The sequence below is a fragment of the Triticum urartu genome, chromosome 2A, assembly GCF_056163025.1.
Source record: "Triticum urartu cultivar PI428250 chromosome 2A, HENAU_Tu73, whole genome shotgun sequence".
NCBI classification, from domain to species: Eukaryota; Viridiplantae; Streptophyta; class Magnoliopsida; order Poales; family Poaceae; genus Triticum; species Triticum urartu.
Window position 1 is genome coordinate 750,686,190 of NC_141874.1, and position 71,026 is coordinate 750,757,215.

Below are 71,026 nucleotides of genomic sequence, written 5' to 3' on the forward strand. Positions count from 1 at the left end.
CTGCGATGTGATTAGAGAATTACCTGAAGCAGAATAGGCTGACACTACTTCAAGCAAGAGGATCAATGCAGGAGCCTCGCTATTGCTAGCCACCATCAAATTTTTTATGAGTCAATTACGTTGATGGTGTTAGAACTTGGCGCAAACGATCACTTTGATGCTAGAAGTTGCGGTGTACATCGAAGTGATGCAAAAACTCGGCTCGGACGTGCAAATACAGTGCTAATCACGTTGGTATATGGAATCTGCGCTGACTAGGTGTGTGGGTCCCGCTGTCAGCCACTGGTCCTGGAAGAGGGAACGTGTGCCCTGATTTTTTTAAAAAAAACCTCAGAAAATATATTTTTGCAAAAAAGTATATATCGACATGTCATTTTACATCTTTAATCAACGGGCCCGCTGGTCAAAATAAACATGAAAAAGGCAAGCTCAGACTCGAACATGTAAACAAAAGATAAAGTGCTAACCTGTACAAGCAGTACGCTGGGGCGGTCACAACGTTCACAAAGGATAACTATCCTATATGTATTCACCAAGGTTTTTTAGCAACATGAATTTAACGGGTACGCATCTGAAGTTTAAATGGGCTACAGATATTGCGACCCATTTTGCACGCGCTGTTTTCTAAAGATATATTTATAAAATGTAAGTTATCAAAATTATGTTTAAATGTATGTGTGCTATAAATTTTATACAAACAAACCATGACTAGTAAATAAAAACATTTAAATATACACCCATGTACTATATAAAATATTTAGTTAATACAGAAATTAAAATTTATTATAAATAAATATGTTCATGTGTTATTTTTAAAACATTGGTACATTTAGTTTAAAAACTACCAAGCATACAAACGCAATACCTTATTTTAAAAAAAGTCGTGTATTATTTCAATAGACACTGGTATATTGAAAATATTTATGAATTTTAAAAATGTATAACTTTTCTAAAATGATACGATTTCTTTTAAAATTACATTTAAAAAATTATTTTTATTATAAAAACATTTCAATAATTATAAGAACATTTCTATATTTCAATTTTTATAATTAAAAATATCCATAATTTTAATTTTAAACTTTTGATATGGATATTCAATCGTGTATAATATTCAAAATATATACTGTTTTCGAATATAAGTCATGAGTAAAAAATATAGACATGTGAATAATTATAGATATTAAGAAATGTTTGTATTCATCATTTTAAAATTTAAATATAAGCCATGAGTGTATACTTTTTTTGTATTCATTAAACAGTGTATCTAATATACATTTTAAAATCCATATTAACTAAACTAAATATTTTATATATACATGGGTATATATTTCATTGTTTTTTAGTTACATTGTATTGATAACACACAAATATTGGAACATTATTTTTATTACTTACGTTTTAAAATATCTTATAAATATCGCTTATGCAAAATGGGTTGCAATATCTACAGCCCATTTAAGCTCCATAAGTGTCATTGCTAAATATTTATCCTGTCGTTATCATTTTGCTTGCTAATCCACGTGAAGGGTGAAGTGGTTAGCCGGTTGTTTTGGTAGCCTGTGGTCGCGGGTTCGAAACCTGCCCACAATCTTTTTCTATTAATATTTACAGGCGGGACCCATTGGTCATAGAGAAGTAAAACGCCACATCCATATGGTTTTTTTGTCAAAAAATTGATGGGGTTTTAGAAAAAAAACATTCTTCCTGGTTCACTGGCTGACAGCGGACCCCACACGCCTAGTCAGCACAGATTATGTATACAAAAGGGGATATGCACTGTATTTGCACGCTCAAGCCAAGTTTTTGCCCCACTTCGAGGTACACTGCAACTTCTAGCATCAAAGTGATCATTTACGTCAAGCTCTAGCATCACCGGGCCTAGTCAGCACAGATTATATATACAAAAGGGGATATGCACTGTATTTGCACGCTCAAGCCAAGTTTTTGCACCACTTCGATGTACACTGCAACTTCTAGCATCAAAGTGATCATTTACGTCAAGTTCTAGCATCACCGGTGTAATTGACTCTTTTTTATCAACATTGATGGTACCAAATACCAATTGCTATGTCGAGGATCAAAGGTTCTTCCTGGCTGGGCTCCTTGCCAGGTGATCACGCATGAAGACCGGACGGAAGGTTATCTTATTGACGATGCTTCATTGGCCATCGTACGCGTCTGTAGGAAAACGCAGGGTGCCGAGCCTCCTTTCAATTAGATACAACATTGGCGAGCACGACAACAGTAGTCTGACCAAAGGATCTCGGCGAGACAAAGCCCAGGTTCAACGTGACATCTGCGACACAGGAGTTGAGGTGTCACACCGCGTTCTTCCGGACGTCCAAGGGCGATTGCACTCTGTACGTTCCGACACGGCCTCACGGTAAGTCGGCTTTTTAACGGCTGCCTCGCATGTGATCGCGATAATCGGCAAGGATTCCTGAGATCGTCACGGGAGCGCACGCGAGGAGGCAGATTATCTCGTCTAGGGTGTACCCGGGCGCCCGGTGCGGATCAGGAGTACAACGGCGGAGTAGATGGACACCACCGAGAAGAAAATGTCGGTGCAGAGGTTCGAGGTCACCCGGACCTCCTCCACCCCTCCTAGCCGCCCCCTCGACAACACAACGGGCGACTGGCGGCTGGCGCCACCGCTTCCAAGCCCGTCCAAGCCACCGATTTCAATGGGTATCGTGCATGGCATGGAAAACTCAATTGGTTTTCTATTGATATCGTACGTGGACTGAAACATGTTGTTTCACGATGGGTGTTGCACATGGGGTGAAAAATCAATCTCAGTCGTCAATCTTTGTGTATTATAATTAAGGGGTATAAAGACATATGGAGAACTATGAGAGTCTCTATCCTTTATTAAAGATTAAAGAGTAAAGATATATTCCCTTTTTTCCTCAGTTTTCTTCTAATGTCTCATCTATGTGGGTGGCTCCCCTCAATTGTACACTAATAATCATCTAATTAAGAACAGTAAAACTGAACCATATCCCAGCCCTCTCACGCACCTGGCATTTTCGGCCGTCAGATCAAGCGTCTGGATCATTCCTGGTCGTTTGATTAGCATTTAGATAAAACTCGGCCGACTGTCTTATGGGCAGCTCGGAGGGCACATCTGGCATGCAACAAGTTCTGAACACAATCCCGGTAAAAGTGACTCAGGAGATGAATGAAAATCTTTTAGCTCAGTACAGTCCCGAGGAGGTGAAGAAGGCCCTTTTCCAAATGTATCCAACCAAGGCCCCGGGTCCAGATGGGTACCCGACCCATTTCTTCCAACGCCATTGGGAACTCTGTGGTGCGGAGGTGACCAATGTTGTACTACGCATACTGCGGGGTGAGGAGAATCTGGAGGTAATCAATGAGACGATTCTAGTATTGATCCCTAAGGTAAAAGACCCAACACAATTGTCTCAATTTCGCCCTATCAGTTTATGCAACGTCCTATACAAGATTGCCTCCAAGGTGGTGTCAAACAGGTTGAAGCTAATCTTGCCTGATATTATTTCGGAAGAGCGGTCAGCTTTTGTCCCAGGGAGATTGATCACGGATAATATTATAACAGCTTACGAGTGCCTGCACTTCATGAAGAGAAACGAGGCGAAACGAAATAGATTTTGTGCTGTGAAACTAGACATGATGAAGGCATATGACCGGGTGGAATGGTCATATCTTGAGGCTATAATGAACAAGCTGGGTTTTGCTCCAAACTAGATCAACCTGGTTATGAGAATGGTAAAATCTGTTAAATTCTCGGTCCTTTTTAATGGTGGGAAATTGGAGGAGTTCATCCCATCTAGAGGGATTCGTCAGGGGGACCCTATATCTCCTTATCTGTTTTTGCTTGCAGCGGAGGGCCTTACGTGCCTCTTAAAAACCCAAGATGAATCATCGCACTTCAGTGGAATCCAAGTAGCTCCCTCGGCCCCGCCGGTTAGCCACTTGCTCTTTGCGGATGATAGCCTGCTGTTTGTCAAAGCCAATTCTGAGGGAGCTATGGAGTTATCTGCTTTGATGGAGAGTTATTGCAATGCTTCGGGACAGAGAATTAACTTGTCTAAATCCTTGGTGTTCTTTAGCAAGGGATGTCCAAATACTTTAAGAGAGGGGGTGAAGCAAGCTCTAAATATCACGAATGAATCTCTCTCTGAAAAATATCTTGGAATGCCTTCTGATGTTGGAAATTGTAAAAACGGGGCTTTCAAGTTCCTAAAGGACAGAGTATGGAGCAAGATTAAGGGATGGATGGAGAAACTTCTGTCATCTGGGGGGAAAGAAGTGTTGATCAAATCAGTGGCTCAGTCAGTACCGGTGTATTCCATGTCTTGCTTTAAGCTCCCAAGAGGTCTTTGTGAACATATCAACTCTCTGATTCGAAAATTCTGGTGGGGTAGCAAGGAAGGCCAACGAAAACCGAGTTGGGTCTCGTGGAGCGTCATGACACATCCAAAATATTGTGGGGGACTAGGCTTCCGAGATATCGAGCTGTTTAACCTAGCCCTCCTAGCCAGTCAAGCGTGGCGTGTACTAATGCAGCCTGAGTCACTAAGTGCACGCATTCTGAAGGCCAAATATTTTGCTAATGATGAGTTTTTGACTGCAGAACTCGGCTCCTCCCCCTCATAGATTTGGAGAGCAGTTCTGGATGGACGTGATGTATTAGTCCAAGGACTCATTCGTCGTATTGGAGATGGCCAGACCAAACGCATTTGGTAGCACAACTGGCTGCCTCGCCCAGCCAATATGCGACCAATTGCAAGCAGAGCGGCCAACCCGCCGGAACACGTGGGGGAGTTGATTTTGCCAGGTGCAGAATGGGACCGGCACACCATTGAGGCAGTGTTCCTTCCAACAGATGCTGAAACTATCTTGGCAATTCCTTTGTGCACAAGACATATAGAGGACTACTGGTCATGGGTACATGAAAAAAACGGCAACTTCTCGGTATGATCGGCCTATCGTATGCTTATTGATACAAAGCTGAGACGGGAGGCTTGGCTTGAGGGAAGATCCGAGTCGTCAAACACAGCAGGTGAGCACAAGGCGTGGACGAAACTCTGGAACATAGATATCCCGTCGAAGGTCAAAATTTTCCTTTGGAGGCTGGCCCAACAATCCATCCCGACGGAGGACCTTCTTCATGATAGAAACATGTCCACTACCACATGCTGCGGACTCTGCGGGGCTGCAGATTCTTGGCAACACTCTCTTCTCCATTGCAGCGTCGCAAGATGCGTCTGGGCTCTCCAAGATCATGATCTGGTCGAGGCACTGAACAGTACGGTGGAACCTAACGCAAAAAGATGGGTGTTTGCTTTGCATGACATGCTGTCGAAGGAGGAGTTCACCCAGACTGTGGTTACCCTTTGGTCGATCTGGTTCGCAAAAAGACAAGCATTACACGAGCACATATTTCAGAGCCCCCAAGCGACTCATAATTTCATCATGAAATATCTGAGAGAGTTGAAGGAGTGCAAACCCACCACATCTCCATCACGGACAGGGCCGATGCAGCACCAGCCTCGGCGCGTGGCTTGGAGCCCTCTGCCACCTGGGTATGTGAAGATCAAAGTTGATGGGGCTGTGGCACGTCAGGGAAACGGCGGCGCGTTTACTGCAGTTTGCAGGGATTCAGACGGCTTGTTTCTTGGTGCTTCAGCCATACGTTGCAGAGGTATTTCTGACCCGGCTATCCTCGAAGCTCTGGCGTGCCGCGAAGGTTTGGCATTAGCCGATGACCTTGGTACTACGCATGTGGTAATAGCATCTGATTGCAAGGGGGTTGTCCAGGACATTGCGAACAACACCGGAGGAGAGTACGGTCCGGTCGTCAGGGAAATACGGGAGACATCTACTTTGTTTCAACATTGTACCTTCACTTTTGAAGGAAGAGAGACTAATATAGAGGCACATAGCCTCGCTAGACATGTCTTGGGTCTGGATTATGGACGCCATGTGTGGCTCATAAATCCACCAGACCTTAATTGTATCCCTATGAACTTATTGGCTGAATAAAGATAAGCATGTTTAGACTCAAAAAAAAGCTACTCCGATAGCCTAATCGGAGGCCCGAGGTTAATTGGGCCTTGTGTGAAGCCCACTTGAGCCTTGAAAAAACTGAAAACTAACTAGCGAACGAGTGCATCCCTTCGCTCCCCATTGCCTCCTCCTCTCCCGGCCGCCGGCCACAATGGCATCTTCTCCCTCCTCGCATCCCCGCACACCGCTGTCACCGCCTACGCCTTCGCATCCCTTGCCAGCCTCGCAGGACAATCCTCCGCCGTGGAATCGGGTGTAGGACCACGCCCAAGAGAGGCTGTTCCAGATGTGGAAGCGGAAGGGGAGCTTGATGCGAGGCCAGTCGACGAGGATGACCTGGATGCGGCCGGCGATGGCGGCGGATTTAGGAGGGCGCGTTGGCAGGGCACTTTTCCTTCCTCTCCTCGCACAGATCCTCCCGATTCCTCTCCTCTCGTGGCCGAGTGTGGATCTTTCTGTTTCGCCACCATGCTATTGAAGAAGTTTTTTTTTCTCTTGCACCATTTCCTCCTCTGCTGCACGATTTCGGAGTTTGTCGCCTAAAAATTTAGTGATGCTCCAATCAGATAGGATATCTGTGTAGCTAATCACCACCCTGTAGATGTTCTTTTTCCCATATATGTTGTTCATACTGTGCTACGGTCTGTACTAATTGATGATTTGTGTGCCAGGACACAGCCGTCATTGGTAGATGTACTTTTATTTCGGGTTACTTGTTATTTTAATGGTTAGATCTAAAGGAGTGGGCTTGATCGTAGGGCTCTAATTGTTTTGTGTTGTTATGTATAGGTTAGATCGTGTGCATTTAGCAATGAATATGTTTGCTTGTTTAATATTATAATAGAGATAGAGATAGAGAAAAATCATATTAGTATATCCAGTGGCGGAGCTCGGGACACATCTTAGGAGGGGCAAATGGGTTGAGGGGGCAACTAACATCAGGTTTAGGCTAGATTTCTATGAATCTATGGGCAATTACTCATGATAATATGAACAAATCTCCTGGGTAGGGGGGCGATGACCCAGCTTGATCTCCACTAAGCTCCGCCACTGAGTATATCCAATGTACAAGATGCAAAATCGTATAGTGTGGTTGCAATGCCATCTCATAATCAATGAATGAAGTTTACTCACGAACCAACCTGTGATTGGATGGTTAGAGGGACTGTGGTATCCCCAGCCCACCAGAGTTCAAATCCTGGTGCTCGCATTTATTCCTGGATTTATTTCAAGATTTCCGGTGATGATGATATGCCGGCTCAGTCTTTCGAAGGTGCTCATAGGGGTAGTGTGTGCGTGTGTGCGTTCGTAGGGATAAGTGTATGCGCGTGTATATGAGCGTTTGTGTTTGTACCATGTTCAAAAAAAGAATGAAATTTACTCCTCCCATCCCATTAGAAGAAAAAAAACACCCTTTGTGAGAGCATCTTCTTCCTCCTCGCGTCTCTCTCCATTCCGCCGACGCCGAGAAAGACAATCCAGATTCATTAGAGCAACTTCAATGGGGTGACCAATTTCGTTCACCCGCGTTCGTTTGGGTCGGCGCGGATAAAAGTGGCGGCCCAACGCGCCGACCCAAACGGACGCGCGTCCGTTTTTCGTCCGCGGGCGACCCATTCCAGGCCCATTTTGAGCCGGATTTGCGTCGGCGCGGACACGAGACGGACGCGCGCGCGCCTACTCGTCTCCCCGGGCCCGCCCGTCGGTGCCAGCCAGAACCATTTCCCCCCATTTTCCCAAAAACGCTCACGCCAGCGCGCGCCCCCCGCCCTCAACCAGCGATGGAGGATGCCATCGACCTCAACCTCGACGCCGCCGCCGGCCTCGCCTCCCTCGCCTCGTCCAGCGCCGTCGCCCCTTCGGGGAAAGGCAAGCCTCGTGCCCCGCGCAAGACCACCACGGCGACCAAGCCGAAAAAGGCGCTGACGCCCGAACAGCAAGCAAGGGAGTCGGCCAAGAGGAAGGGCCGGAGACACGCCACGGACGCGAGGGATGAGGCCGCTGCGCAGGCCGCCGCCGCCGCCGCGCAGCAGGAGTTCACCAACGCCCGCGTCGCCGCCGCAACGAGGCAGGCGCTTTACATGCTTGGGGTAAACCCTAACCAGCACCACCTCGTCCAAGCCACCGTCGCCGCGGCCAGCACCGGCTCGTCGGCATTTCCTCGAATGGTGATGCCCGACTCACCCCGCGCATCGGCTTGCAACCCGGTCCCCGGTTTTCACGTCTACCCGCGGGCCTCCCGCCTCTCCGGGGAGTGCTCACCCGACGTGAGCGTGGTCGCGCCTTCCACACCCGCGCCCGCGCCCATCGACCTCAACGCCACCCCGGTGGTCGGTGGCTCGTCGTCCGGCGGCGCGAGGAAACGCGCGCGACAGACGCCGGCCGACGGTCTCCCGAACGCCCGCAACCTGTTCGAGGAAATGACGTCCGCCGTCGACGAGGACTACATGTAACACCTCATCTTCGAGGATGGTGCGCCGGGCGCTGGCTACGATCCTGACTGATCTATGGCGTCGAGGGCCATCCTTTTGTATGCCGGTAGGTGTGCCGGCATGACCATGGGAGCCGCCGTGGCGTGGTCGAACTCCAAGTCCCACCATTTTTTGCGTGCTGGCATGTGTGCCGGCCGGCTGACGAGCGAGTGCGCCAGCAGGAACTGTGGTATTTTCTGAAGCCGGCATTGTATGCCGGTGCTGGCATGGTGCCGGCATGAGACATGGTCGCTGACATGATCGGCCGCAGGCCTTTTTTAATTCAAAAGTTGAATGCAGACATGAAATGGGTCGGCGCGTTGGGCGCATTGCCGACCCAAATGCAAAATTGGACGGACGCCGGACGGACGGCCGACGCAAACGAATAAAAAGCGGACAAATGTGCCGTCCGTTTGGGTCGCCCCATTGAACTTGCTCTTAGCAGTACATAGCAAATCCAATGCATCCACCGTCAAATCAACCACCCAATCCGAGCTGACGATCGATTTCAGCTGCGCGCCGGAGCGGGAATCGAGGAGGAGTTCGGGGAACTCGGATCCATCGACCTGCCCGCGCGGCGGAGGCGGCGCTCCCCGTCCCTTCTAGATCGACGGCCACAGGCGGGAGGTGGGGGAGCGGGGCGCCGGAGAAGCCACGACCTCGAAATAGGAGGCCGCCGCCTGGGGCGCATATCGTCTCGGTTCGATTGATTCTAGCTAGGGTTCAGTCAATCGGTCGGGACCATGGAGTCGCCGCCGTCCAAGCGCAACGTCGGCCACGGCGGCGAGGACGGAATCAGCGCGCTCCCCGACCACCTCCTCCTCGACATCCTCGAGCGCCTCGACCTGCGCGAGGCGGTCCGCACCGGCGCGCTCTCCACGCGGTGGCGGCACCTCCCCAGCCACCTCTCCTGCGTGCACCTCGACGTCGCTCACTTCGGCGGCGCCACGCCGCTCGAGGTCATGGACGCGTTCACGGGCTCGGTGCGGGCCTTGCTGACCCGGGTTCCTCCCGCCGAGGGCGTGTGCGGGAGTAGTGTCCTCAAGGTCCTTTTCCTCAGCTTCTACACGTCTTCCCCTCACCTGAGCTCCATTGGCCGCCTCGTCGAGGGCATCGTGAACTTGGGCCAGACTGAATGCCTTGAGTTTTGCATATCCCCGGCACCCCCCGACCGGCGGGGCTGCGAGATTGTGATTGGGCAGGAGTTCAAGGCCTTCTCCCGCGCCTACCCAGTCGCCTTCTCGTGGCTCACCAGGCTTACGCTCGAATATCATGCTTTTGGAAATTCAGGCATCACTGACCTCATTAGCACTTGCTGTAGGCTCAGGCACCTCAACCTGAGATTCTGCACACTGGTTGATTCGCAGTCCACACTCAAGATCGATGTGCCATGCTCTGAGCTCCAGGAGCTTGAGTTCACCGGCTTTCGGTGCGCGCGGATTGAGCTTGTCTCTGTCCCGAAGCTTAGGCAAGTGGTATGCCAACATTGGCCCTTCGAGAACCCTCCAGTGCGCTTCGGCTACGTTCCTGAGCTTCGCGGTGTAATGCTCTATTCTAAAGCCAAGGCAGGGCAAGAGCCATTTGCGTTGAGCGACTGCCTGCCAAGGAGTGCCAGGAATCTGTCAACACTGACTCTGTGTTTTGGGGACCAAATGGTAAACTTAATTTCTGCTCACCACTTAAATATGTATCTTCTGCATCTACATATTATATGTTCATCTTTTCTACCAACTTCAGCTGTGCATTTATGTTCTTGCTGCAGATTTGGATTCAGCCAGAACATCCGAAGCAGCTCACTCCTATATTCAGAAACCTGACCACTGTGTTTCTTTTCGGTATCTTCAGTGAGTGTGATCTGAGCTGGACACTGTTTATCCTTGAAGCTGCACCTGCCCTACAGGATTTTGCAGTAAGTGTTACTTAACCTTCTTTCTAATTTAGTGCACATCTTAGCATGCACATGCCTCATTCTACATTCTTACGATGATATGTTTCTAGGATATTCAGCAGTAAAACGTACCAACAAGTTGATCTAATTTCCAACCACTCACCAACTTATCACAAATACTAAAAGTAGTGCATACAAGCCGCATTGTAATTTTGCAGCGAGAAAGTGCATGCAAGGCAAAAAAAACTGTTGGATCGTATCTCATGTTAAAGCTCTCCAAAAATTGGTCATACTATGTTTTTTTTCGAAAAGAGGAGATCCTGGCCTCTGCATAGAGTGATGCACATGGCCGTCTTAACTAAAATTCTTTATTACAAAGTATCTTGGTTAAAGGAAATATGAGGAATATGGTTGTACTTACAATCCCCAGAAGCATATTTATGTGTTGTACTTGGGATTTAATTCATGCAAATTCCTGGAAAACTCTTTAGGAGCCTAAACATATATTTAATTGCAATTGTTGTATGGGTTGGTGGCAGTTTAATTAACACGTGTTACTTACTTTCTATATCATTGCTTGAAGTTATCTCGACATTCATGTATCAAGACGCCCGAGTACAGTGCCGAGAAGACCAACATGGTGTGGGAGCCATCCAAGGATTTGAAGCACCTGAACTTAAAGGGGCTGCATATCTTCGGGTGCGAGGATGAAGACAAGGTGAGAAACTATATAAGGCTTGTCATGGAACGAGCTGTGGGGCTGTTGATAATCGAGCTGTATGGTGAAAACCCATGCATTTACTGTGATGCCACCAACCTTGAAAGATCCAAGGCAGAAAAAGCTAGCAGGCATCGGATTAAGGAGCAACTCACACATGGATCATCTTCATCCGTGGAGATAATTATCTGTTGATGGATATGGTCAGGGAATGTTAGTGGTCTCATAATACTCGCAGGCTTGCAGCAGCTTGAGCAATGACTGGGTCGCCGCCTGGGAATACTTGATGGCACTGTAGCTAAACTAAAATGTGTGTACTTGAATCTGGATGCATGTTTTTCTCTTTCAGTTTACTGAGTAATTGCGCACCTATCTTATGCTGATTTTTTACCTGCCCTTTTTGGGACGTTTGCTTCCTGATGAAGTTGTCTAGTCAATACCCTCAATACCAACATCAGACTGATGCAATGGAAGTGTGGTTGACTGTAGAGAAAATATCTGTACACCTTTTTGCTATGTGTTGAGAAATTTCATACTCATGGAGACGGTCAAAGGTACGTATGTTGTTTTGTTTGGTTTCTTGAGGCGTTCACTGTGTTTGGATGTGACTAACTGTAAAGGTTACAAACTAAAGGACTGCGATATATACCAAACGTTCATACCTATAGAAAAGGTCCGAACGATCCCACCTTCACGAGGCCGAGTGCGCGTAGCGCGCGAGGCCGAGCCGTCGAGCGGAGGCAATAGCGAGGCCCATCTCAGCGCCCCTCACGTGACCCTGGCCCATGACTTGACCCTGGCCCACAAACATCACGTGAGCCCAACTTTCTTACCTCCACAGCAAGAAAACGCAACAAACACTCTCCATCGACCCTCCTCTTCCCTATTCCTCTCTCCCTGGCGACGAACTCAACCATTCATATCCGTCCCCTACCCACCCCCTCCCCCCCCCCCCCCCCCCGATTTCACCCAGCAATTGCTTCACAAAACATGCAATACACTTGAGGAAACTGAAGTTACCACCGGATCTTGACTTGATCTACCACCGGGGACGCAAGAACTCGCCAGGCGTCCAGAATCCAGCAAAACCTACGCAAAATCATGCAGGAACGCTTGGGGGTCTCAAGTTACCACCCGATCTCGGCTTGATCTACCACCAGGGACACCAGAACCTACCAGGCGTCTAGAATCCAGCAAGAATCCAGGCGGATCAGGTACATTCTAAGCACTCCCTCCCTACTGTATCTCAATTCCATTTCAGTTCAACCCAAAATAGCCCCATGAAAAAAGGAAGAAAAAAGTGCCATTTTTTTCTAATTTATTGTACTATGTGCATATAAGCTATCATGACAGAATACATGAGTTATCAGGGCATATGCAAAAGACAAGATTTTTTTCTTGAACTTGTTGCACAAAAACAGTGAAATTAGGCAACAAAAAATTCTTGTTGTATGTAAAAAAGGAAGCCACAACACCATAACAGAATCCACTCTTGTTACAATTAGGCTATAATTATTGTAGAGAAAGCTACCACATTTTTTCATACAAAAGTTATCATCAGTATTGTCATCTGTTTACCATGCCATCATGGTGCATCTATGCAAAAGGTTACCATCAAGAAAAAAATTGAACTGATTTTTGAAGCAGGGAATGCTGTGCCGAGTAGAGTAGAGTCCCAAATGAGTAACAAATTGTTACCTGCATAAAAAATGATAATATCCATGTCAACTCAAAAAAGAATCACAAAAAAAGTACAAAAAAGATAGCATGCACAATGTGCAAAAATGTGATTGATGTATGTAAACAGTAGTGTTATTTTCAGTTGTCTCACATATGCTATTAACATGTGTAAGCAGGTGCTTCAATAACATGTCGGAAAACCATGGATATAACACAAATGCCACAGATAGTGCTGGACAAGAGAAACAACATGATGATGATGCGCGTACAACTGGCTTTGGTTCAGGTAAGTGGCAACTCACTTACAAAAAGTGGCACACTATATGTTTATGTTGGAAGCATAATATTATCATCACATCATACTACAAGTTACCACACTTGTTCAATGCAAGTTACCACCAAACAATGATAAATCATGTTATGACAAAACATTTCATGTGAAAAACATGTAGGTGCTCCACGTACATCTAACCAGAGGATCCATGAGCCAAACAAGGAAGCAAGTTCTAGTGTTGGGGGAGAAGAAAGGTTCTACGATGTGTCGGTCAGCGAGCCAGCAAGTCCAGAAACAGGAGCGCTCAACGCTGATCAAGGAGGGGTTAACGCTGAGGCATACTCCACACCTAAGGCTCCTGATACAACAATGAAGTTTGAAAGTTTTGAGGAGGCTGTTGCTCACTACAAGCTATATACACTCAGAAATGGATTTGGGACAAGGACAACTTACACAAGAACACTGAAGGACAACACAGTGAGCAGAGCACTCCTGGTGTGTGGGAAAGGCGGCAAGCCAAAGAGGAAGAAGGAGGAGGAGCAGGATGTACTGAACCCAGATGGCATCGTGAAGAAGAGAAAAAGGCGTAAGGTTAAGAGGTCTGAGTGTCCAGCCCACCTTTACCTTACGCACAAGGATGCGTGGTGGAGAGTCGAACGCTTTGATGATAACCACAACCATCCACTGATAAGAAAGCCATCTCTGACAAAATTTCTAGCCTCACATAGGAACATTCCCAAAGACGAGCAAGATTTCTTACGGATTCTACATGAATGCAACATAGAAACCGCAAGGCAAATGCAACTAATTTCATGGTTCTATGGTGATGCTGAGAATGTACCATACACAACACAGGACGTGGCGAATCAGCGAGCCAAGTTTCGCAAGGAGTACCGTAATGCAGACGTGGGGAGCACAATTGCATACTTTGAGGAGCTCAGGGCAAAGGATCCAGATTTCTATTGGAGAATGAAACTTAATGATGAAGACAGGGTGGAAAACGTGTTCTGGATAGATGGTGCATCACGTAGGGCATACGCAAAATACAATGACATTGTGTCTTTCGACACAACGTACATGACTAATATGTACAAGATGCCATGTGCCCCCTTCATTGGCATTAACAACCACGGGCAATCAATCCAATTCGGTTGTGGTTTCGTTCGAAACGAACTGACTGACAACTTTGTGTGGCTGTTTAACACATTCTTGCATGCGATGGGTGGGGTTGCACCAAAGAACATAATCACAGATCAGGACTTTGCCATGAGGAATGCTATTGACGAGGTGTTCATTGGGATAGTACACAGAAATTGCAGATGGCACATTATGAAGAAAGCACAAGAGAAGCTTGGGAGGTTAATGGCCGATGATGAACCACTGAACAAAGCATTCAAAGATTGTGTTGACAACAGCTTGAATGGTATTGTATTTTCACACAACACACTCTACTCATATTGCCACAAACTACATAACTGTGTCGCGATATCCAATGTTACCATGCTGAATTATAGTAAATTATGACCAGCATTACACATTTTTCCCACATTGATAAAAAATAAGGTACTCGTGTGAAAAACTGGACTGTTGTGAAAGAGTTACTAGTACTCATGTTCTTAAGTGACCATGACCACTTTAGCATGTTTGCCATGTAGTTATAGTTCCCAAAATCTGCATCGACTACAACCACCTAGTGTTGCATGAAGTTATCATGATAAGTGCATCAAAACTTATCATGATATGTGTAGTTGACTTACCATCCTTTTCACTATTGCATGCAGTGAAATGAGTTATATGAGAACATGAGTACCATGAGGTGTTATCATGTTAAGTGTATTAGAATTACCATGGGGTGTGCATTGAAATTACCACATACTGTCCCCTAAAGCAAGTTATCATGATAAGTGTATTAGAATTACCATGATGTGTGCACTGAAATTACCATCTACTTGGTTTTTGAACGCAGTTGACGAGTTTGAGGGAAAATGGTGGAAGATGCTGGACGATCATGGGCAAACGGACAACGAGCATTTCCACTGGCTGTGGGAAAACAGGGAATGCTGGGTCCCTGTGTACTACATGCACAACTTCTTCCCATTCTTGCAGACAACGGCAAGGAGCGAAGGATTCAACGCTGTGTTGAAGAAGTACATCAACCCAAATAACTCACTAGTGGAATTTGCAAAACAGTACACTGCAATACATGAGAAGGTGATGGTGAGCGTGTCAAAAGAGCACCTGGAAACAGTGTACAAAGAGGTGGAAACATACTCCTTCAACCCGCTCGAGTTACAGGTGCAGGGCCTCTACACGCATAATATTTTCACCAAATTCCAGATGGAGATGAAGGTGAAAACTGGCTACAGATGTGACACATTGCAAGATGGGTCATTCAAGGTTGGCTCAGTCAGAGGAATCATACCAAAATATGGGGACAGGGACTACCATGTGCAAGCAAACAAGGATGAAGGGACATATTCATGCACTTGCTGCAAGTTTGAACAAGATGGTATACTCTGCGCACATGTGTTACGGGTGATGGACCAAATTGGGGTCTACGAGATACCTGAGAAGTATATTCTAAAGAGGTGGACTTGGGATCAACAGGAAGATCTAATCAAACCTGATTTTGAACAACCAACAGTTAGTAAGAGCATGCCAGAGGAGGGAAAAAGCGTCATGCGATATACATCAATGCTAAGGGACTTCAAGGCAACAGCCAAGGACGCTTGCCTCACAGATGATGGGGCCAGGGTGGCCAAGAAGCACCTATATGCTTTCAAGGAAGAAATGGACGCGCTAACAAAAAGCCAACGTAAGAAGGCCAGAAAGGACAAGGAGGAAGCTAGAGGATCGTTCCAATCACAACAAGACCCATGTTCTATTCCAGTGGTTGCAACGAGTGGAGCTGTCCATGCCGGACAACAAACAAACATACCTAACATGGATAACCCAAACACGGGAGAAACAAGCATCCCTGTGACAATACAAGCTAGCGCCAACATGCCAGCCACTGCATCCCATTCCTCGAACACAAAAACGATACTAGACCCTCCGAAGACTGTCACGAAAGGACGGCCGAAAACAAAGAAGCATCAGCATCCCTTTGACATTGCAAAACCAGCAAAACAAAGAAAGTGCAGTGTTTGCGGCAGCGTGCACCACGACAAGCGGAAGTGCACATCACCTCTAGCAAGATGAATGAAAGAGAAAAAAAAGATCATCGCTACAAATGAATGGACAAGAAACTTATCTTCATTTGTTTTGCTGATTATTATCAGTGCAAAAAATGTAATCCGAATTATAGCACCTATATTTATGTAAGTTATCAGCAGATTTGTGCGTTGGAATTTTAAGAATTGTGTGGTGAAAGTTATCGTAAACATATTGGGTAAGTTATTTGTGGGCTATCATCAGTTTCCTATATGTTTTACATGTGTCATTACACTACAATGAGTTTTCAACACTATCTGCAATCGAAAAAAAGTTATTCCACATAAATTTTTTTTTGGAAAACTATCAGCTTTTATTCATACTAGTTATCAGTGACACTAAATGCAAGTTACCAGATAAATTTCATGACCAACAAAGAATAAGAGAACAAACTAGTTATCAGCCTATTTATATAAGAAAAATAGCAGCCACATGTAAGCTATATGTTACCATCTGGTACTGAATTTCTTATATGTGTGATGACAAGACACTAAAAAACAACCAGTGTGCCAACCAAGAAAATGCTAAAATGCTTCTTTCGACTAGTTACCATCAATTTAAGACCAGCACTGAAAAAAATGCTCTCACAATGAAAAAAAAGAAGATGATGACAGTTGATACCTCACGAACTGTTGCCAAACAAATGGTAGCGCCACTCTTTGCATCTGTTTTGAGTGTGATTTAGCCACCTCGATGTCAAAAAATTTCTGAGTGCCGGTACTTGCTCATGGGTGAACGCAGGAATAATTTTCCCATTCCACAGTTCCAAAGACATGAAAGCGAAGTAGCCACAATCAATGCTGAAAACAGAGTATGTGTGTGAGTACATAAAACATGTTATCAAACAAATGGGGTTACATCTAAAATAGGGAACACAGATAAACAACTAACCCGTTCTCTTGTTTAAAAACATCAATATACACGAGTTCATAATCTTGAATTTGCTTGTGCGAGTCCTTGTATGAAATCAACCAAGCCTTCTTTATAGCATTCATGTACCTTGTTGCGTGCTCAATTAAAGATGGACTATCTTCTTCACGCAACGAATCCAGCACCTCAAATCGTTTCGCCTTAAGATTTAGCGACAGTACATACCAATGACCATCATCTGGTCCCGGTCCCAACTTTTGCAAGGCAGGGAATAGAAGCTACAATAATCATAGGAGTAACAAAAAAAATAGGGAGCCATATTTAAATATAGGGAACACAAGAAAAATTTAACATGGCAGAAGAAACAAGTTACCGTAAACTGAGTGCTAAAGTTACCATGCAAGACTATAAGTTATCATGGCAGAGGAAACAAGTTACCAGAAAATGAGTGCTAGAGTTACCATGCAAAAGTAAATGAACTATCATACCAGATTGTGTATAATGAAGTTATCATGAAAAAATACACTGTAAAAATAAAAATAAAAGTGTAGACAATGGATATTAAAAGTGTAGAGTGGCAAGAAAACCCAGAAAGTACCTCATTTTGATGGCTCAGAATGTAGTGCTGGTCCCGTCGGAAATGATGAAGTACAGATTTACAGTTGAAGTCTCCAATAAGCAGATAAACGGACAACAACCAACGGAAGATAATTTTGTTTGGCATTTCCAAATATTGAAGAACACGAACATGCAACTCAGCAATACTGGTTGAAACCTGCCCCGTTTCTCTCACACAATTAGTAAGCTCGCCGAGTGTGATCCACCTCCCATCAATGTTGATTACCCTGACGCTGCAATACCAGAGGGGAAGAGTCTAAAAAACAAATGGAATGGCAACAAAAATGCATGAAAAACTAAGGAAATAGTCGTATATTACTCCTTAATCTTGGAGTTTGAATCAGTTGTGTGCTTGATAACTTCAGTGTAAACAGCCTCATCGTCTTCGCTGGGGATGAGGTCCGAAAATGGCGGCAGCAGGTATTGTGATGGGCGGGTAACCCTAACTTTCCGAATTAGTGATCTAGGTGTGGCACTGGGCTGCATACACTCTTTGGGTTGGGGTAAGTGTGGTGTAGCAAATGTGGGACTTTGACAATTATCTGCAACACAATATGAAAGGCGTAGCAAGGATTGGTGATGATAAAAAAGGTTAAACAATCTAAAGGGTTTCAACCAAAAGTGGTAGATCATAAGTTATCAGAATGTTTATGTATAATTTATCAGCAGTTTGGACAGAAGTTATCAGCAGGCATTGATATGGTACGTCACAACTTTGGCATTCTCAAACTAACAAAAAATGATTACCTCCTTGCACGACATCTTTTCCTTTGGCTGATGGGTTGTTATGTTCAAATTCTTCCCACCACATAAGTACTTCATCATCGTCAAGTTCGACATCGTACACCCGAGCACGACGGTCTTTTCATGAACATAAAAAAATAGGTAAGATTAGGGGCATGAGAAAAGGATATTAACGATAAACAAACCAAAAAATGCATATACAGAAAATAACACTCATGAGCTCCGTGAGCACACTAAAAAACAAGGGGATGTCACCAAAAATATTTGTTGGGCAAGGTAACGTTGGGATATAGTGATAGTTACCAGTATAATCCAATGGATGTTACCAGCTAAAAGTAATGAGTGAATTATCAACACAACAAAAAAATAGGAGTGTTGTGAAAAAAAACTTATTGGGTACGATAATATGTGGTTAGAGTCAAAGTTATCATGCCAAAACAATTACATTTACCAGGACATCACTGTTCAGGCAAAAACATGAAAAAATGTTCAAAAAAACTGTTATTAACCGTGACCAGAAAAAAATGCAGAAGATGTCATGCAAAAAACTGGTTAGCTTAGATCACCATAGAACATATGGTCTAAGGTAGGCTAGTAGAGCATGTTGTTAGAGTAATGAGAGGTGTTACCATCGTGTAGCATATCAAGTTACCAGGTAGTTAGAGGGTGAGTTACCAGGTGTGAGAAGGTAAGTTACCAGGTGGGAGAAGGGGGGTTATATTACGAAAACAACACACATTAATGTTGTCATGGGAGGTAAAAATAATACATTGTAATCAGTAATCACAATCAGGAGTACACACATACAGATAAATAAATACAAAAGCACAACACACAAATTATGGTGAACGAGAATCACAAAATGGTTCATTTCACATAACACAAAAGCATAAAGAGTCATATTACATTCATCCACACACTCACACAGACATAGGGAAAAGGGAAAAAAACTGACTTAAATACGGAAGAAAGCACATAAAAACATTTAAAAAGGTCTTCGATCAAGTGTCTCCATCATTCAATCGTTGCTGTGAAAGCGAAGACACAAAAAGGTCTTCACTTACCGGAGTTGGCAGGCAGCGCCCAAGCAACCGGCTCAACGTATATGCCCTCAACTTTCTCCGCGGCAGTAGAGGCAGACGCTACGATCGCGTCTGAATCAGCTAATGTTGTAGCTGCTGCATGTAGTACTTCTGCTACTTGCGGTGCGGCTACTGATTCTAGCACTTCTGTTGCTTGTGGTGCTCCTGCTACTGTTTGTGGTGCATGAGGTGATGAAGGGATACCCTCAACCACAGCTTCCACTGGTGGAGCTTCAGGCGTCACACCAAAAATGGAGCCAAGTCCGAGAGAGCATCTTGGTGGGGTGAAATCACCATCAACTCTAAATACAGCATCATCACTTGCAGCTTCTGGAGTAACAACAACGTCTTCAGCTTGAACTTGGTGATGCAATTGGACATTCTGGGAATCATCCGCAACTTGAAGTTCAGCAATTTCATCTTGAGCATCAGAATTGACAGCTGGGACTGCAGTATACAAGTACAATTACCATCAGAAAAAACACTATAGTTACCATCATAAACAAGTAAGAGTTACCACCACAACATGTTATAGTTACCATCAGAACAGTCCATACCTGGAGCTGTTTTTCCTGCATCAACACCAGTCACTACAACAGCCACTCCGGCTTCAGGGGGCATGGACACTTGGGCAGCTTCGTTGACGGGTTCAGTAACATGTTGAGCTGCATAAAATGAGAGGACAAAAAAAGTTATCACATTGAACAAACTAGATATGTATGTTTAACATCAGATTAGTTATCAATCAGTGCATACCAGTATCCGCGAAAGGGGTTTCATCAGCATCAATTTCATCATTAACAGCTGCAGTGGCAAGCTCTTCAACAACAGCAGTGACGGTGGCCACTATAGCGAGTTGTTCTACAGATTCAACAGCATCAGATGCAACTTCGGGAGCAGCTGCTGCTTCGACGGACGGTGGCGAAGATCCCATCACAATAGGTTGTGGAACGACAACAGGAGACGTCAACATGGGCTGATCTTCAAGATCCACAACCTCTATCGGCTGTGAAGATGTTGCTCTTAGTCGAGGAGAAGACCTAGTCTTGGTAAACCACACCTTTTTAGCGGCATTAATTCCACTTGACTTCCTGCAAAAAAAAGATAAGTTGTGAGATGTAGTGTTAAAATGAACAGACACAAATAGCTATCGATTTATAAGAAGTAGCAGGTGTGAATCCTAAAAAAATTTACCATATAAAAAGAGCGTAGATGCATAAAAACAAGGAGACAGTTACAGGTTACCATTGTAATACTACTAAAATTACCAGACAAACAGTTCAAAACTACCATGCAAAAATAATAATGAAAAATCTGCAACATATTTTTTAACAAAAGATAATCAATTGAAGACCAATTGGTCCAACAGATTACCTAGACTTTGAGATACTAGATGACGCCTCAAGTGTACCAACTTGTTTGCAGGGTGCCCTGAAAAAAATAAAATGAAGTAGTGAACAAAGAGATTGGACCAGTAGTTTAGAAGATGTGTATAAGACAAAAAAGGTGAAGTTATCAGAAGGGTCCTACTGAAGTTATCACATAAAATGAGTTGAAGCTACCATGCAGTGTTAGAACTGAAGAAAATACAAGAAGTATAAAAATACAAAAGGATATTTCACCTGCGTGGGACCTGTTTAGTACCAGTTGAGGGTCGAATGACCTCACCGGTGCCCTTGTCAGCCACACGGATCCCAAGCTCTTCTACAACAACTTTCATGACAGATAAATGGATGTCCCTTTCTGACAGCTGGACAGGCTCAGGTGGCGGAATAGAACAGGGTGGAGATGGTAGCTTCAACTTCTTGCACCTCCGCATGTAAGCCAAATTTTTGGCAAGCTGAGCACGGCATCTTTTAACAGAAGACTCAGTGGCCAAATCAAATTGCGTGTCTGTCATATCACGCTGGCTGAGCACGCCATCCCCTGAGCTGCTTGACACCGTGTTAGAAGTACCAGTGAGCAATATCTGGGACTCAATAACAGGTTCATCACCCGCACGGTCTGATATGCCTTCGACATTTCCCGCTACACTGTCATGTGCTTCAGCGTTTGCATCGCTTAATTGAGTTGGGTCCACATTTCCTGCTACACTATCAGGTATGCCTCCTACATTTTCTGTTACACTGTCACGCAATTCAGCGTTTGCATTGCCTGAGTGAGTTGTATCCACATCCGCTGCCCTGCTGCCAGAGGCCACATTCTCTGCCCCGCTGCGGGAAGAAGAACCATGATACAAAACCGTAAAGTCATCATCATCATCATCATCATCATCATCAGATTCGTCCCCGTCGTTTTCATTCGTGTCATGGTCAGTATCAGACTCATCCATAATATTCTTGCCGAGACTCTCCGATTGGCAGGTACGGCGGGCAGGAGAGGGCTTTGCCATATTCCGGGTAGCAGAAGAAATCGCCCTAAGATCAGTGTCTAGTCGACGAGACACATATGAACAGCCTTCATCATCAAGTGAAACGAACCCTTGCACAAGATCGCCAAGCAGGCCAACCAAGCCAGATGAAAACCGACCCACGAGCTCAGAAGCCTTTGCAAGTTTCTACTCATTAATAAAACAAACAAAACAAGATATCATAAGAGAACTAAAAAATAGACAGGGTTTCCATTCTAAAGTTATCATGTGAGTGCAATAGAAAGTATCAACCAATTACAACACAAGTTATCAACTGTTAAAAAATAAAATTTAGATTGGTAAAACATGATTTTGAAGGAAATATGCCCTAGAGGCAATAATAAAGTTATTATTTATTTCCTTATAATCATGATAAATGTTTATTATTCATGCTAGAATTGTATTAGCCGGAAACATAATACATGTGTGAATACATAGACAAACAAAGTGTCACTAGTATGCCTCTACTTGACTAGCTCGTTAATCAAAGATGGTTATGTTTCCTAACCATGAACAATGAGTTGTTATTTGATTAACGGGATCACATCATTAAGAGAATGATCTGATTGACATGACCCATTCCATTAGCTTAGCACCCGATCGTTTAGTATGTTGCTATTGCTTTCTTCATGACTTATACATGTTCCTATAACTATGAGATTATGCAACTCCCGTTTACCGGAGGAACACTATGGGTACTACCAAACGTCACAACGTAACTGGGTGATTATAAAGGAGTACTACAGGTGTCTCCAAAGGTACATGTTGGGTTGGCGTATTTTGAGATTAGGTTTTGTCACTCCGATTGTCGGAGAGGTATCTCTGGGCCCTCTCGGTAATGCACATCACATAAGCCTTGCAAGCATTGCAACTAATAAGTTAGTTGCGAGATGATGTATTACAGAACGAGTAAAGAGACTTGCCGGTAACGAGATTGAACTAGGTATTGGATACCGACGATCGAATCTCGGGCAAGTAACATACCGATGACAAAGGGAACAACGTATGTTGTTATGCGGTCTGACTGATAAAGATTTTCGTAGAATATGTAGGAGCCAATATGGGCATCCAGGTCCCGCTATTGGTTATTGACCGGAGACGTGTCTCGGTCATGTCTACATTGTTCTCGAACCCGTAAGGTCCGCACGCTTAAGGTTACGATGACAGTTGTATTATGAGTTTATGCATTTTGATGTACCGAAGGTTGTTCGGAGTCCCGGATGTGATCACGGACATGACGAGGAGTCTCGAAATGGTCGAGACGTAAAGATCGATATATTGGAAGCCTATGTTTGGATATCGGAAGTGTTCCGGGTGAAATCGGGATTTTACCGGAGTACCGGGAGGTTACCGGAACCCCCCGGGAACCATATGGGCCTTGATGGGCCTTAGTGGAAAGGAGAAAGGGGCAGCCCAAGGTGGCCGCGCGCCTCCCCCCTTCCCCTAGTCCTATTAGGACTAGGAGAGGTGGCCGGCCCCCTCTCTCCCTTCCCCCCTCCGAGGAATCCTATTCCAACTAGGATTGCGGGGGGGGGGGGGGTGGGGAATCCTACTCCCGGAGGGAGTAGGACTCTCCTGGCGCGCCCCTTGTGGCCGGCCAGCCTCCCCCCTTTGGTCCTTTATATACTGAGGTAGAGGCACCCTAGAACAGACAAGTTGATCCACGTGATCTATTCCTTAGCCGTGTGCGGTGCCCCCAGCCACCATATTCCTCGATAATACTATAGCGAAGTTTAGGCGAAGCCCTGCTGCTGTAGTGCATCAAGATCGTCACCACGCCGTCGTGCTGACGGAACTCTTCCCCGACACTTTGCTGGATCGGAGTCCGGGGATCGTCATCGAGCTGAACGTGTGCTCGAACTCGGAGGTGCCGTAGTTTCGGTGCTTGATCGGTTGGATCGTGAAGACGTATGACTACTTCCTCTACGTCGTGTCATCGCTTCCGCAGTCGGTCTGTGTGGGTACGTAGACAACACTCTCCCCTCTCGTTGCTATGCATCACCATGATCTTGCGTGTGCGTAGGAAATTTTTTGAAATTACTACGAAACCCAACAGTGGCATCCGAGCCTAGGTTATTACGTTGATGTTATATGCACGAGTAGAACACAAGTGAGTTGTGGGCGATATAAGTCATACTGCCTACCAGCATGTCATACTTTGGTTCGGCGGCATTGTTGGACGAGACGACCCGGACCAACATTATGCGTACGCTTACGCGAGACCGGTTTCCCCCGACGTGCTTTGCACATAGGTGGCTTGCGGGCGACTGTCTCTCCAACTTCAGTTGAACCAAGTGTGGCTACGCCCGGTCCTTGCGAAGGTTAAAACGGAGTCTATTTGACAAACTATCGTTGTGGTTTTGATGCGTAGGTGAGATTGGTTCTTGCTTAAGCCCGTAGCAGCCACGTAAAACTTGCAACAACAAAGTAGAGGACGTCTAACTTGTTTTTGCAGGGCATGTTGTGATGTGATATGGTCAAGGCATGATGCTGAATTTTATTGTATGAGATGATCATGTTTTGTAACCGAGTTATCGGCAACTGGCAGGAGCCATATGGTTGTCGCTTTATTGTATGCAATGCAATCGCGATGTAATGCTTTACTTTATTACTAAACGGTAGTGATAGTCGTGGAAGCATAAGATTGGCGAGACGACAATGATGCTACAATGGAGATCAAGGTGTCGCGCCGGTGACGATGGTGATCATGACGGTGCTTCGGAGATGGAGATCACAAGCACAAGATGATGATGGCCATATCATATCACTTATATTGATTGCATGTGATGTTTATCTTTTTATGCATCTTATCTTGCTTTGATTGACGGTAGCATTATAAGATGATCTCTCACTAAATTATCAAGAAGTGTTCTCCCTGAGTATGCACCGTTGCCAAAGTTCGTCGTGCCCAGACACCACGTGATGATCGGGTGTGATAAGCTCTACGTCCATCTATAACGGGTGCAGGCCAGTTTTGCACACGCAGAATACTCAGGTTAAACTTGACGAGCCTAGCATATGCAGATATGGCCTCGGAACACGGAGACCGAAAGGTCGAGCGTGAATCATATAGTAGATATGATCAACATAACGATGTTCACCATTGAAAACTACTCCATCTCACGTGATGATCGGTTATGGTTTAGTTGATTTGGATCACGTAATCACTTAGAAGATTAGAGGGATGTCTATCTAAGTGGGAGTTCTTAAGTAATTTGATTAATTGAACTTAAACTTATCATGAACTTAGTACCTGATAGTATCTTGCTTGTTTATGTTGATTGTAGATAGATGGCTCATGCTGTTGTTCCGTTGAATTTTAATGCGTTCCTTGAGAAAGCAAAGTTGAAAGATGATGGTAGCAATTATACGGACTGGGTACGTAACTTGAGGATTATCCTCATTGCTGCTTAGAAGAATTACGTCCTGGAAGCACCGCTGGGTGCCAGGCCTGCTGCTGGAGCAACACCAGATGTTATGAACGTCTGGCAGAGCAAAGCTGATGACTACTCGATAGTTCAGTGTGCCATGCTTTACGGCTTAGAATCGGGACTTCAACGACGTTTTGAACGTCATGGAGCATATGAGATGTTCCAGGAGTTGAAGTTAATATTTCAAGCAAATGCCCGGATTGAGAGATATGAAGTCTTCAATAAGTTCTATAGCTGCAAGATGGAGGAGAACAGTTCTGTCAGTGAGCATATACTCAAAATGTCTGGGTATAATAATCACTTGATTCAATTGGGAGTTAATCTTCCGGATGATTGTGTCATTGACAGAATTCTCCAATCACTGCCACCAAGCTACAAGAGCTTCGTGATGAACTATAATATGCAAGGGATGAACAAGACTATTCCCGAGCTCTTCGCAATGCTGAAAGCTGCGGAGGTAGAAATCAAGAAGGAGCATCAAGTGTTGATGGTTAACAAGACCACTAGTTTCAAGAAAAAGGGCAAAGGGAAGAAGAAGGGGAACTTCAAGAAGAACGGCAAGCAAGTTGCTGCTCAAGAGAAGAAACCCAAGTCTGGACCTAAGCCTGAAACTGAGTGCTTCTACTGCAAGCAGACTGGTCACTGGAAGCGGAACTGCCCCAAGTATTTGGCGGATAAGAAGGATGGCAAGGTGAACAAAGGTATATGAGATATACATGTTATTGATGTGTACCTTACTAGAGCTCGCAGTAGCACCTGGGTATTTGATATTGGTTCTGTTGCTAATATTTGCAACTCGAAACAGGGACTACGGAATAAGCGGGCACTGGCAAAGGACGAGGTGACGATGCGCGTGGGAAACGGTTCCAAAGTCGATGTGATCGCGGTCGGCACGCTACCTCTACATCTACCTTCGGGATTAATATTAGACCTAAATAATTGTTATTTGGTGCCAGCGTTGAGCATGAACATTATATCTGGATCTTGTTTGATGCGAAACGGTTATTCATTTAAATCAAAGAATAATGGTTGTTCTATTTATATGAGTAATATCTTTTATGGTCATGCACCCTTGAAGAGTGGTCTATTCTTATTGAATCTCGATAGTAGTAATACACATATTCATAATGTTGAAGCCAAAAGATGCAGAGTTGATAATGAAAGTGCAACTTATTTGTGGCACTGTCGTTTAGGTCATATCGGTGTAAAGCGCATGAAGAAACTCCATACTGATGGACTTTTGGAACCACTTGATTATGAATCACTTGGTACTTGCGAACCGTGCCTCATGGGCAAGATGACAAAAACACCGTTCTCCGGAACTATGGAGAGAGCAACAGATTTGTTGGAGATCATACATACAGATGTATGTGGTCCAACGAATATTGAGGCTCGTGGCGGATATCGTTATTTTCTCACCTTCACAGATGACTTAAGCAGATATGGGTATATCTACTTAATGAAACACAAGTCTGAAACATTTGAAAAGTTCAAAGAATTTCAGAGTGAAGTTGAAAATCATCGTAACAAGAATATAAAGTTTCTACGATCTGATCGTGGAGTAGAATATTTGAGTTACGAGTTTGGTGTACATTTGAAAAATTATGGAATAGTTTCGCAACTCACGCCACCCGGAACACCACAGCGTAATGGTGTGTCCGAACGTCGTAATCGTACTTTACTAGATATGGTACGATCTATGATGTCTCTTACTGATTTACCGCTATCGTTTTGGGGATACGCTCTAGAGACGGCCGCATTCACGTTAAATAGGGCACCATCAAAATCCATTGAGACGACGCCTTATGAACTGTGGTTTGGCAAGAAACCAAAGTTGTCGTTTCTTAAAGTTTGGGGCTGCGATGCTTATGTGAAAAAGCTTCAACCTGATAAGCTAGAACCCAAATCGGAGAAATGTGTCTTCTTAGGATACCCAAAGGAGACTGTTGGATACACCTTCTATCACAGATCCGAAGGCAAAACATTCGTTGCTAAGAATGGATCCTTTCTAGAGAAGGAGTTTCTCTCGAAAGAAGTGAGTGGGAGGAAAGTAGAACTTGACGAGGTAACTGTACCTGCTCCCTTATTGGAAAGTTGTACATCACAGAAAAATATTTCTGCGACACCTACACCAATAAGTGAGGAAGCTAATGATGATAGTCATGAAACTTTAGATCAAGATACTACTGAACCTCGTAGATCAACCAAAGTAAGATCCGTGCCAGAGTGGTACGGTAATCCTGTTCTGGAAATCATGCTACTAGATCATGATGAACCTACGAACTATGAAGAAGCGATGGTGAGCCCAGATTCCGTAAAGTGGCTTGAAGCCATGAAATCTGAGATGGGATCCATGTATGAGAACAAAGTATGGACTTTGGTTGACTTGCCCGATGATCGGCAAGCAATTGAGAATAAATGAATCTTTAAGAAGAAGACTGACGCTGATGGTAATGTTACTGTCTACAAAGCTCGACTTGTCGCGAAAGGTTTTCGGCAAGTTCAAGGGATTGACTACGATGAGACCTTCTCACTCGTAGCGATGCTTAAGTCTGTCCGAATCATGTTAGCAATTGCCGCATTTTATGATTATGAAATTTGGCAAATGGATGTCAAAACTGCATTCCTGAATGGATTTCTGGAAGAAGAGTTGTATATGATGCAACCAGAAGGTTTTGTCGATCCAAAAGGAGCTAACAAAGTGTGCAAGCTCCAGCGATCCATTTATGGACTGGTGCAAGCCTCTCGGAGTTGGAATAAACGCTTTGATAGTGTGATCAAAGCATTTGGTTTTATACAGACTTTCGGAGAAGCCTGTATTTAAAAGAAAGTGAGTGGGAGCTCTATAGCATTTCTAATATTATATGTGGATGACATATTACTAATTGGAAATAATATAGAATTTCTGGATAGCATAAAGGGATACTTGAATAAGAGTTTTTCAATGAAAGACCTCGGTGAAGTTGCTTACATATTAGGCATAAAGATCTATAGAGATAGATCAAAACGCTTAATTGGACTTTCACAAACAACATACCTTGACAAAATTTTGAAGAAGTTCAAAATGGATCAAGCAAAGAAAGGATTCTTGCCTGTGTTACAAGGTGTGAAATTGAGTAAGACTCAATGCCCAACCACTGCAGAAGATAGAGAGAATATGAAAGATGTTCCCTATGCATCAGCCATAGGATCTATCATGTATGCAATGCTGTGTACCAGACCCGATGTGTGCCTTGCTATAAGTCTAGCAGGGAGGTATCAAAGTAATCCAGGAGTGGATCACTGGACAGCGGTCAAGAACATCCTGAAATACCTGAAAAGGACTAAGGATATGTTTCTCGTATATGGAGGTGACAAAGAGCTCATCATAAAAGGTTACGTTGATGCAAGCTTTGACACTGATCCGGACGATTCTAAATCGCAAACCGGATACGTGTTTACATTAAACGGTGGAGCTGTCAGTTGGTGCAGTTCTAAACAAAGAGTCGTAGCAGGATCTACATGTGAAGCGGAGTACATAGCTGCTTCGGAAGCAGCGAACGAAGGAGTCTGGATGAAGGAGTTCATATCCGATCTAGGTGTCATACCTAGTGCATCGGGTCCAATGAAAATCTTTTGTGACAATACTGGTGCAATTGCCTTGGCAAAGGAATCCAGATTTCACAAGAGAACCAAGCACATCAAGAGACGCTTCAATTCCATCCGGGATCTAATCCAGGTGGGATACATAGAGATTTGCAAGATACATACGGATCTGAATGTTGCAGACCTGTTGACTAAGCCTCTTCCACGAGCAAAACATGATCAGCACCAAGGCTCCATGGGTGTTAGAATCATTACGGTGTAATCTAGATTATTGACTCTAGTGCAAGTGGGAGACTGAAGGAAATATGCCCTAAAGGCAATAATAAAGTTATTATTTATTTCCTTATAATCATGATAAATGTTTATTATTCATGCTAGAATTGTATTAGCCGGAAACATAATACATGTGTGAATACATAGTCAAACAAAGTGTCACTAGTATGCCTCTACTTGACTAGCTCGTTAATCAAAGATGGTTATGTTTCCTAACCATGAACAATGAGTTGTTATTTGATTAACGGGATCACATCATTAAGAGAATGATCTGATTGACATGACCCATTCCATTAGCTTAGCACCCGATCGTTTAGTATGTTGCTATTGCTTTCTTCATGACTTATACATGTTCCTATAACTATGAGATTATGCAACTCCCGTTTACCGGAGGAACACTATGGGTACTACCAAACGTCACAACGTAACTGGGTGATTATAAAGGAGTACTACAGGTGTCTCCAAAGGTACATGTTGGGTTGGCGTATTTTGAGATTAGGTTTTGTCACTCCGATTGTCGGAGAGGTATCTCTGGGCCCTCTCGGTAATGCACATCACATAAGCCTTGCAAGCATTGCAACTAATAAGTTAGTTGCAAGATGATGTATTACAGAACAAGTAAAGAGACTTGCCGGTAACGAGATTGAACTAGGTATTGGATACCGACGATCGAATCTCGGGCAAGTAACATACCGATGACAAAGGGAACAACGTATGTTGTTATGCGGTCTGACCGATAAAGATTTTCGTAGAATATGTAGGAGCCAATATGGGCATCCAGGTCCCGCTATTGGTTATTGACCGGAGACGTGTCTCGGTCATGTCTACATTGTTCTCGAACCCGTAAGGTCCGCACGCTTAAGGTTACGATGACAGTTGTATTATGAGTTTATGCATTTTGATGTACCGAAGGTTGTTCGGAGTCTCGTATGTGATCACGGACATGACGAGGAGTCTCGAAATGGTCGAGACGTAAAGATTGATATATTGGAAGCCTATGTTTGGATATCGGAAGTGTTCCGGGTGAAATCGGGATTTTACCGGAGTACCGGGAGGTTACCGGAACCCCCCGGGAACCATATGGGCCTTGATGGGCCTTAGTGGAAAGGAGAAAGGGGCAGCCCAAGGTGGCCGCGCGCCTCCCCCCTTCCCCTAGTCCTATTAGGACTAGGAGAGGTGGCCGGCCCCCTCTCCCTTCCCCCCTCCGAGGAATCCTATTCCAACTAGGATTGGGGAGGGGGAATCCTACTCCCGGAGGGAGTAGGACTCTCCTGGCGCGCCCCTTGTGGCCGGCCAGCCTCCCCCCCTTTGGTCCTTTATATACTGAGGTAGAGGCACCCTAGAACAGACAAGTTGATCCACGTGATCTATTCCTTAGCCGTGTGCGGTGCCCCCAGCCACCATATTCCTCGATAATACTATAGCGGAGTTTAGGCGAAGCCCTGCTGCTGTAGTCCATCAAGATCGTCACCACGCCGTCGTGCTGACGGAACTCTTCCCCGACACTTTGCTGGATTGGAGTCCGGGGATCGTCATCGAGCTGAACGTGTGCTCGAACTCGGAGGTGCCGTAGTTTCGGTGCTTGATCGATTGGATCGTGAAGACGTATGACTACTTCCTCTACGTCGTGTCATCGCTTCCGCAGTCGGTCTGTGTGGGTACGTAGACAACACTCTCCCCTCTCGTTGCTATGCATCACCATGATCTTGCGTGTGCGTAGGAAATTTTTTGAAATTACTACGAAACCCAACAGATTTATCAGGTAAAACAGACACAAAAATTACCATGTGTGTGCAACAAAAGTTACCACATAAAAACACAACATAAAAATAGCTAATGAAGAAAAAAATTCAGATGTGTAATACAAAAACACTTATAAGGTTGCATAGTCATTAGTTACCATCAAAAAATGTATCAACAACAAAGAAAAAGGCTACAAATTACCAGAATGGATATAAAACAAAGAAAAAGCATACCTCTTCATTGCAGTTTGGTGGGACATGCACACACATGAACTTTCCAAGACCTTGTAAACCGCCAAACAAGTAGAAATCGACACCAAACTGGGGTTTCAACTGATGATTTGTTGAGAATGAAAACGAGTAAAGAAAAGTATAAAGAACAAATGCATTTGCAGTAAGTACATGAACTGATTAGAAGGAAAAGAAAAACAAAATTACCGGTAGTTTGCCATAAGAAATTGCGTCCGCTTGGACATCCATACTAAGCAATTCAAATATCTTCTCTTTTGTCCAAACATTGATAGCAAACGCTCCAACAGGCAATGAGATACCAAGACCAGTAAGATCGATAGCATCAATTTACAGAAGCTGGTAAAAAAGAGTCATTGCTGTCAGAAATACACAACCAGACAGCAGGAAAAGAAAAAAAAAGCACCATCGCTTACATTGTAGAAAAGAAGACACCCCTTTGTAGGCCTCCCCTTCAAAAGTGCCTTATGGAGCTCATCAGCAATGAACTTGCACCAATTCAAGTCCTTGACTGTATTAATGTTTTGCTGAAAAAACAAGGAAGTAAATGAACAAAAAATCTACATGATATAAAGCAATACAGTTACCATGTGAACATAATGCAAGTTATCAGCCACGGAAGCATAAGTTACCAGTACTTACCAGCACACCATACCATCTAGGGCTGATCTTGTTGGATGTAGTAGGAGCAATGACAGTATTGCCGGCAAGCATAAGCCACATCCGCTTGAACTTCTCATCATAATTGGCAGAACTTGTTATGAGATCAAGGACATCAGTCGTCTTCGGTGTGTGACCAAGCTCACCAAACATCTCAATCCCTAACTCAATATCAGCTTCTGTGGGCAGATTGTAAGGGACATCATTCCCACCACGGGGCACACCCATCACACGATGAACCGACTCTTCGTTAACAGGGATCCTCCCACGCCCCGGAACAACCACTTCACGGGAGTCTGGCTCGTATAACCCAGCAAGCCACTCACTAAGAAAATTGAAGAGGTGGTCGCACTTGATCTCTCGAAGGATTTTCAAGTCTATTTCATCGATAGCATTTTTTCTACCATCAGACAGATCTTTACACGCAGCCAGAAGTGAGTTTGGCGAAGCCCTGTTCCGAGGTGGAGGGCGCTTCGGCTTTTTGGAAGGAACACCCTCATGGCCATCACCAGAACCTTTGCGCTTCCTTGGCATCGTGCCCCTGAGAAACAAAACAATATTAAAGGACTGCCAAGTAAGGAGTTACAAAAGGTGAATTGGAAGACACAGCAACCAATGAGATAACAAAACAAAAAGATAGCCAGAATTTAACAGCCATGATAACTTTCTTAAAATGTCATTAAAAAATAGATACTGAGCTTTCTTAAAATGTCATTGAAAATAGATACTGAGACAAATGGGTGATTTGAAAATGCAGATAGAGTAATTAAAATGGCAACTACTTAACAATCCAAGTGCTAGTTTGAAGTAAATAAGACATGGCAAAAATCAATCAGAATGATAGATATAAAACAAGTGGACCACAGACAGGTTGCATGGTAACCGCTAACAAAAATCAGTGCTAATGACAACGCAAAAAAGGACTTGGAAAAAACATTACGCAAGTAAGCTGTATCTGAAGCATGTGCTAGCATGGATTTCTTGGTAACACTTAACAATTCCGGTGGTAACTTTAATGAACGAGTCCTGATAGTTGTGCACCGACCACAATTTACAGTTGCAAATGTGAATCTAAAACAAGCAGCACCTCACGCAATACAACATCCCAGATCTACATCCGAAAACACATCAGGGAGGGGGTGGGTAGTTCACATCCACATTCCAAAAAATTGTTAAAAATGGAAGGAACCACGCGCAGATCAGAGTCATACAAACCACCCACCGTCAAAAACTGTCTTCAACCACCTATTTCATCGCCATCTACGCCTAATCCACAATTTATCCCCTCCCCCCGTACGACCTAGAATGGAGTGAACTCACATATGCACTCGCAACTCGATCAAAACAACTCGACGAAAAACAGGTCGCTACAACATCAAAACCAACTATGGCGCTCTCATCCGCGGAACCCCCAGGCTTTACCCAACAACGGAAACACAACCGGGGGGGGGGGGGGGGGGAGCGGAGGAAAATCTCACCGGAACAAGTCGCCGACGACCGCCGCGGAAGCAACCAGCGCCCGTCCGCGCGATATCTGCAGAAACTCGAGCGATTTGGAGTCGAATCGCTCGGAGGAAGAGGAAGAGGAGAAGTAATGGCGAAGTGGGAGGAGTGGGCGGAGTGGAGCGAGAGCCGTTGCAGTTCGGGAGAAGAAGAGAGGGGATCGTGGGCGAGGGAAGTAGGGATTGGAGGAAGCCGCGGCGGGCGGGGCCACTTGCCAGAGGGAGGGAGGGTGCGGGATAACTCCCTCGCGCGAGAGACGCTGACATGCAACGAGGCAATTCACTCGCGACGGTAGATGCAGATCGGACGGCTGTGAAATCGTTCCCACCTTTTGTCAATTCCAGAACGTTCGCTCGTTACACTATTCCCAAACTAAATAACTAATCGAGTTCTGCTCTTTTCACTTTGCTCACGAAAAATGGCCGGCGGTAGAACGGGATGGTGTGCCTTTGGCATGACAGTAATCTACAGTTTAATTATATTTCATCATATTTGTTACATGGCCTACCAATGTCGATGATAAATTTCATAGGATAAACCAAACCAAAAAAAAAAGACAGCAGAGACATTTTAGCCTTTTGCTTTAGCCGCACTTAGAAAGTGTTCAAAGGTAGCATTCCACATATATTTCAGCTAAACCTGGGAACAGTTTGTAATCCAAACTAAACCCAGGCCAACCCATTCATTTATAAGTCCAGCGATGAAACCAAACCAGACCAAATTGCAAATGCTACAATCTAAACCAATCCAAACTGTATGTATTTTCAAGCCAAATCCATCAAGACCATTTTCTACATACGGTTTGAACCCAAAGTTTCAAACCATGGGTCAGTCAACAGCTACTGGAATGTTGGATCCCAAACGTAACCTGTACGTACAGAACGAAAGGTATGAGGCGTACGAGGCACGTACGAACAGTGACTAGCTTGGCGTGAGGAGCTTCAGTGTCCGTACTCCGTGCATGCACCTGAAGAGCAGATGGTGGCACCGGAGTCTTCCAGTTCTTTGTCAGCTTCGTCACCGTCACCTTCATCGGCCACATCGGCAAGGTCGAGCTCACGGCCATCTCCATTATTAGCAGCGTCGTCGAAGGCCTCGGCTTTGGGCTCCTCGTGTTCTGCATGAAGGATTTGACTTTTGTCACCGAAGATCTCAGTGGTGGCGGGGCGGTACGCACGCTCATGTTGCTCATCTGCGGCGACGATTGCATCTAAACCTAGCGCTGGGTCTCGCGTGACGTACGGTGTGAGGTCAAACTGTCCACAAGACTAGTTTTTATCCATGGACTAAAATGGTCTGAGACCAATTTATCTCTGTCCAGACCAAACCAATCCAATCTATTAATTACAAAAACCCGCACCAAACCAAATTACAAAAGGGACTCACCCCATTTCAACCAAACCAAAGCAGCCCAATAGGAAAACCAAATTGAAACTATGGTTCCAGACCAAACTATTCTCAGGTTTAATTTCAGCACCCGGAGATGCCGATCGACCAACGTTATTATGTTGTATCCATACTGAAGAGCTTGTTGCCTCAAGGAGCCAAAGCCTCATCTGATCCTACATCAACAATGCCATGTTCTGAACAAAACGGTATCCCACACAAGGTTGGACTAGCACTATAGAGTATAGACTTGCAATGTTTCAGCAAATGCGAATGTCTCCTTCAGGAGCAGGTTTCAATCTTCGTCCATTGTTCAAGGAATTCAAACTTGGCGCACCTGCACATGGGTTCAAAATAGCCTGCCTGGTTTGAACTAGAAGTATCGCGCTCCAGTTATGCATCATTCAGCATAGTGTGACCTCAGAGAGGACCATCATCAAGCCTCGCTTTGCAATATATGTAGTTTAAATAACAAGTGCAGAAATATAAGTATCGGTCAGGTCGGAGTATAAGAACATGATCTGCATAGTGTCTCACAAGACATAAAGGGAAACGAATAATTATTCAGTTGGCGAGCAAGGCACTTCACCATCCTTATTCATAGTTTTGTACTAACACATAAGTTTTGTGAAACTACGCAAAGAATTCCTAATTATTTATGTTTGATGAGGTAGCCAAACATAAATACAGAAATCTGTAAAGCATTGGAATTCAGCAATTTGCTATCACTCACCTTCAGAATCACCAAACAGATCCTCCGTCTCTAACAGAACAGACCTTCCAAGATGGTGAAAAACCAAAGATGGAAATATCAATGCAAGAACTATATTCTTTAGAAAAAAAATGTAACAAAACTCTGTTTTGTTTCCTCACATAATGGCGAAGATCCAGTATTATTAGCCGAAGAGTGGAAGAATGTTCTACAAAGAAAAACAGGACCTGCCAGTGGAAGAATGAAGCCGTAAAGGAGTACAAACATTCTTTCGTACCAAATGTAAGTTGATGCTCCAGGTTTTCCACCTAAAATGGCCAAGCTTTGAGGAAATGCGAATATCTCCTTTAGTAGTAGGATGTACCTGATAGTATGTCCCATGACAGGAAAAGGTTACAAATTACAATAATTTCGTACCAAAGCAACCAATAAAAACATTTAGTATTCAGGGGCACCCCTACTCATAACCTAGTCTAATTGACAGCTGTAGGCCAAGAGATTAATTTGCCTCTATCTGATGAAGATCAGAAACACTAGCCACCAAAAAAGAGCATAAGGAGTTAAGCATACAGTGAATGTTGTATTTTAAAGAAAACAGAAATATAATCGAGTAATTGGTAGGTCAGCAAGGCACTTCACCATTTGTATTGTTTTACTGAGGATGGCTATCAGTTAGTATGTGACACCACGACAAGAAAAGGTTAAAATTAGAATAATTTCCTACCAAGCCATCAGCGAAAACGTTTAATATTCAGGGGTGACAGATGTGAAAGGTTGAAAGATTAATTTGCCTCTATATGTTTAAAATCAGGAAAACTAGCCACCAAATCGGATTATAAGAAGTTAAGCACAATGCGTGGTGTATTATTTTAATAAATAACAGAAATATTATCGCGTACTCCCTCTGTAAAGAAATATAAGAGCGTTTATATCACTACTTTAGTGACCTAAATGCTCCTGTATTTCTTTACGGAGGGAGTAATTGGCAGGTAAGCAAGGAACTTCTCCATTTATATTCCAATTTTACTCAGGATGACCATCAGATAACCAAATATAGATGCAAGAACCGCCAAAGCACAAAAAGAAAAGAAAAAGCAGTAACTCGCTGATTACCTTGGATTAATTTTGTCAAGATCAAGAGCCAGAGGAACCAACAAAAGAATAGGAGACCATGCTGATTGATCTTTGTTGAAATCATAGCAAAGCTGGGCAGGAGTATCAATGCAAACAACTGGCGCTCCACCTCTTTCCCCATCTTCATCGCCTGAAACCATGTAGAGCTGAATCCATAGGTAAACTCCATTCCCATTTATAACTTGAGGCTGCTCTCTATTTGTGCGGATAACAATTTGCCATGGCCGACCCATAGCATATTTTTTTTTTCCAACCGGGCTCTCACCCCTTTCCATTAATTTTTCAATCAACGGAAATACAGCAGTTTGTATCCAAATCTGTCTTAGCAGTACAACCACCACACCTAACATAATGAGATAAAACGCCCAGAGCGCAGATGAAAACCGAAAGGGGAGAGCGAGTTGGCGCATCGTCAGGAAACCCACCGCAGGATGATTCTGGAACGAACCATCCGCCATGGGACGAAAATCTGACGACACAAACAGCCACAGCTCAAACTAAGAACCCAAAAAGTCCCAGGATAGTGCAAGCTGGAACATTACTGTAACTAAACGGAGTAAAACTAGGAGACAAAAGACCCAGCGGGCATCCAACCCCAGTGGGAGATGACTAAGCAAAAGACCGGACGCATAACTTCATCATCCAATCTGGATCCCCTCGTTGTCTCCTAAGAGGAGCCTGCCTCGAGGAAACGATCTGTCCGCCAGAGCAGCAGCCGCATGCGCTAGCCTCTTCACTCCGGCCTGAAGCTTCTCCCTATCTTCTCCCTTAAGCAGACCTGCCCAGTACAACAAGAATGAACAGGAAGTGAAGACAGCCTCTAAAGGCGAACGAACAGTATGATTATCAAAGGTAACTTTATTGCGGAGTATCCAAATCCCCCAGCATATCGCAGCAATAATCATCATATAAAAATGATTTCCGCCTGGAAAGAACTTATAGAGCCAAGCGAAACTTTGCCAAAGCGAGCGGGGGCAACATGACGCCCCAGCCGTCATGCCCAGCACCCCCCAAACTGAACGGGCAAGCGAGCATGTGAAAAACAAATGATTCGCAGTTTCCATGTTAGTGCAAAAGGAGCACATGGGATTCCCAGGCCAGTTCCTCGCACGCATATTGTCACGAGTAAGAACTGCATTCTGGAACAACTGCCAAAGAAAGATCTTATTTTTCAGAGGAATAGGTGCTTTCCACACCATCTTATAATTAGGGCCTGATAGATCTTTTTCCAACCATTTGTATAATGATTTAGTAGTAAATTTCCCTTTGTTGCCCCAGGCCCACAGAACTTTATCAGATGAGGTGTTCAACGAGAGTTTTCTAGCTTCCGTAACCATCCAGTCCCACTGTTCTCCCAACACCCCAACCAATCTACGCCTAAAGACAAGAACATAATTGTTTGCCACCCAGGATGCAACAGTGCAATCTTGCTCCTGACATATACCAAACAAATCAGGAAAGTGATTTTTTAACACAATATTCTCGATCCGCTGGTCATGCCAGACCCTAGCAAGGTTTCCACTCTCGATCACAATTTTTCTACCCGCCATATATGAGTCCTTGACTTTCATAATCGCTTTCCAACAGGAGGAATCTGAAAAGCGACTCTGTACGTTAGCCACAGTTTTGTTCCTGAGGTAGCGAGCTTTGACTATACGTTGCCAAAGCCCATCTCTCGTATCTAATTTCCACCACCACTTAGCTAATAAGGCAACATTTTGCTTATGGAGATCTTTAATACCTAGCCCTCCTATTTTTTTCGATCGGCAAACTCTTGACCACTTAACCATATGGTAACCACGTTTCTTATTTTTTCTCCTCCAAAAGAAACGTCTACGATGTTTATCAAGCTTCTCAATGAAAGTCTTTTTGAAAAGGAGCATTGACATGAGGAAGGAGGGAATTCCATCCAAACTAGATCCTAACAGCGTCAATCTGGCTCCAGAAGATGCCGCATAAGCTACCCAGGCATCAAGCTTTTTGATAATTTTACCATCAAGGAAGTCCAGATCCGCATTCCTGAGAGCAGAATATGTAACGGGGACTCCCAGATATTTCATAGGCAGAGTGCCCACTTGACAACCAAACATATTAGCATAAACCAAGTCAGTATCATTATCTCCCCCGATACTGAAAATCTCACTCTTTTCAAAGTTAATCTTAAGCCCTGACATAAGTTCGAAAAGATATAGCAAGAGTTTGATATTAACAGCTTTGTCAATGTCGTGCTCAAAACAAAGAACCGTGTCATCTGCATACTGGAGGATACTAACACCATTTTCAATAAGATCAGCAGCTAATCCTTTAATGAGACCATTCTTTTGAGCAGCGAGAACCATTTTGGTCAAGCAATCAGCTGCAATATTGAACAAGAAAGGAGAGTGAGGATCCCCCTGCCTCACCCCCTTGGCACTTTGGATGTACGGTCCCACCTCGTCGTTAATCTTGACACTAATCGTGCCATCTTTTAGGATTTGAGAGACCCATCCACACCACTTAGAGTTAAATCCACGCTTCTTATGACAATCAAGCAAGAAATCCCAATTGACTTTATCGTAAGCTTTCTCGAAGTCAAGTTTAAGGACCACTCCCACTTGTTTTTTGACATGGGTATAGTGCAGAATTTCGTGGAGGGATAGGATTCCATCCACTATTTGTCTCCCCTTAATAAAAGCATTTTGCTGGATACTAAACAGTTTATGCGCATATTTGCTAGCTCTAATGTCCATAGCTTTGGTGAGCAGTTTGTAAGGGCAACGAAGAAGACAGATAGGTCTATACTGCCGAATACTTTTAGCATCTGACGACTTAGGCAACAAAGTAATGATGCCATAGTTAAGTCTTCGAACATCTAGCTTGCCTGCATGAAACCATTCAAACAAGCATAGGAGATCACTGGCCACCACCTCCCAGCAGTGTTGATAAAATTCAGCAGGAATATCGTCTGGACCAGGGGCACGGTTAGATTTCATGTCGAACAGAGCATTTTTTATTTCCTCCAACGAGAAAGGACGGGTCAAGTCCTCGTTGTCCGCTGGGGAAATCAACTCTTCCTGAGACCACAAAGTGGCATCAATCTGACACCTGTTGCCAGGAGCCGGACCAAACAGGGTTTTATAATACTCAGTGGCATGGGCAAGTAAATTTTTAGTACCTTCAATAAGAGTGGACCCACACTCCAGGGAAATCATGGAATTTTTTCTACGACGACCATTCGCCACTTTATGAAAAAAATCAGTCTTGTTGTCCCCTTTCAATAACCACCTCTCATTAGAAAGTTGATGCCAATGGAGTTCTTCTTCCACATACATATTATTCAGCTCAACTAGAATATCCAACTTCCTAGTATAAGCGTCCCCGCATAAACCATCAGTTTCTTCCAATTTCTCAAGCTCCTGCAATTCAAGCTTAATAATGTTCTTCCTGATCTTGTTATGACCAAACAAATTGGAGCCCCAGCCCTTAAAGAATTTCTTAATTCTCTTAAGTTTAATATTCAAGGAATCGATGGGGTTTAAAGTATACACTGGCTTAGTCCAAATCTCAGCAACCAGAGGGAGAAAGTCTGGATTACTGAGCCAGGCATTATCAAACTTAAAGCATCTGCTCCCCGGCGATCTAGATGAGGCATTCCCACCATCAACCAACAAAGGATTGTGGTCTGATATTTTTTTTGTCAACTTATAAACAGAAGCGAGAGGATATAAATCTTCCCAGTCAGGAGACATGAGAACTCTATCAAGTTTTTCTAGAGTCGGGTTTTTTTGTTTATTGGACCAGGTGTAACAACCATTAGTCATATAAATCTCTCTCAACCCAAGCAGGTGTATAACGGAGTTGAACACATCCGAGAAATGGGACATAGATGTTTTTTTGTTTTTTCCCCACAATGTCTAATGATATTAAAATCTCCCCCAACTAGATACGGAATGTTTGTACTGTGGCACATAGATGACAGTTCCGCAATGAATTCAGGCTTCTGTTCATCATGTGCCGCACCATAAACAATCTTCAAAGCCCAGCTACAGTTCTTGCTCTTATCGAACAGGGTCAACTGTAGGATGTATTTACCACACTTGGTCATAAGGATATCAAACTTATCTTTGCTAATACCACACAGGATGCCACCTGATTTCCCCCTAGAGGGATTCCACTCCCAACGAAATTTATGATTCGGATCAATCTGTCTGAAAAATGCAGGATTATAGACCTTCTTCATAGTCTCTTGAAGGCCAATGAAATCTAAAGCATTGACATTGATCATGTCAATCAGGCAGGTGGACATACCTTTTTTTCCCACTCCTCTACAATTCCAAAAAACCCCTTTCATTTGTATCTTTCAGGTTTTCCTCTCGCTCTGGTAGGTCTGCCAGGATCCATAGCAGCCCTACCCATCTCGTTATTATGTTGACTTCTAGTCACAGGTCTACTGGACTTGTTAGGGGATATTACTATCACCGATTTCCTGCGATGATTTTTCTTTCTTTTTTTTTAGACTGAACCAGGATGAATGGTTCGTCCATATTCCCACTATCATCATCCCATGTTAAAGAGAGGGGCACATCATTACCCAATCCATCATTGACAGTTATTTTCTGTGAATTAGCATCAATTTTTTCATGCAACGAATTTCTAGAGATTTCTAATTCACGCAGGATATCAACAGTAACAAAGTCATCATCAGGGATTTGCACTCCCATCAGAGCAGCACGCAATATAATAGCAGAATCAGATAAGGCAGAGAATTGATTTTTTGACTCGGACATATCCATACCTTCCAAATTACGCTTCCTCATTCTGTTTGCCACCACATTCTCCACCCTCTCTAGCTTCTGCTTCTGTCTGTGTGGAACTTCTTTTTCACAACTCATGCAGTCATGGATTGGTGATCCAGAAGGGGATTCAACTGTATAGACACTACAGTTGTCTCCCCCTTCCACAGTTCCCTCCTCAAGAGGCACAATATGTGGAAGAGAAGGCCAAACCACATAGTCTGACAAAGGAGGAAAAGCATTCCCATAAGTACATTCATCACGACACACAAACAAAGGTGAGGGAGGAATAGGAGTAATCATCCCCCAAGTACCTTTATGTATGCTGTTCACATTGCTGTGATATTCATTTCTTTCATCTCTATCCAAATCTTCAGTCATTTTGTCACAGGAACTTTTATCAGATTGAGAGCCACAATAAGATATTTTTTCAGCTGCATGTTCCCTGGCCATAGTCTCAATCAGAAGCTCTGTGGTGTTCCCTTCCTCACTATCCTCCTTTTCTTCACTCTCAACTACTGCAGGAAGCCTCTGTCTTCCCTTATCATAGTTCTGGGGAGGGGGAAAATTACCAGTCATGTAAGCACTAGTCTCCCCCTGCCCCGTTGAAGAAGCAGGATATGAATCCATCCTTGCTTTCTTGGGGACAGAAGGTGATGCACTGCTGTCCACAGCAGTATAGGCTTGACTTTTTCCAGTACCCATAGTCACAACTTTTTCTAATTCATAAAAGAAATCATATATTTGCTCTCCCAGCACTCCTTCAGCCGAAGGAGGGATTTTCTCAACATCTATGCAGCCAAGAAGAATTCTAGCATACTCTGGTTTATGCACAGTCGATTCATCCACCTCTAATGTAATCCCCACTAGAGCCCCGGCATAAGCCACATGTTCAGTGCACCTTTTCTCTATGGGAATGTTGCGAACCCTAACCCACGCTTTTTCCAGCATGCCTTTAGCTCCAATCGAAGCGGTCCAAGGAGTAATGCATACCACAATATTCCCCTCTTTCAGCGGCAAGCGTTTCCCATAACAGCATGCTCTCTCAACTTCACTAGCATTAGGAAATCGCATCACATATTGAGCAGGGCCAATAGAGCGGGCAGTACAACGCCATTTCTTTTTCCCAGGTTTTTTGGCAAATATAGCATTAAATTCCTGCTCAATATCCTTAACAGTAGCATCCCCTTCAACTACAGTAATCACCACATTATTGGTTTTTTCCACACTATGCTTAGCTGCACACATATCAGGTATATAAAAGAAACCCTAACCAGGAGATTGAAAACCACACATGAAGGGGGTACACTCCCAAGGCCTCAGAACTTGGCAAAGTTGGGCCATATGACCTAGTTTGTTGCACTTATCACAGCGAATGGTAGGGCAACGAGGAGCGAAATGACCTGGGAGGGAGCAATTGATGCAGAGCTCGGTGTTGCCCTTGGTCGCCACATGCCCAGATGTTGGTGGTGGAGGCGGTTCCTTGGCGCCCGCCATCTTCTCCTTGCTCGAATCACTCATGGCCCGAGCGGCAGCTTCCCATCTGTCCGCAACTTCACCACCACCAGATCTCGAATCCCCCGACGTCGCCGGTGGCGGATCTGGCCGCTGCCATACCATATGACGAGACTGGTTTGGCAGCGGAGCCTTGCGACCGCCACCGAATCCACCCCGCGCAGTGTTGTCGCGCCATCCGCCAGATCTCCCCCCACCACGGTCACCCATCACGGTGCGCGGCACGCTCCCTGCCTGCTCAGCCCCAGCAGCTTGGGCGAAGGATCGAACGTCGCCGCCGGCCTTGCCCCTCCACCAGCCAAAGGAATCAGGAGGGGATGGATTGGGGATGCAAACCCTAGGACGCTCCCATAGGTGCTTGAAGAGAGGAGCGAGGTGTGCGTCTCGCGTAGTTGGGGTAGGTGGGGAAAGTGAAGCAGCTCCCCTCGTCTCCTCCGCACTAGAAGGCTCCACGCCATATCCGGTACTGGGTCCCGCCTGGCGGTCAGGTGGCCATGAAGCTGTTCCCACGCGTCCTGCCGCCATTAGCGGATGGTTGGTGAGGGACGGGGCCACCCCGGGCCGGTCTACGCTCGCCTGTATCTTCGTACGCCCCTCGTGCACCTCGCCATGGACCGTGCACGTCTCTGTAGATCGCGCCCGAATTCTCGCAAAGTGACACGGTAGCGAGACAATGTCGCCGACGTCGATGAACTCCCCCGCTCGGAGAAAACGCGCATCCACCGTGACTCCGCGGTCATCGATCAGAATAATACGGAGAGCATCCCGCCGGAGCACCAGCTCGCCGTCATGGAACGTCAGATGTGTCGCCCTGTGAGTCGCGTGAGCACGACACGCGGTGCGCCATCCTTCCCTAGCCTAAAATCTTCGAATATCAAGTCCCGACCCATAGCATATGGGGATTCTTTGATCTACAATCAATCAAAACTAATCATAACTCAACAGTCAGGTGCCCCAAAGCTATCGGATGATAAATAATTTTTGTACTTCAGAAAATATGGATAATAATAATAATAGTAAAGCTAATCGTGCCATGCCAGGCTAGCCTGTGTGCCGCAGGCTGTTTGGCAAGCTTTGAACCAAGGTCGAATCTTCATCAATTCAAGCAAGCTTCAGAATAGGAAAATAATTTAAAATTAATTTGGTTGGGGTGCGCCAGCCTAGGTAGTAGAGCAACGTCTAGACGACATGCAAGGAGCCTAACAGCAAGCTATTGTGGTGGCCCTTCCCCCATAAAAATAAATTTAATATCATTGTATGCATATAACTCACATATCAGATATTAAACTGATAAGAACAGATACTACACTTGATCTTAGCCAAAAGGCCGAGAAAGATATGCTTCTCCTTGATGCCATGGGTCGCCTGATATAGCGCGCCTTCACCTCTCTCTGTTGTGGCTGCCGAGGTGGGATTAAACAAAACGGCTCAAACACAAACAGAGCACTTTGTCTTTTTTTTAGGGAAACAGAGCACTCACGTCGGCTGGTTATTTTGAGAGGGCTCTAGTTGAAGAAAGCCCAATATAGAGATGGGCTCGGCTTCCCATAATACGATGGTGGTATGTTCTGAAGACGATGAAGCTCACGGACGGTGATCTGAACCGTAAGCTGGATGCTCCCATCGAAGAAGCTCACGGACGATGAAGGTGGAGTCCCGTCTGACGCAGCCAATGCGGTCGGCTCATCGGTGCAACAGCAACACTTCGAACCTCCGGCATCGACTGCAAAAGGTAGGGATTCAGCAAACTGCGCACCAACACCATGGACGGCTACGGCTTATAAAAAAAACTCAACGACAGTCCATGACAGCAGATGGTTGCTAGTGGTGGTACTGCTACTAATTTCTTGAATAGAAGCGTGGAGTTCAGAGTATTTCACTAGCATCAATTCCAAGTAAGTACGTACAGCTCATTCATCAGGTTAGTTTACACACTAACGATACAAATTAAGCTACAAGCCCGCAACATTTGCAGAATTGGTGTCTGCATTTGCATTTGCACAAGACATGGAGTACCTTGTCAACCTGTACACGAGCAAGTTGATATGTTTCAGGTTTTCCACTTCAGATTCCCAAGGTTTCAGGTGTTCAAAGATTGATTTGCCTCTTTCTGATTAAGATGGTCAGAGAAAAACTATCCACCAGGCCAGACCATAAGAACATGATCTACATATCGTTTTGCAAAAGAAATAAAGTGAATCGAAAAATTGTTCAGTAGGTGAGCAAGGCACTTCACCATCCTTGTTCCTAGCTTTATAGCACCGAAGTTTTGCGAAACTACTTAAGGAAGACTTGATGAGGTGACCAAACATAGATACAGAAATCTCCAAATTAAGCACCGAAAAACGCTCTAACAGGTCAGAGTAGGAAATTCATGTATCTCTATCTCACCTTCTGTGAGGGATTTCTCCAAGGTCTTCCAAAATGGTCAAAACCTGAAAATATGTTACTGCCACTTTTGATGGTTTGATGAGATCAACTATGCAAGTACTAAATTCTTTACACAAAAATAGTGAAACAAAAGATTTGAGAGAGAACGTCTGAAGCACTTTCTAGACTTTCAAAAATCCGTTTTATTTTCTAGCAAAATGGCAAAGATCTTGTCTATCAGCCGAAGAGTGGAACTTTTTCGGGAAAAAAGGACTCAACAGTGGAACTGGCTGCTATGTTTAACTAATGATTTCCATAGATTAATGTTGTGTTTTATCTCTTTCTTTTCGGGGTTGAAACGAACTGGCTGAAGTGCGTGGGTGCTTTTCCTTTTCTGTTCTTCTTTTGCAAATGGTCTGCTTTTCCTATTTGACGCAGGAGAGGAAATGCCTACAATGAGGTGTAATGGACCTGCCCAATAGGCAATAGCGCAGCTAGAGGGCTTGAGGACTGGTTCAGTCAATTTTTTTTCTCTGGTTCTTTGTTTTTTTGGGTCTGGTTTTCATCTGTTTTTTATTTCTTTCTTTATTCCTCTTTCAGTTGTTTTAATTTTTTTTCTGATTTCTTATGGGTTTCGGGTTTTCTATTGTTTTTTATTTTATTTCTGCATTTTTCCCTTCTACTTACATATTTTTATAATTATAATATAAACATTTTTTTCAATGTATGATGAACTTTTTTTGATATACCCTAAACAATATTTAGTGTATGATGACTATTTTTTGAAACATGTTGAACATTCTGGTAATATATGCTAAACTGCTTTAATACTCAACTAGCAAATATGCCCGTGCAGAATAGCCCCTAAACTTCATGCATTTCATTATTCACAAACGGTGCATCACATGTAAAAACTTAATATATGAAACTTGCTTAGAATTTTGTGTAGATTAATAATTTGCCATTTTCATCTATGTTTAAAATGCTTAAAATGTTGTTTGTTTAAATTTTGCCCTTGCCATGCTAAAATGCTTTATTTCATAACTAAATAACCGTAACTCGGAATTTAATAATCTTTATATGTAAATGGGGTGGAAAAATGCCTAGTTTAACATGGTGCATTCATCTTGCATGTTTAACAACCCTAAAATTGTGTTTAGGGCAGAACAGTACCATAACCAAAATATGCACATGAGGATTTTTCCGGACTTGTTGCTTGTTGTTCCGGCCTCATTTAAACTTGACTAGATAGGTAGTTTTCATTTGCTTCACCCTCTTGCCATGCTAACAACATTTAATATTATTGAGTACATAAACGAGATCGAACTAAATAAGTCATGTGGTGTTTCGTCAATAGGCAACGGAGTTGCATATATATTGAGCTCCACTTAATTTGTAGGATTGTTTGTGCACTTTGCCATGCCATGCCTCATTAAACCGGACATGCATCATACTTGTTTGCGCATCGTGCCATGCTTATGTGATGCTTGTTTACTATGTTGTTTGCTTTCCGGTGTACTTCTTCTCGGTAATCCGGTAATGTTGCATTTGTGAGGATCCGTTCGACTACGTCAGTTTGTCTTCTTCATGGACTCATTCTCCTTCCTTGCGGGATCTCAGGCAAGATGACCATACCCTCGAAATCACTTCTATCTTTTCTTGCTAGATGCTCGCTCTTTTGCTATGCCTATGCTGCGATACCTACCACTTGCTTATCATGCCTCACATATTGTTAAGCCAAGCCTCTAACCCACCTTGTCCTAGCAAACCGTTGCTTGGCTATGTTACCGCTTTGCTCAGCCCCTCTTATAGCGTTGTTAGTTGCAGATGAAGATTGGAGTTTGTTCCTTATTGGAACATGGATATTTTGTTGGGATATCACAATATCTCTTATTTAATTAATGCATCTATATACTTGGTAAAGGGTGGAAGGCTCGGCCTTATGCCTGGTGTTTTGTTCCACTCTTGCCGCCCTAGTTTCCGTCATATCGGTGTTATGTTCCCGGATTTTGCGTTTCTTACACGGTTGGGTTATAATGGGAACCCGTTGACAGTTTGCTTTGAATAAAACTCCTCCAGCAAGGCCCAACCTTGGTTTTACCATTCGCCACCTAGCCTTTTTCCCTTGGGAGTCGCGCATCCCGAGGGTCATCTTATTTTAACCCCCCCGGGCCAGTGCTTGTCTAAGTGTTAGTCCAAACTAGAGCCCCTTGCAGCGCCATCTCGGGGAAACTCGAGGGCTGGTTTTAGTTGTACGGATTGCTTATCCGGTGTTGCCCTGAGAACGAGATATGTGCAGCTCCTATCGGGATGTCGGCGCATCGGGCGGTCTTAATGAACTTGTTTTACCATTGTCGAGGATGTCTTGTAACCGGGATGCCGAGTCTGATCGGATTGTCTTGGGAGAAGGAATATCCTTCGTTGACCGTGAGAGCTTGTGATGGGCTAAGTTGGGACACCCCTGCAGGGATTTGATCTTTCGAAAGCCGTGCCCGTGGTTATGGGCATATGGGAATTTGTTAATGTCCGGTTATAGAAAACCTGAAACTTACCTTAATTAAAATGCATCAATCGCGTGTGTAACTGTGATGGTCTCTTTCCGGCGGAGTTCGGGAAGTGAACACGGTGTTGGAGTAATGCTTGACGTAGGTTGTTCTAGGATCACTTCTTGATCATAGTTATTCGACCGTGCTTTTGCCTTCTCTTCTCGCTCTCATTTGCGTATGTTAGCCGCCATATATGCTAGTCGCTTGCTGCAGCTCCACCTCATACCTTTTACCCTTCCTATAAGCTTAAATAGTATTGATCGCGAGGGTGTGAGATTGTTGAGTCCCCGTGACTCACAGATACTTCCAAAACCAGTTTGCAGGTGCCGATGATACCGTGCAGGTGACGCAACTGAGCTCAGGAGGAGCTCTATGAAGATCATGTTCGTTATGCTATTCCGTTTCCAGTTGATCAGTAGTGGAGCCCAGTCGGGATGATCGGGGATCTGTGTAGCTTTTGGGGTAATCTTCTTTTATTTTGGGTTCCGTAGTCGGACCTTGTGTGTATCTGGATGATGTAATGATTTATTTATGTATTGTGTGAAGTGGCGATTGTAAGCCAACTATGTATCTCTTTCCCTTATGTATTACATGGGTTGTGTGAAGATTACCTCACTTGCGACATTGCTTTCAATGCGGTTATGCCTCTAAGTCGTGCTTCGATACGTGGGAGACATAGCCGCATCGAGGGCGTTACATTGCAACAGGGCAAAGAATATCCTGGCACGACGACACCCTTCTAGTAAAGGAATACATCGCGCAAGGCTTGAGGATCCGGCTATAGAAATATGGTAGGGAGAAAGGAAAATTTTGAACATATATGAGAATGAGATAAGTAATTTTAAAAGACCATTCAGAAAATAATAAATTTAAAGATCTAATTTCCTAAGAACATTCACGTTGTTGTCATGTTTAGTCTAAAGTTGCTTCTAAGCTACCTGTTCTAACTCCTAAACAAATTGACATGAAAAATTGATGTTGGAATGACATACCAATGACCGCGGCAAGGTGGTGCTGAAATTGCCAACATCCGGTTCACGTCCACAGGTGGCACGGATCATGTGATACAACCAGCAACAACAATAGGAGAAGGAACAATGTCTTGGAGATTGGCGACATCTAGATGAATATATGGGTGCTAAAAAACATCACCAGGCGCGACGTATGATTGTAGTAGTCGATGTAGATTAAATGGCAAAAATTGTCCTTCAAGATGCACTCTTTGAGAATTTCTTCATTTGAATAGATTTTCCTTGTCGATGCAATCCTGGTGGCATGTGGATTCAACTGAGGAAGCTCTAATATGTTGCTGATGATAATAGCGGCTAGATGCTCCGATGACGACGATGACATCAGGTTGCTGTGGCGGCTGAGGGCAATGGCACTATGCCTGAGAAAGAAGTATAGGAGGAGCATGGGGAAAGGCGTGGTTACTGTTGTATTGTATTTTAGGAGAAGGTTAGGATGGCCTATTCGTGTTCATGTATTACATGACAAAAGATTGTAGCCCCATACTGTATACTGTAATGGAACTTGGATACGTAGTAGCGAACATCCAAGCAAACAATCGATTTATCACACGTGGAGGTCCTAGTACAACGGTGCACTCGGACAGCCGTTGAGCCATTTGGTTGAGTCCTCGTCAATGGTCACGCTCGTTCCTATTCGTTGCGTAGGCAACTGTTAGCAACCTAGCTAGCGCATGACCTCTTGCGCGTCTGTCCATAGTATAGGCCGGGCTAGTCTGGTTTTTTCCCACCCTATTTTGTAAGGTTCTAGAATGCTTCCATGAGCTAGTTTTCTTCTTATTTTTCTTTGTTATTTCTCCTAATTTTTCATTTTATATTTCTTGTTTTTCCTTCCCCCCCCCCCCTTTTATTTTTCACATTTTGCTCCATTTCGTATTTTTCATTTTATTTTTCAAGTTTATTTTTTATTTACTTATATTTTTACTTTTAAATTTTTTGCAAACATCATTTTCCAATTCAAGAACTTTTTACAGACCTTGAGCATTTTCTAAAATCATGAACACATTTTGAATTCATGAATATTTTTTATGAAACCATAAAACATTTTCAAATTCACGAACATATTTTCAATTGTTGAGAAAATTGTTTTTTGAAACTTCTAAACATTGTTATGAATCTCTGAACATTTTTTGAGTCAATGAAGATTTTTTGAATGGATGCAATTTTTATAAAACTTTTGAACATTTTATTTAAATCGGCGAATATTATTAGAATTGATGATTTTTTTAAATGATTAACATTTTTTGAAATTTATGAATATTTTTGGTTTGATGATTTTTTTGAAATGCATGAACCTTTTTAATTCACAATAATTTTATTTTTGCGAAAATTTTGAAAAATTAATGAACATGCTTCGGATTCGCAAATTTTTTGCTCAAATTCACAAACATTTTTTCAATATCATGAAAAATATTTTTAATCCACGAAATGTTTTTCTACAACAATTTCCAAAATTTATATTTTGTTTGGAAATTTCGATTTTTTTCTAAATTATTTTAAATGTGAAAAATAAAAACAGAAAAAAGGCCGAGTAAGAAACAAATAGGGGGCGTCCCTCCCTGGTTATGGTCTGGCCCAATAGGGCGCATGGGTGGCCCAGACTCAATAAAGTGAAGTTCCTTCCATGGGCTACAATTGCACAGTAGATCGGTTGGTTGTTGTGGAGATACTCTAACGTGTAGACCAAGGTTTGATTCCTAGCATCTCAATTTTATTTTTTCAGGCTTGAACAGACTAAAACTGATGAAGAACGTATGAAAAAGTCTAATTGGACGAAAAAAAGTGGAGAAACAATCCGTCCTTTAATATTAGGTATAGATATAAATATAGATGAATATATTGTGAAACACGAACACCATTTTTGGGGAACATGTTGAGCATTTTTCTATATATGTAAACATTTTAATATATCATGATTTTTTTAAAATGTATGACAAGCATTTTACAAACAAATGATGAATACTGTACAAACACTCACTAAACATCTTCTAAATGCACAATGAATGTTTTTCAAAAAAAATACGAATCATAATACCTTTTTAGTATTTAATGTCTTGTGAGCGGGGTGATAATCGAGTACGACTTGAGTCTAATTGGGCTTGGTCCTCTAGTTTTTAGTGGGCCTTATGATAAATTATACCAGCAGATAGGCGTGGTCAGGCTAATGCGAGATCCATCTTGGTGTAACCGATTGGGAGCGGATATGTCTCGGGTAAATCTTTGTCGCGCCTTTAATGAGATAGAATCCGAGCTCGCCTACAGGGTGCCGGTAGCTGGTCGGCCCAGTAGCCATATGTTAGTCATGTATTTCAAAAAGTTAAACACGTATGAAAGAATGCTTTATATTTATTAAAAAAATACAATGTGTATGGAAATATTAGACCAAGAAAACATATATTTAGAAAAAAGTTAATTATGTAATATTTTGAAAAATAATAATCAATATAAAAATATTCCTGGTGTATATAAAAATGTACAATGTGTATGGAAAAAATAGACATGTGTTTGAAAAAGAAAAGAAAAGGTAAAAAGGAAATCCTGAAGAAAATAAATAAAGAGAACCAAAGAAAAAAGAAAAAAACCCGAAGAAAACCAGAGGAAAAAGGGAAGAAAGCCGATGCAAAATAGTGAAAACCCTAATAGAGAAATCCACAGGGAAAAAACTCTCGCGTGCAGCTACAGTACCGAGCCGGCCCAGTAGCGCCGCTCCAGAGGAGAGGCCGAGTTAGGTCCGGCAACGGCAAGAAATATCCCTGGCATGAGTGATTTGCTACGTGGTTATTCTTTCCGGTGGATATGATTCTAAGATAATCTGTTGTCGAGTATCAGTGGCTCATTTTGTATTGGACTGAAGCAAATCCTTTTGTTTTGGCTTTGAGTTTCATCCCTGTCTACTGTCTTCACAAACACATCTCGAAAACAAGATCTGCACATCGCAATTGAATCGTGCGCACACCATCTGAAAGAGGCATTTATAACCAATCTGCCAATTAATTTGCCCTAGCGCAGTTTGCATGGGATTCCCATCGAATGACGAACTTGTGCTGATTGATCAGCGTAAGAGTCGTTCCAAGCCCATCCAGACCACAGCTGACATCCGCAGCAGGGTGATGAGTTCACAGTAGAAATATTTTGCACTCATTTGCACTGTGATGAGTTCCTAGTGCACTCGACTAACAAAATAAATTTTAGCACACTGATATGGCAAACTAGGCAGCATCTACAACTGTGGATGGCTTAACAAAGCTCAAGGACGGTTCATCGCAACTGATGGTTGCTAGTAGTAGTAGTGTCCGCATGCCAAACATTATACCACTAGTAATTTTCTAAATGGGGTGATGGCTTTCAGAGCTATGTTTAAAGTTACTAGCAAGATGTTTGTGCATTGCATGGAACATCAAAATGCATATTTTTTTACAAAACACCTGTTGTGATTGACCCATGCAGGAGTAATCCCATGTGGAAAAACTAATGATATCTCGAGAATTTTATAGGAAAAATGGTATCTTAAGAATTTCATCGAAAAAATGCTATCTCGAGAAAGATGAGAGATAATGTGAGGAGGAGTGGGGCGTGGTGGTGACTGGTGGACGGACTGGGCGGAGGCATGGGGATGGACGGCGCTGGCAGCGGCCACCATGCCAGATTGTTCCAGAGACTTCCTTTTTTGATTGCGCAGCAATGAGGTTGTGGGAGATAAAGATGAACAAGGCAAGGCCTTATCTGTAAATATGGAGAGAGGTGCGAATATCTTTTATAAAATTGTCATAGTTTGTTTCTATCCGTTAGATATAGATCGGACGGTCTATATTACAAGATGGCAGACACATCATCATCACCAACTCGGTTTTTTATAAGAGTAGAGATCAGTAGTTTAGGAGTAGGATGCACGGTATCAAGCCCCATGGCAGACAAAGTAAGAAATTGGAGTACTTCGTACCAACCATGACAAAAAAACGTTTACTATTTTATTTCAAGGGCGTCCCGATTAATGACCCAGTCTAACTGATGATTGTCACGGTCCTTCAAAGATTTATTATGCCCCTTTTTGATTAAGATGAGGAGATGAAAGCTGTGAAGAGCACAATCTATGTAGTACGTGTAAAAAGGCATAGGGTGAATCGTGTAATAGTAGCACAAAAAGTCTTGAGAAACTACATAAGGAAGACTAGATTATGTAATCAAACATAGGTACAGAAATTTTCAAAGCACGGAAACTACATTATGGAGCTATGACCTTCAGGATTACCAAACAGATCCTCCAGCTCTAACAGATCAGAGTAGGAAGGTCATGTATCTCACTTTCTGCGAGGTATGACTGCATGCATTGTTCTGATGCAGAGACCGGGGATTATCCTCCTTAAAAAAACTTTTCGTGAGGTATTTCTCCAAGGTCTTTCAAGATGGTGAAAAGTCAATCCTGAAAATATGTTACGGACAAGACTTGTGAAGTTTGAATGAGATCAACAACAACTATGCATGAACTACGTTCTTTAGACAAAAAAGAATAAAAACAAAAGATATGAGAGAGAGAGAGAATATCTGACACACTTTCTACTATTTCAAAACTCTGTTGTATTTCCTCACAAAATGATGAAGATCCGGTCTATCAGCTGAAGGGTTGAAGAATGAACAGCAAAGCCCAGTTGCAGTACATGAAAACAAGCATGAAGAAACAGCAATGAAGCACCAGGTGACTACAAAAGTAAGACTAGAAAAGGTAACCAAACATCGATGGAGAAATATCCAAAGCATAGAAAAGCAGCAAATTTGCTATCACCTTCAGGATTACCTAACACGTCAGAGTAGGAAAGTCATGTATCTCAAATTCTGTCAGGGCTTCCTCCAAGGCCTTCCAAGATGGTGAAAAGCCAAACCTGAAAATATGTTACTCCCTCCGTCCCAAAATAAGTGTCTCAATTTTAGTATAACTTTGTACTAAAGTTAGTATAAAGTTGAGACTGTTAGAATAAATTCGAGGCATACGGTCGACCATCCGAGGATCAAGCAATCACACGAGCACGACACAGAGATTTGTTAACGAGGTTCACCGATATGGCTACATCCCCGGAACCTGACTATGAGCGCTCCTCCCCGTGACACCATCACAATACCGCACCCGGTCGCTCTGGACACCGGCACATGCCGCCGGCTTCCCCTGCGTTCCGGTGCTATTGTGTTGGCATTGGTTACATCGTGTGTCTAGCCTCGCTATATATGAGAGGCCTAGGATACACTAGTAGAAAAAGGGTCATTTGTCCCGGTTCATAAGGCCCATCTGTCCCGGTTGGGGAACCAGGACTAAAGGATCGTTACTAATGCCCTTGGTCTTTAGTCCCGGTTCTTACACGAACTGGGACAGATGGGCCTCCACGTGGCCGGTGCTGCAAGCCCAGGCAGGAGGCCCTTTAGTCCCAATTGGTGGCACCAACCGGGACCAATAGGCATCCACGCGTCAGCTGTTCAGGGGCTAGGGTTTTTGTTTTTTTTTTGAAAGGGGGGTGGATTTTGGGATTTTGTATGGTTAATTAAGGTGTTTCATATATTGTGTTAGGTAGCTAATTAATTAATAGAGAGAAGTGTCCTTTCTTATCTCCGTGCTTGGGCGACGCTACGTACTATACGTATAGAGAGGCCCTCGACACACTAGCTAGTAAGAAAATGAAGGAAACCATTAAGTACAGAAGTTCGTCATGCATACCGAGAGAAGTGATCGACCTCTCCTTCTCCGAGAGATTGGTCGAACAACAAGAGTTTTCGTATTATCTATCCGACGCTACTGGCTACATACATATACAATATGTAAGATCTCTTACAATCCCGTAGCATCTGAAATCAAGTTCCACATGGTATTCTTCGGCTTTATTGATGACGTGGTCAAGAAAGAATCCCGCTAATTCCTCTTGAATTGCTTTCATGCGATCTTCTGGTAGGAGTTCATTCTGCATCTCCCATGTCTAATTTGAAGAAGGGGGTTAATACATATATATGAATGAAACTCAACAGAAATGATGGTGTAATAAAATGAAATTGCGAATATTATTGCTTACGCGCATCAAATTGTCTTTTAGAGTAGCCCCGCTTATCTTTGCAAGTCGCGTTGTAGATGAACTCGCACACGTAATATCCACAGCAATCATTCTCTTGTTCCTGCCACAACCACTTTACAAGAAATAGAGGTCAACCAAACTGATAATGAAGCATTATAAATGGCATTGATGAAAGTAGCTAGAATCAACATGAGATGCGTGGAACTAGCTAGCTAGCAGTACTTACTTTCGGGTATGTATATCGCAGCTCCTTCGACAGTCCCGGAACTTCTTCGGTGAACTTTTTTCAAACCCTGCAAGACAAAGAAAATAATTATTACTTGAGATATCAGGAAATGAACAAAAAGTTGCCGATATGCTGCGATAATGATCGATTGAACTTACTCGTTGAGAATTTTAGTCATGTCCGCATAGGTCTCGGGATCTTTTCGTCTCGAGTCTAAGACGGTTACTAGTCCCTGCTCAAGCTTAATCTCCAGGAGAATATAGTGAAAGCTGCGCACGCATGCATAACTCATCAATTACATTACTATAACCTCGCTCGAGTAATAAGGGAAACCGGATATGCACAAGACAGTAACACTCACTTGAAGTTGTAAGGAAAGAGTATTTTATCTTTGTTTTGATTTATTATCAATGATTTGAGCAAGTTGGCCTCAACATCATCGGCGTTCTTTTTAACCTCGAATTCATCTATGAGATTTGTGTTAATGAACCCAATATCATACATTTCTGCTTTTCTGCACTCGACGGTCTTCAATCTGCATAATATAGTGAGGATAATCATATATACATGCAATGAAAGAGCTGAGCTATATATAGAGACTTAATGACAGAAGTAGTACTTACAGACAGTAGCAAGTGACCGTTAATTTATCGAAGGCCTTTTGATTGAACCATTGGAAGAACTCCTCAAATGGAACAGTCAACAAATCAATTCCAACGAGGTCGTGCTCCTCTTTAACTCGCAGATACAAAGTATTCGTCCCCCCAGACTCTCTGCAGGTTTTCATGTACCAATCATGGAATCTTCGCATCATCGTTGTTAGAGATTTTTCATCTTTGACAAGAGGCTTCCCGTAATGGTTTTGGTGTTCTTCCACCTCCAAGAAATCATATTGTACATCGTCGGGCAGGTAATCTTCAAGATTGCTATAACCGGGCACCATGTTCGGATCATTAGCGGGGGGCACGATTGGTCCTCTTGTTCGCCGAGCTGGGCAATTTTTTTCCCAACTCGTCGTTCTGCTAACCTTCGATCACTGATAGTATTTCCCGACCGCTCCGCTTCGATATATACCTTTGCAGTAATGCGCTCATAGTTGTTTTTCAGCGGAGACTTTGGTGGTTTCCTCAGGGCATCGATAGTGTGCTTTGATTTCACCGGGTCTACCTTCTTCTCCGGAGGTGGATGTCTCTTTACTTTCACCCCTTCAAAGAAGTCCTTCACTTCTTTTTCCACGATCTTCGCGTTTTCTTCCATGGTCCTCTCGTATGGTAACTTCTCTAGAAGCTTGAGAGGTGGACCGAATCTGTATTGCCTCCCGCCTCTGGCTGTACTGCTAGACGCCGGAGCAGACGGAGCGGCTGCGGCTGTCTTCTTTCGTGCTTGCTTACGAGGCAGAGGACTACGACGCACCAGAGCAGCCGGGGCGGCGGCAGGTCTCTTCCATCCTTGCTGGCGAGGCGGAGAAGGAGGAGGCTGGTGGCTGCTCGGGGGCGCCAGCGCAGGCGGAGAAGGAGGCGGAGTGCCGCCACGCGCCGGAGAAGAAGGCTGAGTGCCCTAATCACTCGCCGGAGGAGGAGGCGGTGGAGGAGGCGGAGTGCCCTAACTCGCCGGAGGAGGAGGAGGAGGAGGCGGAGGCGTCCAGTTCAGAAGGTTGATGAGTTCCTTCCGCCATAGGCATGGAGTCTTCAGACAAGAACCCAGCCGAGTCTCCCCGTCACCTGTAGGGTGGTCAAGCTGGAGGTCCTCAAATCCTTCTGTGATTTCATCCACCATCACCCTAGCATATCCTTCTGGAATTGGCCGGCAGTGAAAAGTTGCTCTAGGATCAGGAGGTGCAACATAACCAACAGCCGCCTTGACTTTCAATTCCATCCACTGTGTCATAAGGTGGCCATTCTGAGACTCCGTGATAGCATCCATGGGGTAGCTAGCAGGAGCCGTGAAGACAGGCTCCTGAAGTAGCTCCGTGGAAGCCACGCTACTTCTCCGCTGAGATGGCGGGATAGCTTCGGATGTAGCAGCTTCGACAGGTCGCATGCTACGGACCTCGTCTCGTTCCTCTAGCGCTTGTACCCTTACGTGCAGCGCCTGTAGTTGGGTCAACTCCTTTTTCTTCTTCCTCTCTCGGCGTTTGTAACCGCCTGCGTCGGGAAATCCAGCCTTCCACGAAAGGGAGCCTGGCGTGCCTCGGGTCCATCCGGGGTGCTCAGGATTCCCGAGGGCCTCTGTGAGCTCGTCGTTCTCTCTGCCTGGAACGAACATCCCTTGTTGCGCCTTTTCGATATACTCCTGAAGCTTCTCGATGGGTGTGTTCAGCTGCTCGTTGGTCCAAACGCACTTCCCTGTTACAGGGTCCAATTTTCCCCCAACCCCGAAGAACCAAGTCCTGTAACGGTCTGGCCAGCGTCGCGTCTCTGGTTCGATCCCTTTATAAATGAGGTCATTCTCAGCCTTATCCCACAACGGCCGGGCTTTCAGGTAGCCACCTGACCCCGTGCGATGGTGATGCTTCTTCTTTACATCATTTTTCTTGTTTGTCGCTGACATCTTCGCTGCTCTCTCAGATTTCTTTTTTGGTGACAAATGCGGGCCACTGATATTTGATCTTCTGAAATCGGCCGATGAATTCTAGAGTCTTGTCTTGGTCGACAAACGATGATTTCAGCTCATTCTTCCACCTCCTGAATAGCTCAGCCATCTTCTTAAGAGCATAAGCCTTGATCATTGGCTTTTTAACTGGATTCTCCGGATCCTCCTCTGGCGGGAAGGTGAAATTTTCCTGCAGCGCGGTCCAAAGATCAGCTTTCTGCCTATCGCTGACATAAGACACCTGAGAGTCTTTGTCCTTAGGCTTCAACCATTGCTCGATGCTGATCGGGATCATGTCCCTAACTAGAACCCCGCACTGAGCATTCAATTTTTTCTTGGTCCGGAGGGGTTCAATCGGTTGGCCAGCGCAATCAATTTCGATGATCGTGTACCTTTCATCCGCGCGCAACTTTCTCTTCGGGCCTTGTCTCGTTATCAAAGTGTTGCTCGATCCAGAGGGTTAGAAAATAAGAAAAAGAAGAGCGTTAATATGTGTACATACCAAAAACAATTAATGCATCAATTAGCTATAGTCAGCACATGCTTAATTAATTAATATATATACCTGGCCGGACTCCGTTCGGTCACCAGAGCCGTCATCACGGTGTCCTTCCCCCTCCATTCGGTCACCGGAGCCGCCATCACGGTGTCCTTCCCCCTCCATTCGGTCACCGGAGCCGTCATCAAGGTGTCCTTCCTCCTCATTGTTTGATCATCGTCGTAGCCTGCTTCTTCATCTTGTCTTTCCAGACCATCGGTGCATGTGACGTTGAGAAACGACAAGACGGCATCACTTCCGTGTGCGATTATCTCCCCCAACACCGCTTCTTTTTCTTCGTCTCGGGGGTGTGGATCCATAGTTTCTGCAAATATTTACAGCATGGCAATTATTATTCAAACATGACAGATGAATATATTAGTGGAAAACATTGAACTAGCTAGCTAAGCACAATAAGGAATCATATTAGTGGCCTGGCCTCGACGCTTCTCTAGGGTTTGGGGTGGCCTCGACGACAACGCTCTTTTAACTTGGTAAATTTGGGTGGCTTCAAGAGAGTTTGTCGATCGGGTAGGGGCGCGGCGGGAGGGGGTAGGAGACCGACATCGTTTTTTTCTAGGGTTTGGGTGTCCTCGAGAGTTTTGGTCCAGCGAGAGGGCCGGGGGGGGGGGGGGGTGCTCCCGTGGTATAAGTTATCACGGTCGAGAGGGGGTATATATATCGATCGCCCCTCATGTCGAAGTTATCCGGGAGGGGGCCGGTTATATCGACAATGACGACATATATACATGGGAAAATAATGTTATCGGGGAGGGGGTATATCGACCCCCCCCTCGTGTTGAAGTTATCGGGAGGGGGTATATCGACAACGACATACCCGATACAAAATAAGAAGACGAAGAAGAAATAAAAAAAGTAGTAGAAGAAGAAAGGAATAGAGAAGAAGATCGAAGAAAAAAGAGAAGAAAAAAAAGGAGAAGAAGAAAAAATAGACTATTTTTTCTTCTTCTCCTCTTCTTTTTCTTCTTTTTTCCTCTTCTTATTTATTTCTCCTCTTCTTCTCCTTTCTTCCTCTTCTTATTTTACTTTTTCCTCTCATTCTTTTTCTTCTTTTTTCTTTCCTAACTAGATATATAAAACTTTTCTAAAAATGTAACTTTTGCATATATAAAACTTTTTCTTCTTCTTCCTTCTTCCTTCTTCCTTCTCTTCCTTCTTCCTAAATATATAAAACTTTTTCTAAAAATGAAACTAACCTAAAATGTACTAAATCAGAGAACATATATAGATAAAACTTTTCTAAAAATCTAACTTTTGCATATATGAACATATATACACAGAGAACATACATATATATATACATTTTTGTAAAAATGCAAAAAGCAAATCATCATATATATGAACAAAAAATCTGAAAAATAGGATATATAATCATATATACACACATACATATAATCCCACATATGCACATAATCTGAAAAAAAATCATATATATGAAAAAAAAGAGGAAGGCCGGCGGCCGGACCGAACATGGCGGTGGCGTGTGGTCGATCTGGGCAGGCCGGGGGCGTGGGGCGGCATCGGGGCAAGGGCTCGGGCCGGGGCGGCGCGTCGGGGCAGGGCAACGGCGCGGGGCGATGATGACGAGGAGTGGGCGACGACGAGGAGCGTGCGGCGGGGCGGCGACGGCAAGCATGGGCAGCCTGGCGGCGTCGGCGAGCACGGGCAGCAAGGGCGCGGGGCGGTGACGGCGAGCACGGGCAGCCTGGCGGCGTCGATGAGTACGGCGTCGTCGGCGGGCAAATGGTCGACGAAACTGAAATTTTCACAAGTCATGCTTATATACCTGGAGCATTGGTTCCGCTTCATAGCACAAACCGGGACCAATGCACCCTTTAGTCCCGGTTGGTGCCACCAACCGGAACCAAAGGCATTTTTTCAGCAGCCCAAAGGGCGGGAAGCGGAACCAAAGGCATTTTTTCAGCAGCCCAAAGGGCGGGAAGCGGTGGCCTTCGATTCCGGTTGGTGGCACCAACCGGGACTAAAGGGGTGCATTGGTTCCGGTTCATGCCACAAATCGAAACCAATGCACCCCTTTTGTCCCGGTTGGTGCCACGAACCGAGACCAAAGACCTTGCACAGAGGGGTGGTTGTGGGAGTTTAGTCCCACCTTGCTAGTCGAGAAAGGCGCGCGGTGGTTTGTAAGCCCCACTACCGCAGCCCTCTCGAGCTACTCTCCATTGCAGGCTTACGGACCTAATTATGACTGCTATGCATGATGGGCCTACTAGGCCTTCTGCGGGCCTGAATCCTGGCTCATTGATGGGTTTCTAGTCGTATTTAGGCCGTGGTGGCTCAGTAGGTGGCAATTTTTTTTATTTTTCCAATTTTTTGTTTTTATTTTTTGCTTTATTTTTTTGTTTCTACTTACAACAAAATACTTATTTATTTTATTTTATTTTGTTTCTAATTACTTATTTATTTTATTTTATGATAATTCTTTTTGCTAGTAAAGTTTCTAACAAAAAAAGTTTTTTATAAAAATTCTTTTTGCTTTTAACGATTTTGAACAGAAAATACTTTGATAATTTTAGTTGCATCAATTTTATATAATTTTAGTTTCATAAATTTTAAAGGTTGCTTATAATGTTTTGAACAGAAAATACTTTGATAATTTTAGTTTCATAAATTTTATTTATGTTATTAAATTTTATTTTATTTTGTTTCTACTTATATATTTTATTAAAGTTTATATTATTTTGTTTCAAATTACTTATTTATTTTATTTTATGATAATTCTTTTTGTTGAAAGACCCTGAAATTCGTATATATTATGCATTTACTGATTATTTTGAGTTATAAGACCCTGAAATTGAAAAGCACTACAAATAAACTCTGAAAAGGTTAAAAGTTGGCATGGTATCATTATTTCACCCACATAACATGTGCAAGAAAGTAGAGAGGTTTACGGCAAAAACTGGATGCACTTCGTGTACAAAACGGACAATCTTTTTCGGAGTATCAGGGTTTCATACGGAAACTCGTCTGTTACAAAGGAATTTCATTTTTTTGAACTTATTTGAACTCCATACTTTTTCTGTGTTCAAAATGCACCATTCAAAGCCACATCATCAATTTTCAACCCTTTCCGACTTCATTTGTTATTTTTCATGCATTTACTGATTATTTTGAGCTATAAGACCCTGAAATTGAAAAGCACTACAAGTAAACTCTGAAAAGGTTGAAAGTTGGCATGGTATCATCATTTCACCCACATAGCATGTGCAAGAAAGTAGAGAGGCTTACGGCAAAAACTAGATGCACTTCGTGTATAAAACGGACAATCTCTTTCGAAGTATTAGGGTTTCATACGGAAACTCATCTGTTAGAAAGAGATTTCAATTTTTTGAACTTATTTAAACTTCATACTTTTTCTGTGTTTAAAATGCACCATTCAAAGCCACATCATCAATTTAGTACATATAGCTCTCATGAATAGATAAGTGACCAAATTAATAAAAGTTCATCATCATATTAAAAACAAAGTACATACATAGTTCTCATTGAACAACATATAGCTCTCCAGAGCATCTAGTTAAACCATACATTGAAACTATGTAAAACCTTTCAATGCAACAACAAATGCGATCATAATCACAACCAAGGTAAAAATTGATCCAACAACATAATGATACCAAGCCGCGGTATAAATGGCATATTTTCTAATCTTTCTAATCTTCAACCGCATTGCATCCATCTTGATCTTGTGATCATCGACGACATCCGTAACATGCAACTCCAATATCATCTTCTCCTCCTCAATTTTTTTCATTTTTTCCTCCAAGTAATTGTTTTCTTCTTCAACTAAATTTAACCTCTCGACAATAGGGTCGGTTGGAGTTTCCGGTTCAACTACCTCCTACATAAATAAAATCTACGTCAACTTGATGGGCATAATTGTCATAAACAATAAATGAACCAAATAGTTCTAAAATATAATATATACCACATCCGAATCATAGCCAAGACGAGGGCCGACGGGGGCGGATGCCAAAACCATCGCACTATATAATAACAAGCAATAATAAAAGTAAGAAAATTAGACAAGTATCTATCTAAAGTAAGAATTTTTTTTCTTTCAGAAGAAGATAAGAGGTTCACCACGGTGGTGCAGGCGACGAGATCGGCGCGGACGATCGACGGCGGTGAGACGGGGACGGGACGTGACAGACCGCTAAACCTAGACAAATCTCGGGGAAAATGGAGTTTGGAGGTCGAGCTTCAAGAGGAGAAAGCTTAACTAGCATGGCTCGGGCATTTCATCGAACACCTCATGTACATAGGAGGTGAGCTAGAGCACCCAAATGCCCTCTCCTCGCCGGCCAGAAAAAACAGAGCACTGTGGAGTGCTCTGCTGCGGCGACGGGGTATACATAGGCAACTCATTTGTCCTGGTTTGAGGCTGGAACCGCGACTAAAGCCCAGCCTTCTGTCCCGATTCGAGCCAAGAACCGAGACCAATGTTTGTGGGCCAGGAGCGAGGCCCATTAGTTCCGGTTCGTGCCTAGAACCGGGACAAATGGGTCTATACGAACCGGGACCAATGCCCACGAGGCCCCGGCCGGCCCCCTGGGCTCACGAACCGGGACAAATGCATCCATTGGTCCCGGTTCGTGGAAGAACCGGGACTAATGGGTTGGCCAGGCCGGAACGAAAGCCCCCTTTTCTACTAGTGATACAAGTGTCCTACTAGGACACGACTCCATATCCTATCTAAACACAATACAACTACAAGTCCAATTGTAACCTAACTTGTACAATATATTCGACACAACTCCAACAAACTCCACCTTGGCGAATATTCTCCACCACCTTGAATTCGTTCATGCGTCAAACTTCCATGTACATTGGACTTGAGCTTATCCCATGAGCACCGCTGCTACTCCAAAGACTCCATATGACTCCACCTGCAACTTGTAGTCCCTTCTTTTCTTGACCACGATCAACACTCGAGCAAAATTAAGTTCCATAATACTCTAGTTTGCGCTCCCAACTTCCAGAGTATCCGTCCAATGCCATCACACACTGATCACTGACCCGCGTGAAAGTGAACAACTCACATATTGGGTGTCACACATACTTACCTGAACTCAACATCACCGCTCCTTGCTTGACCACCTGTCTGAAACTTGAAGGAATTTCACCGTTGCTTGTAGTCATCCCGAGTCAAATTTGCAGTTGTCTCACCACATGTATGACCACTAGAACCCTGGCCAGTCTCCATGCCCCGTGCGTACCGCACGCCTCGCCGCTATTACTGTGTCGAGCCTCCGCTGTCTCGGTTGAGTCTCAAGGGTCGCGAACCCACACCACTCAATCCCACTGCAGAGTACCACCGATCATCATCGACCGATGACGAGTTTCACACTTTCATCAGACCACTGGGCTCCAGTCCGAATTACATGTCCCTCGCTTTTTCCCCGCTGAATGGGCTTCGATTCTCTGGATCCTTACACCGTAGCCCCTCAATCCAGCTCCACCTTCAACATGACTCCATGGTAGATGATCAGTCCACCCTCGCGCCCCGTCGACTTCAAGCTCCCATGTGCACCATCTTGAATCAACCCCGCGCCATAGTCTTGTCGAAGCCGCACAAGCCCTCGGGCCTGCGCCACGTGTTCCCACACGCAGAAGTCGGTCACTGTCAGCGTCATGCTCCTATGTCGTCACCGCCGATTTCACCAACGTCTTCTGTACCAACCGACTTGCGTCGATCCCGTCAGACTGTCCAGTCCGACCCAGCCGAACTATTCCGGCTGCATGACATGCTCGAGGCTCCTAAATCGTCTTCCAAGAATTTCCATCCAGCACATGATAATTCCATCTTAGCTAAACTGACTTCCCACAACGCCTTCAAGCATCTCTGTTGTGCAAACAAATCTTTCATCCTTGTTTGCCATAACCCAAGGTTGTCAGTTCCGATGAACTTCTCCACCTCAAACCTGGTACCCGCTGGCACCACGGCTCTTTGTACAGCTGACACTTTGAAAAATTAAACTAAGCTTCCCTCACATGATGCTCAAATACATGAACCAAACCTGACATGGTACACTACTCCATGTACTAAGGGCGTGTTTGGATTTCACCCTGGAGTAAAAGTGTCTGGCCTGAAGTATGCCTGGAAGCTGCATGTATCCTGTTTGGTTGATTACCTGGTAAGTCCCCATGTAGCCTGGCCTGGACCAAGTATAGGTGCGCTTAGCCTGGCCAGCCTTACAGGCACACAGTTAGCCTGAGCCAGGCTACCCAGATCCAACGCCTGGCAATGAAAATCGAGGTGCCTGGCAAATCAAAAGCTAGCAGTCCGTACTAATTAAAGAGTGCAGCGGCTTCCACACAAATCTAATACTCGTCCAGGCCAAGGAAGCAAACCAAAACCTAGCCCAGGCAGCCTGGCCAGACAAAAATCTTCCATTTTCCAAGCACAAACCAGGCATGCATTTTTCTCACGCATAGAGCCCAGGTCGCCAACCAAACAGTCTCTAATTGCAAAATCCAACCAAGAACTATCTTGGTCTTCACGTGACCTGTAGCTCCCTTGCACAATATTCTAATGCTAGCATTGCACTTACTGCCAAAGCCTTCCGATGGATGCATATCAATGGATATTCCTCTGCGCCGATTGATCTGATGCCTCCGTCCGCGTCGCACAAGGACTCGGTCCTCCTTTGGGTCTAAAACAAATCTCGTACGTATAGCCAGCTGATGAGTCGAGCGCCCTGTGCCGCTATGCGTACAAGCGTACGCCCGAGCCTCCGCTCGGCCGGCCCCTTGAGCTTCGGCCTGCTGCATCATATGGGCCACGCGGCTGCAGCTGGCGTGGCGTCACGCGAGCCGGCCGTATACCGATCGGTGCCATGCGCCGTTGTCGATCACGTCTCACGGAGTCCACGCCTGAACCGATAACAACCGATCTCACCAAGAACTCGTTTGATCCGCCGAATCGACCTCACAACCTGCTGCTATACGAACACGCGCCTTCCGATCACTTCCTCTATATCAATCATTCACAACCTTCGAACAACCTAACTCTGATACCACTTGTTAGAATAAATTCAAGGCATACCGTCGATCATTCGAGGACTAAACAATCACACGAGCACGACACAGAGATTTGTTAACGAGGTTCACCGATACGGCTACATCCCCAGAGCCTGACTATAGGCGCTCCTCCCCATGATACCGTCACAATACCGCACTCGATCGCCCTGGACACCGGCACATGCCGCCGGCTTCCCCTGCGTTCCGGTGCTATTATGTTGGCATTGGTTACATTGTGTGTCTAGCCTCGTTATATATGAGAGGCCTAGGATACAAGTGTCCTACTAGGACACGACTCCATATCCTATATAAACACAATACAACTACAAGTCCAATTATAACCTAACTTGTACACTATATTCGACACAACTCCAACCGAGACACTTATTTTGAGACAGAGGGAGTACTACTTTTGATGAAAATCAACAATGCAAGAAATAAATTCTTTACACAAAAAGAGTAAAACAAAACTTATAAGGGAGAACATCTGAAGCACTTTCTAGTCTTCCAGCGCCCTGTTTTATTTCCTCGCAAAATGGCGGAGATCCAGTCTATCAGCTGAAATAGTGTAAGAATTTAGCTGAAATAGTGTATGGATGAAATTTACTCATCCCATGAGGAAAAAAAAAAACCTTTGTGAGAACCTCTTGTGCCTCCTCGCATCTCTCTCCATCCATCCGCAGCCGCCAACAAAGAGAGATGATCCAGATTCCACTATCACTAGTAGCAGTAGAGCACAAATACAATCAACAACCGAATCCAAGCTCACTGTCATAGCATGCCTTTGACATCACATCAATCTACAGTTTAATTTGGCCCAGCATGGAGAGGATTGAGGAAGAAACAGAGTACAGACTACCAGTTCTCATTTACTTCAACACATCCTGATGTACATTTGAACACATACTACTTCGTGTGATGGATCCAAAGTATAAATCCATCAGTAGAATATCCAAAGTATAAATCTACTTCGTAGTGTCATCATGCTCGCAGGCTTGCAGCAGCTTGAGCAATGACTGTGTGAGGCGCGGCCAGTTGTGATTCTAATTTCTAATTATTGGTAGCCTGAGAATATTTGATTGGTGTGGACCTCGCAATATAGATTTTGACTAAAAATGTATAAAAATGATGTACTATCAAGAAACGAGACAATCCTTATGTCTATTCTCTCAAAGAAACTCCAAAATTCCCAATTTGTTACATGGTCTACCAACGTCGTTGACAAATTTCAGAGGATAACCCAACCCAAAAAACAGCAGAGATACTTTAGCCGTTTGCATTAGCCGCCCTCAGAAAGTGTTTAAAGGTAGCATTCTGCATATATTTCAGCACCCGGAGTGGCCAATCGACCTCTGTTATATGTTGTATTCATACTGAAGAGGTTGTTGCCTCAAGGAGCCAACACCTCATCTGATCCTACATCAACAATGCCAAGTTCCGCACAAATCGGTATCCCGCACAAGGCTGGACTTGCACTAATGTTTCAGCAAATGCAAATGTCTCCTTCAGCAGTAGATTTCAATCTTCTTCCATTGTTCAAAGAATTCAAACAGGGCGCACCTGCACACGGATTCAAAATTGCCAGCCTAGTTCGAACTAGAAGTATCGTGCTCCAGTTACGCATCATCCAGCATAATATGACCCAAGAGAGGACCATCATCAAGTCTCACTTTTCTATATCTGTAGTTCCAATAAGAAGTGGACAAATAAGTATCGATCAGGTCAGAGTATAAGAACACGATCCGCATAGTGTTTCACAAAAGACATGAAGTGATTCAAGGCAGCTAGGAACTAAAGTGTAAAGACAAAAGACTAATCGACATAGAGCAATTCAGGAGGAAACCCAAAACGTCCGCGTCGTCCTCCTCCTGGGCGACTCGGGCGGCTAGAAACCTAGCCGCCGCCGCCGCAAACTCCCTCCTCCCCTCCCTCCGCCACCGCCGGAAGACGCCGTCGGGCTAAGCCCAGGGGCTGACGGCGGTGGCGGGGGATCTCTTCTCTCGCGCGTCTCCGGGGTGGGGAGGACCCCAAGGCGTGTGGTGGCGCGGTCGATCTGGGATCTGCGGGCGGCGGATGGCGGCAGGCGGCGGGAGGCCGGCCCGTCCTCGAACGGCGACGGCTTGGCGCGGCGGAGGCCAGGGCCGTGGATGCTGCGGATGGCCCTTCGGGCGGCGGCGGCTGCGGTCGACGGCGGCCGGCTTGGCTGCGGCGGCGTGCATGCTGCCTTCAGATCGGCGACGGCGGCGTGGAAGGCTTGGTGGTCTCGTCGGCGGCACCTCCGATCAGATCTGTTCTGATCAGTGCAGCCGGCGGTGGTGGTCATCTCTTCCGTCAGAGGTGGTCGGCCTGAGGCTGGGTGTTCGGATCTCGGGATCCGTCATCTGGCACCAACTGCGAGTCGGAGAGACGTAGTTGCCGGTGAAAACCGAGCCGATTGTGGGCGATAGCGGCGTTCCACGTCGTTACCTTGATGAAGGCATCGTCATGTGACTACCGTCGACCCACTCGTATTGCTCTGGGGGAAACCCTAGGATCTGGTGTTCCAGACCGGACGATGGCGGCACTGCGGTGTCGTTTCTCTCTTGGGAGTGTCGTTTTGTGGAGCAGCGCTGGAAGTCAGAGGCAGGAGGTGGAGTGGCTTCGTCTTGCACGTAGCTTCGGTGGAGATGTCAAGTCATGCCTGACCGACAGGTGCTACGCTTGGTCATGCCTGGTCGGCAGGTGCTACGCACGACAGATCCTCCAAGGACTTCAAGTTATGTCGGCTGGTGGTACGTGGCAGCATGGCGCTGAGGTGTATCAATGGCGACCGCGACGTGGTACAGCTGTTTGCGCGCAGGGAGGAGGTGCAGTTATGCGCCGTGGCGACGTCGACGATAGCTGGACCGAGCAAGGTTGATGCATCAGTACAGTTCTGAAGATGGAGCGGTGGCAGTTGGCGGCGGCGGCCTCTGAGAGCACGCCGGACCAGTGTGTGCCCCAGACCCGGCAAGTGGCTAGGTTGGGGTCTCAGGTCTTAAATGTTAGGCTTGGCTGCGATGTCTGTTTGGTATTAGGCCCAGGCTATCTGTGCCCCTTCATCAACTGGATAGGTGTAACGACAGTTTGTTGCTTAGACGGCCGCTTTAGTCTTACTGTTGTATGACTTTATAAGGTCTTGTGAGAATAATTAACAAAGTGGCCGTATGCATCGCCCAGATGCAGAGGCCGGGGGTCATCCTTCTTTTCTAAAAAAAATCTCTTTACAAAGTAGTGAAGATCTGTTCTATCAAAATTCAAAAGAAAAAAAGATCCATTCTATCAGCTGAAGAGTGGAAGAGTGAACAACGAAGACTAACAAGACCAGCCGTAGTAATTAAAAAAAAACAGCATGAAGAAACAACAATGAAGCTGTAAAGGAACTCAAAACATTCTCTGATTGCAGTTGATACATTGGATACCATTACATAACGATTTCAGACAAGAAACAGCGTGATAAGGTGACTATGTGAACTGAGCTAAAGAGTAAGAAAGCAGAACAAAAATCACCAGGAGAAATACATGAAGCAGGCAGCATTACTACACACGATCTTCTGGGGTTGTTGTCTGGTCTGGTGTTGGCATCATGTGGTCACGCTTCAGGATGCCTGCGTGTGTGAGGAGAGCCCAGATATGAGTAAGAAATTCCCCTCCTTGCGCAAGGCGTTCCATGTGCTCCGCGGCTTTGTCCGATGGCGCGATGTAGATGATGGTCTCAGCCCAGAATTCTGCCATCACCTTCCAAGGGAGATCCTCACCTTTCGCCTCCAGCTTCATCCCTAACTTCAATCCTTGTATGAAGATGCTATCTTCATTGTTGTTGGTGGCAGAGTCTTGGGCAATGGTAGTGTTGTCAGTATTGCCACTGCCATCGGAGTCGTGGTCATGGGTTATGTTATCCGTGTTGCTGCTGCCTCCATGGGAGTCGTGGATGATGTTATCTGTGATGCCGCTGCCGCTGCCGCTGAAGTCATGGATGATGTTATCTCTGTTATTCCTGACTGAAGGAATGTCAATTATGGTAGCATGGTTATCAGGGCAGTCGGAATCATGGACGGCAAGTTTGATCCTGGTTGCTCATGATGCTTTCAAAATCCTGGATGACCCTCAACAATCTATCCTTGCTCGGTTTGTCACCACCCAGTGCATTCTGTACTTCCTTCACAACGTTATGGACGATGAATAGTGTGTCCGTAGAGTTCTCGGCGAGCAAGTCTGGAATGAAGTACATTAAGTAGGCACAATATTTGGATAAGGTGGTAGCAACTTGCTGTGCATCACTCTGATGAAGCCCCTCCTCTGCCCCATCGAAAGATGCAATATTGCAGTACTCAGTTGCAACGTGCCAAATAAGCATCACTTTTATCTGGCTATCGTTCTCCAGCGTAGAGGAGAAATCTTCAAAGACACCATTACGCTCCAATGCTGCTTTTCCATTAGTTAGAGGACCACCACCATTGCCATATGTCCGCAAGGAAGAAACTATCTGGCTCTTGACCAAATCAGGAACCGCCACGAAATTCTTCATTGAGAATATCATTGAATAAATGAGGTTGTATACTGCAAGTACTGGAACCGCCACGACCATGTTTCCTCTATTGGGGTCCACATAGAGCCTATTGACAAGCAAGTTGCCTCCAATTACAGATGATTGGCCCATCTTATTTCTCCAATATCCAAACAAATTAATCCTCCTGCCGAGAAAATGGTCAAACTTAAACCTTGTAGGAAAGCGAATGATGGATGGCATGAGTTTGCATGTAACTCCTCTGGTATAGCTGCAAGCAAGTGAAACGGTGGCCCAATCCGATGTCAGATAGAGTATGGCCTGCAGAGCTTCAAATACAAGGAGAGCTCCCATAATCATGACTGTAACAGTAACATCAACCCTTCTTGTGGCAACCTCGATTATGGGGTCAGATGTGTTGCCATTGAGGGGGTATCGAAACAGAAATCCTATGCAGATAGGTGTGAGAATCAATTTGAGAACAACCAGTATATGGGAATGACCCTCTAAAGAAAAGAGAGTTTCATGGTTTGTGAAGAAGAAGTCATAGAGGAAGCCCAATTCCACCTCAATGACACGAAATGCTCCTGTGACTTGATTCTCTTCCGACAACAAACCTTCGAGTGCAAACTCGAGCGTCTTGGGTAGTCCGGCTTCGGCACAATCCAACCCAAAGTAGCGCCGGAGCAGCAAGTGAGACAGAGCAAATGAGAGGCATACATCTCTCAGTTGCTTTTTGAGCAGGCTGTCATCATCAAATGTCATGCCCCAGATTGCCTCGATAGTGATATTTGCATCATCATCCTCATTAGAACGCAACACAATGTATTTGCAGCTGTCCATTGTGAAAGTCTCGTCCCGTTGAGCAACCGTGGATGTGGTGTTAACCTGAACTTGAGCCCTCATGTAGTTGGCTACTAATTTGCTGGAGGCAGAATTCATCACCCTCCAACCAGCATATACTCTATACAAATTCGCCACAATTACCACGCCTATTAACAAACTAAGAGGAATAATAATTGGCTGTGCATTTTCGACAGGAGTAATCAGCCATACTGTGACGAGTAGATACACAAAATACTGAAGAAGCTCAAAGAGGTTCCGC

The 71,026-nt window shown here is 44.3% G+C and overlaps 6 protein-coding genes and 1 non-coding gene across 10 annotated transcripts in view; 2 read left to right on the forward strand and 5 right to left on the reverse strand.

Annotated features, from left to right (window-relative positions):
- Nucleotides 1-8,866: 8,866 nt before the first annotated feature.
- On the forward strand, nt 8,867-11,674 carry LOC125534591 (putative F-box/LRR-repeat protein At3g58880). The gene is made up of 3 exons (XM_048697776.2): nt 8,867-10,180; nt 10,288-10,434; nt 10,997-11,674. The coding sequence occupies exons 1-3, from the start codon at nt 9,269-9,271 to the stop codon at nt 11,324-11,326; spliced, it is 1,389 nt and encodes a 462-aa protein (XP_048553733.2). The 5' UTR covers nt 8,867-9,268; the 3' UTR covers nt 11,327-11,674.
- A 1,326-nt stretch (nt 11,675-13,000) lies between these two features.
- On the forward strand, nt 13,001-16,286 carry LOC147987729 (protein FAR1-RELATED SEQUENCE 5-like). Its single transcript, XM_087542484.1, has 3 exons — nt 13,001-13,097; nt 13,264-14,508; nt 15,052-16,286. Exons 1-3 carry the CDS (start codon nt 13,001-13,003, stop codon nt 16,284-16,286), a joined length of 2,577 nt encoding a protein of 858 aa, XP_087398610.1.
- Nucleotides 16,287-20,357: 4,071 nt separating this feature from the next.
- LOC147987730 (uncharacterized) lies at nt 20,358-31,323 on the reverse strand. Its single transcript, XM_087542485.1, has 5 exons — nt 31,288-31,323; nt 21,779-22,169; nt 21,235-21,382; nt 20,987-21,043; nt 20,358-20,703 (listed from the first exon to the last, which is right to left on the reverse strand). The coding sequence occupies exons 1-5, from the start codon at nt 31,321-31,323 to the stop codon at nt 20,358-20,360; spliced, it is 978 nt and encodes a 325-aa protein (XP_087398611.1).
- Nucleotides 31,324-31,655: 332 nt separating this feature from the next.
- Nucleotides 31,656-32,496, reverse strand: LOC147987731 (uncharacterized). The gene is made up of 3 exons (XM_087542486.1): nt 31,945-32,496; nt 31,767-31,829; nt 31,656-31,661 (listed from the first exon to the last, which is right to left on the reverse strand). Exons 1-3 carry the CDS (start codon nt 32,494-32,496, stop codon nt 31,656-31,658), a joined length of 621 nt encoding a protein of 206 aa, XP_087398612.1.
- Nucleotides 32,497-36,659: 4,163 nt separating this feature from the next.
- LOC147987732 (uncharacterized) lies at nt 36,660-43,427 on the reverse strand. 4 transcript variants are annotated; one of them, XM_087545440.1, is made up of 3 exons: nt 41,784-42,740; nt 41,472-41,690; nt 36,662-37,475 (listed from the first exon to the last, which is right to left on the reverse strand). In XM_087545440.1, the coding sequence occupies exons 1-3, from the start codon at nt 42,715-42,717 to the stop codon at nt 37,336-37,338; spliced, it is 1,293 nt and encodes a 430-aa protein (XP_087401566.1). In that variant the 5' UTR covers nt 42,718-42,740; the 3' UTR covers nt 36,662-37,335. The 4 variants fall into 4 exon arrangements, with proteins under 4 accessions (XP_087401565.1, XP_087401566.1, XP_087401567.1 ...); XM_087545441.1 differs by lacking the exon at nt 41,784-42,740 and adding an exon at nt 42,873-43,427 and having other exon boundaries at nt 36,663-37,475; XM_087545439.1 differs by having other exon boundaries at nt 36,660-37,475; nt 41,472-42,740.
- A 702-nt stretch (nt 43,428-44,129) lies between these two features.
- On the reverse strand, nt 44,130-44,324 carry LOC125541900 (U2 spliceosomal RNA). The gene has a single exon (XR_007297728.2). It is a non-coding gene; the product is annotated as a U2 spliceosomal RNA (small nuclear RNA).
- Nucleotides 44,325-68,954: 24,630 nt separating this feature from the next.
- The window catches only part of LOC147987733 (uncharacterized), a 2,449-nt gene continuing 377 nt past the window's right edge, over nt 68,955-71,026 (reverse strand). Inside the window, exons 1-2 of the mRNA XM_087542487.1 lie at nt 69,552-71,026; nt 68,955-69,415 (exon numbers count right to left, since the gene is read on the reverse strand). The exon at nt 69,552-71,026 is cut by the window's right edge and continues 377 nt beyond it. Of these exons, the coding sequence (XP_087398613.1) occupies nt 68,955-69,415; nt 69,552-71,026 (1,936 nt within the window). The remainder of the gene's footprint in view (nt 69,416-69,551) is intronic.

Coding starts and splice junctions, on each gene's coding strand:
- LOC125534591 (XM_048697776.2), top strand. CDS start 9,269: ATGGAGTCGCCGCCGTCCAAGCGCAACGTCGGCCACGGCGGCGAGGAC. Junction 10,181..10,287: donor TGTGTTTTGGGGACCAAATG/GTAAACTTAATT, acceptor TTCTTGCTGCAG/ATTTGGATTCAGCCAGAACA. Junction 10,435..10,996: donor CTGCCCTACAGGATTTTGCA/GTAAGTGTTACT, acceptor CATTGCTTGAAG/TTATCTCGACATTCATGTAT.
- LOC147987729 (XM_087542484.1), top strand. CDS start 13,001: ATGTCGGAAAACCATGGATATAACACAAATGCCACAGATAGTGCTGGA. Junction 13,098..13,263: donor TACAACTGGCTTTGGTTCAG/GTAAGTGGCAAC, acceptor AAAAACATGTAG/GTGCTCCACGTACATCTAAC. Junction 14,509..15,051: donor TGTTGACAACAGCTTGAATG/GTATTGTATTTT, acceptor TTTTGAACGCAG/TTGACGAGTTTGAGGGAAAA.
- LOC147987730 (XM_087542485.1), bottom strand. CDS start 31,323: ATGTGTGTGCATGTCCCACCAAACTGCAATGAAGAG. Junction 22,170..31,287: donor CACCAAACTGCAATGAAGAG/GTATGCTTTTTC, acceptor ATTAATGAGTAG/AAACTTGCAAAGGCTTCTGA. Junction 21,383..21,778: donor CAGGGCAGCGGATGTGGATA/CAACTCACTCAG, acceptor CCTGTTCTATTC/CGCCACCTGAGCCTGTCCAG.
- LOC147987731 (XM_087542486.1), bottom strand. CDS start 32,496: ATGCCAAGGAAGCGCAAAGGTTCTGGTGATGGCCATGAGGGTGTTCCT. Junction 31,830..31,944: donor CTAGATGGTATGGTGTGCTG/GTAAGTACTGGT, acceptor TTGTTTTTTCAG/CAAAACATTAATACAGTCAA.
- LOC147987732 (XM_087545438.1), bottom strand. CDS start 42,717: ATGTGTGCAGCTAAGCATAGTGTGGAAAAAACCAATAATGTGGTGATT. Junction 41,691..41,783: donor TGTGAACAGCATACATAAAG/GTACTTGGGGGA, acceptor CTCCTTTGTCAG/ACTATGTGGTTTGGCCTTCT.